The sequence below is a fragment of the Limanda limanda genome, chromosome 5 (assembly GCF_963576545.1).
Source record: "Limanda limanda chromosome 5, fLimLim1.1, whole genome shotgun sequence".
NCBI classification, from domain to species: Eukaryota; Metazoa; Chordata; class Actinopteri; order Pleuronectiformes; family Pleuronectidae; genus Limanda; species Limanda limanda.
In genome coordinates this window covers 24746891-24818979 of record NC_083640.1, presented here as the reverse complement: position 1 = coordinate 24818979, position 72089 = coordinate 24746891, and the positions used below count along the sequence as shown (strand labels likewise).

The 72089-nt window shown below is 45.3% G+C and overlaps 2 protein-coding genes across 2 annotated transcripts in view; both read left to right on the top strand.

The window, feature by feature from the left end:
* susd2 (sushi domain containing 2) overlaps window positions 1-6200 on the top strand; it is an 18405-nt gene extending 12205 nt beyond the window's left edge. The window contains exons 13-14 of the mRNA XM_061071949.1: window positions 2796-2892; window positions 6033-6200. Coding sequence (XP_060927932.1) covers window positions 2796-2892; window positions 6033-6075 — 140 coding nt within the window. The 3' untranslated portion in view covers window positions 6076-6200. The remainder of the gene's footprint in view (window positions 1-2795; window positions 2893-6032) is intronic.
* Window positions 6201-18301: 12101 nt separating this feature from the next.
* On the top strand, window positions 18302-71814 carry kremen1 (kringle containing transmembrane protein 1). Its single transcript, XM_061072299.1, has 9 exons — window positions 18302-18380; window positions 39681-39843; window positions 47208-47299; window positions 62246-62370; window positions 64214-64367; window positions 64703-65035; window positions 69800-70045; window positions 70581-70665; window positions 71655-71814. Exons 1-9 carry the CDS (start codon window positions 18302-18304, stop codon window positions 71812-71814), a joined length of 1437 nt encoding a protein of 478 aa, XP_060928282.1.
* The last annotated feature ends 275 nt before the right edge of the window (window positions 71815-72089 follow it).

Below are 72089 nucleotides of genomic sequence, written 5' to 3'. Positions count from 1 at the left end.
TGAATAAGACATGAATAGATTGGAAGACTTGATACGTGAATAAAAAGATGAACTGGTTGGATAAAAACACACTTTTACAGACACACACAAACACACACACACACACCTGGCCTCAGGGTCCCAGACCATAATGCAGGCTGATTCCTCTGGACTCCTTTATCTTCCCGAGCCGCTGCCATCACCCAACTCCTCTGAGAGAGTCTGGGTCTGAAGGATGAAGTCAAAATACAGGTTTAGAGACAAGAAGTCGTTTGAGTTCCATCAGGCTCTTTTGTTTTAGGAGCGGGTTCATGCAGCGTGTTTGGTTCGTACATGAAACATTCGATGAAGTTCGCCTTCCGACGCATGGTTTGAATTCCAGGAATATTTCCACCCGTCACATTATGTCAGACAGGGTGAGACGCGCGTATCAGATGACAACAGTAGCTTTACACAGAGACACACTGTTACTCGGGGGGGAAAAGTCAACAGAATTATTTTAAGATGATATCAGCTCGGGCCCAAAAAAACACATATCTCAATCTTAAGAAAAGCTTTCTGTGATAAGCGTGTAGCTCAGGGGTGTGCGGGCGTGGCAGGGTTATGAAAACAGTCTCGGATATCGTCTGTTTGCAATTTATCTGCGAGATAACCGCTGGAAAAAGGGATTAACTGATGATGAGCTCAGAATTTTTTTTTACTTTTCAAGTTTCCTAAATCGAATTTGTAGGAGCTATTCAGACCACCAGAAAAGACCTATCGGACCCCTTCATTTCAATCAAGCTGCAACACACTGCACGTACAACGAAGCATTTAGGTTATGGGTTCAAGTTTCATGAAAATCGGTCTGGTTGTTATTGGAAAAACCTTTCATTGCTGAGGGGAAACAACTAAGAGAAATTACTTCTATCTGAAGAGAACTATCTGATGGATGATAAACCCCTGTTTTGTTCTCAGTCATCTTCAGCTTTTCCAGCACTATGATGTGTTCATCCCCTCCCAGCGCAACATAATGACCCAAACCGAGTGTTACTTGTCTCTGGAGTTCTACTGTTTGTTCACTGCAGGAAGGTGAACGTACTCACTAGTTGACTGTCAGTCCTCCACACTCCCCCAGTTCACCTGTGCTCTGGGCCGCTTGTCACACTGATGTCGAAGGTCTCATTATCCAACAGTTTGATGCCAGTGCTGCTGAAGCCAAGGCTGATTGGTTAGAAACCTTCAGGGAATGTATGCACTGGTGCTTCTGGTTGTTTGTGTCTGATGTTCCAAAGCTGAGGACATTTTAATGAACCAGAACCTGCAGTGACTCTAACATCAACCACCACACCTGACATATGTTGATGAATCAATGCATCAGAGGATTACGGTACTTAAATACCTTCCCTATAGCGTTTACCTTAAGAAAATAACTCCCTGGTATCTGCGCTGTATAAATAGTCTGAACAGATCGGAGATTGCTTCACTGAAATTGTCAATATTTCCAAAGCAAGTGCAAACAAGGTGAAGGCAACTTCTGGGAAAATCCAGCAAGAGGAGGTTATATGAGTCCTTCCACTCATTATGTGTCTTTGAAGCCAGCGTATCATTCTTGTTGTGTTTTGATCCCTTTGCTAATTATGAAAATGGATGCTGGCAGAACACAATGGCTCTTTGTGGGAACGCAGTGCTCGACCTGCCGGAGAAATCCATGGAGGGACGAGAACTACTCCCACATTTCTTAATCATATTCATAGTCAAATAAGTGCTGAGAAAAACAATTATAACCTCGAACATGTGGATGGAACATGGTTAAAAGTACATGCCAAATAGTTTTTTTTGTGTCTGCCATTGTCAGTAGTTATCGCACTGAGGTTGGTTCAAGTTTTAATTCATAAGTTTGGTTTTAGTCAGTAATTTAATGATATAAGAACAGCTGAAAAATGTCTGCACCCGATTCAGGATATTTTGACTTTATCTCTGTAAAGGAAGTGGAGATGTGTCGTCCATCTTTATACACACACATCTACCTACAACATGACTTTCACAGAAAATATTTTTTAGTGCCTTAAGGCCGGCGCATGCTTCTGCGTCGTCAGGGGCCCGCAGGCACGCAGCTGTAACGCAGGACTCGTTGTCATTCATGGTTCTCCAACCGTTGCGCGTGTTGCCATGCAATTCCCCGCCAGAACACTAGGCGCAGTAATGTTTTTTGTCGAAGTCGGCTCTTCTTCGTGTGTTGCACGAAGAAGAGCGATTTATTTACATCGCCACGGCGGCTCCGCAGAGCCTTTTTCTGGCGGAAAAATCCGCCGGTTAGTGACGGGTTATACTAGTGGACATAGTGTCGGATCTCTTCTGCCAAGTGCTCTTCTATCTGGTCCATATTCGTTCTTCTAAATCTTCCGTGGTTTCCGGGCATGAACCGGAAATGCGACTCCGGAAATGATGTAGTCAGCAAACCAATCACAGCCCTCGCGGCCGGGTGACGCTTGCGGGGCTTTGCCGTCTAGTTAGAAAAATTGGCCGACGCACGTAAGGACGTAGGAAGGGCCGTGAGGGGCCCGGAAGGGCTCTTGCGTCTCCGTTCCCGTGAAAACGCAGAAGCATGCGCCGGCCTTTAATCCTTTATTTACTGACTGAACAGAGATGGTACATTTGTGTTGGATGCCTTGTTCAAAGTAACCATGTGTGTTGATTGATCTTTTCCTTTTGTTGTTTCCCCCTCGTGCCTTCACTTCCAGCATCAGTGCTTCCCCGGTTGACTTCATATTGATCCAGATATGAAAGAAGTGGAAGAGGGATTGTTAATGCTGCGCTGATGTGATTCTTTGCAGGTGATAGCGTGGGGTTCATACTCGGCGCTGTGGGCTCCATCTCAGCATTGGTTGTGATGGGAGCGATGATCCGACTGCACAAAAGGAAGCAAGACAGGTGGGTCACACACGATTCACCTCACAGAAACAAGTCAAGTCCTCCATGTAAAAGAAGTAAATTAGTACTTGACTACAGTAATGGGACGAAAATGTATGTTTGGACTTTGGTACTTCTATCCTATTTAAAAAAAACACTGCATTAATTGAAAAAAATATTAATTATTTTATCATTGCATTACATGTCATTGCTACATCATTTAAGGTCCCCTGTGGTTTCCGTGGTACCTTGAATCGACCAGACTCATGTATATGAAGGAGGAGTCTGGAAATTTAAATAACTTGAAATGTGAAAGTAAAGTTAACTTTTTGAATTGTTTGACGAAGAAATGAATAGATTGAAAGAATCCTTCTTTGTCAGAAATGCAACAAATGAGCAACTGAGCAGCTACAAGCTAACGCCGCAGACTTCAGTCAGGAAACAGTTTACAACCACCATCTCGATCCTACACTTTACAAAGGCAGTTTTCCAAAGTAGAACCCGTTGGTCATGTGACAGAGAAGCTGAGCTGCCTGTTGCCTGCAGCTTCTTCAAAATGAGCCTTGTCTCGTTATGAAAACACTTTTTTGACAAATTAATGTGGTTCGGGCGTTATACAATATACTGGGATTCCAAGTGACGGCTTCAAAATGAAAACCACCTCATGTTTCAGACTTCATGTGAATCGACGGCAGGAGCAAGTGTCATTTAATAAGTTTGATATAATCTACAGTAAAAAGTGAGATGTGTCTGTATGAAATAAATACTGCAAGGTCCATCACCAACAAGTAAAACTAGGCTCCAGACATGTAATATTCTACATAAAAAAAACAGGGTTTGATTTCCTGGAAGTGTTGGATTGTAACTTTAAGGTCAGAACTGGGGAACTCTCTTCTCTCTGTCCCACCAAAGGTCACCACAGGTCAGACACACTATGATTTATGACACATATAATGACTTGGGGTTTTTTTTCCCAGTAGCCCTCCAGCCGTCATATATCTTTCATTCTGTCTTTGGATCTATTGATTATAAGTTGAAAACAGGAGGCACTTATTATCCTGTGAAAACTAGTATATACCTAGAGGTCCTTCCCTCCCATTTCCTTCCAGTAGTCAAAACCTTTTTGCTGCGCCAACAAAGAAACACACACACACATACAGACAGAGACACACACAGACACACACAAAGGCAGTGAATCCCTCCTGCCCTGTTTGATATCCAAGATGTCCTCCTGGCCTCTTAACCGTTACTCATCATCGCTCCTTCTGATCTGAGCAAACCACAGAACCCAGTTTCACCCTGTGGGATCAAACCTGTGATCCCAGTCCAGAGCAGCAGGAGGCGAACGGCAGCTCCAGCTCCTCGGGCGTATGCCGGCAAATTAAAGGCCTGTTTTATGGGCTCATATAGACTTTGTTTGGGGCTTTCCCCCTCTATAACTTCAGCGGGGGAGTAAAAAAAGAATGGATGTCAGGGCTTAGTAGTCCCCTCCCGCTCCCGGCTGCACTCGGGGGGGCGAGCGCTCGGTGAAATTAAAGTGTTTTCAAGTCGATGTACGAGGGCAAAGAGCGAGAGAGGCACACCTGTCCTCTCCTGAAGCCTTGATCCCGGGAGGCCAGGTGTGAAGAGAGGGAGAGGGTCTGCAGATGTGAGGACGGTGACGTCTCAGACACGACGTGCTGATGCACATGGAAACCCACAACACACACACACACACAACCAAGACACACACACACACAGCGAGGACACACACTCTACATACAGTAGCCTAAATGCGTGAAATGAAATCTTACACATTCTTTGAGTGTGAGCCGTCTCGCTGACATGCATGAACACACGGAAAAAAACATCGCACACACACACACACACACACACACAAACACACACACACACACAAACACACACACACACACACAACCCCACCAACAAGTGCAGACAACGATTCCTCCTGAACATCAGAAGCATAGCAGGATGGGAGCTGTGGGGGTCTTACTGTATTTCACATCAAGTCTGGGTTGCATGTCTGGAGGAGAGAAGCTGTGATCATACACAACCCTGTGCGTGTCTGTGTGTGTCTGTGTGTGTCTGTGTGTGTGTGAGAGACGGGTAGATAGCGTAGGGCCTCCAGTGCCTCAGTCGTGTCAGACTCAGACTTGCAGGGGTACTTTCCACATCTAGGGTTACTCTGCAGGTTCCGACAGGCCGACTGGCAGCTCACCACAGCAGCAGGAAAGTCATTACACCATCAGATGTGGGTCTGTGTGTGTTTGTGTGTGTTTGTGTGTGTGCCATCACGTCTGCTGCACTTCTGCTCGGTGACACATGAAGAAGGTCAAGGGGGGCTTTGTTTGAACCTGGCAAGGGGGGGGGAGGGAACGCATTTATCAAAGTGAAGTCTCAGTTTAGGAAACTCTGGGAACGTCTTTAACTTGCATGTCGGAAAAAATCAGGACTTCAATTCATAAGGTAAAATATTATAGCTAAATCAATATTAGTGCTGAGCTTTGAAATCAATTTAATTGTGTGTTTTAACCATCAAAGTTCACTTGATGTCACAAGTGAATTATTCTAGTCACTAATTCCATTTGAACATAGATTATTAATACAACTGGTCCCTCGTTATAAATGTTCTCTATGATTGGAACCTTCTGAAACCTGAGATCATTATTTGCATTGTAAGATCATATATTCAGAAGAACAGGTGCCTAATTAATCCTTCACTGTAGAATAATGAATCTATTGTCAAAAACAAACAAAGAACTTAATTTACCACAGGAGAGTTTAGCACTGAGCTTGAACTTTCATGTCCCCGCCCCAACCGTCCCTAATTAGTTTAATTTGCACAGTTAATAAAAGATTAATTCATTTAGAGAGTAAAGTGCTGTTATTAAAAACCATGTTGACGTTGCCCTGATGAAAGGTCAACAGAGAGTTTCCCTGCGGTTCAGGTTTGATTAAACAACTGTTCCCCATTACTTCACTTATTCAATTCCCGCCGAGCAGCAGGACATGTCCTCTGGATGTTCTCTTCAATCTGAGATATGAGGAAAGACAAACATATCAGAGGTGGTGGGGGTGTGGTGGTTGGATTCTTTTTTTAGGTCTTTTAGATTCTTGAATTTTTAACTTTTTAGTGATTCTTCTTTCTTCTGTATTTCCAGGGGCAGAGAAGAGAAACCAGAGCAGATGTCGACCCAGGAGTAGATTAGCTGATCCATCAAAGTTCGTGGGATCTCACCGCTCCACGCTGAACACCTTCAGCCACGTGGCAGCAAATATAAGATAACGTTATAAATCATATGAAGTTGCGATCTTCTCTCGACCTGTTGACTCTGTCGGAAGAACCTCAGGCGCTAGTTCGGCTCTCATTGGTCGCTTGGCCGCGTGTTTTAATGTTTTTGTTTCGTTTGGAAGAGCTCCAGTTTGCGGTTAATAGTTCACAGGGTGAGGATTGAGGGAGTTGAATAAAAAGGAAAAAAAAAAACGCCAGGGTTGTTTTGATATTCCCGATTTGCATGAGCGAACGTCCAAAGTTCGCTGGAGACAATTGTATAAATAGGACACGGAGATACCATCATTACCATCAACACACCTTTCTCCCAGTCAGTCTAAAATGGGACCAGATGTTTTCATATTCATGTCAGCTGTGCAGCGAACCCGATCGTCCTCCGGTTCACAGACTGAACTCGTTTGTGTGCGTTCGCAGCTTTAAGTCAACTGAAGGGTTTCCACTGAGTGAGGGAAACCGGTCCGGTCTCTTTTCTGCACCGGATCAAATCATCCACACACGTTTCTCTTCAGTCTTCCATGTCGGGATTTGAAAACAAGCACTGAGTGAAACGTTTGCAAATATTTTCATACAAAGTCACGTGTTCAGATGCTTGTTACCGGTGTGTGCACGCTGCAGAATCCTCCCCAGTCCGAGCCAGCAGACCTCCACCGTGTGGCCCACCCGCCTGCCCCCCCCCTCGGACACAGCGTCCTCTCATGTTACCCGGCGGTCGTCTCCACTTTGAACCTGACTCGCTTCTCCAAAACAAACCCCTGGGGCGGGTAAGAGGGAACATGGGGATCGGGTCCCTCGTGGCTGATGCTTGGGAGTGATTGTTGGAGACTAATTGAAATAACCTGGCCTTCTGGACAGCGCAGGCTTTGAAGTCCTAACCCGCATCATGTGAACACTGGTTCCTAACTGGCGCTTGTGCAATGCTGTATCCGTTCCCAGCCCCCCCCCCCCGCTGCCGCTCTGCCAGGCCTCAGGGACCCGTGGGACCTTTCTCACATTAAAACATTCGTGTTCTTTATGAGCAGACATTTGTTTCACATGCACCCGCTGCACATGTGTGGTTACCTGGTAGTGAGACGAGTCCCGACACCCTCACAGAGGACTAAATGAAGGCCGATTTATGCTACTCCGCCACGAGCGCCTCAGAGAGCTTTTCGTGCACCTCTGATTCTTCTAACCGTACGACGTCATTTCCGTTTAACGTCATTTCCCGGATTTCACATTTCCGGACCTCAAACTTCCGGTTTTCTTCCGGTTTTCGTCCGTATATCATAAGACGGCCACGTTAAAATCCAAACACATCTACGATACGAATATGGAACAGTCTCTGTCTGTTAGTTGCCATGGTTCAGTGTGTGGGAGGCAAGCCGACAGAGGTAAATAAACACACGTGGACTTCTTCTTCCCAGAAATGGGGTAGGCTTCTCTGAGCTCGTCTTCCGTTGCGCCACCTACTGTTTGGCGGTGAATTGTTTTCAGATGGACGGTCGTCGGAAAAGCATAAATCAAAAAGATACGGATACGTAGAAGCATAATGGAGCCTTAAGCCTCCCTGCGTGTGGCTCTCTGAGGTCTCTCTGCAGCTTCGCCTCAGATTGGACTCGCTCGCTGTGTAATCTCCTAACTGGGAGCAAGTTCCCTGCTTTCATGTGTCAGTGCTTTCAAGAGAGGCCACGCTGCACGCCGCTGCCGGCGCTGTGTGCCGAGTCAGACGCTGATTAATTGCGTTTGGATAAAAGTGGAAGGTTTTTTCATCTCAGTGGGGGGGGGGGCCTGTTCCAACTCGGAGTGTTGACATTCGTTTATCATCCCAACAACCCGGCGTAATTAGTTCAGTCAAACACAAACATGAGCAAATGCTAATGTGCTCTGTGGAAACCTGTTGCTTTCACGTGGGACTTTTTTCCATTTCTCAGATCTGCGCTTCCATCCCGGGATTATGGAGAGAGGTTTCTGAAGTGGCTTTCTGGATGAGGCTTTTGTTTTGGGTGTGCTTTTTCTGTTTCATGTCAACTCCAGCTTTGCAGGTGTGCTTTGTCCCTTATCTCCTAATGCTTCACGGTTGAGCAGCGGCTTCTGATGTTCACTCCAAATTTTAAGGCGTAGCTCGAAATAAATATTGATTTCAGGATTAAGGTGTTTGCCCAGACACAGACTTTTGTATTTGAGTGTGTCACTGACAACATGAACACTTAACGTGGGGGGGGGGGGGGATTTCAGTTAAGTCGGCTTTTGTTGCACCTTTATTTTAACAGTGTCTGTTTACAAAGAGGACAATCCTAAAATAAATTAGAATGAACATTAACTCATGACAGAAAATCCAAATGGATCTCAGCCGAGCAGAAACCGCTGCCAAGGCCCAACCGTCCCCTGATGAAACCACATTTTAATTCAGATCTGGATTTTTATTTGGATCTGCACCAAATAATACAGAAATATTAAAACATTTCCATCCAATCTTAGAAGAATTCCAGGATCTGCCCCCTGATCTGGATCTGAACCAACATTTTAAGAGTTTTTTCCTTCTACATAACATCCTTCAACTAAGTTTCATGTAGTTTTTGTGTTTTCTTATTTGCAAATAAACAAACCAACAAATAAATGGACAGGAGTTAGAAAATAGCCTGAGGTAACACATGTTTATGTTTTATATGTATGTAAATTATCCTTAAAGCTCATGCAAAACCTCTTTGTATACGATATTGTAATTTTTGATAACCTTCAACTTTTAATTTCCTCATTGTTGGACTTCCTGAATCTTTTTTGACGTGTTGACATTTTCCAATTTCCCGTAATTTGCTTCATTGCTGTTATTCAAAATATATTAATAATCTAATTTTCACGAGCTTAATTAGCTGTGACCGAAGTTGCCGACCTTTCACCAGCTCCGTCCACTGTCCGACCCGGAGCTGAACTTCGGAGAAGTGACCCTGCAAACACAAACTGCTCATGACATTAACACTCAGTATAACTTTATCACTCACGGGCCGGCTACTGGTGTTCCCCCCCCCCCCCCCTCTCAGTCATCAACATCACAGGCAGAACCTCATCCCCCGAGGCTCTGTAATCCACTCAGCAGCCGGTAGGACCCACGGCTCAGTTTTCATTGGAGTCAGTTCTTTTTATAACGGAGCACGTCATCCTGCCGAGCCGCAGAAAAGGCAGATACCTCAGTTTACTGCACCACAGACGAGCGTAGCAGAGCAGCACAGGCCCAGTCCGCCCATACAGATGTTCCTCCCTGCCCAACACAGGAAGCCATTAAAGAGCAAATCAATCAGTGGGCGCTGTGGAAAGTGGGGGGGACCAACCTCCATGGAGGGGCACGTTGCCAGGGGTGGGAGACGCACAACGCAGCTCGTACCAAATATAAACCCACTGCAGGGCTCCTGGAAACCCGTGTTTTCATAAACATGAGAACTGGGTGGAAGCGATTTCCCGATTCGGAACGATTCAAATGCAAAACAGTGGAGGGCCCTGACAAAAGAGGAGCGAGAGGAGAAAATAAATACAGATTTGTTAGCGTTTGCTCCTTATTTGCCTGAAGGGGGGAAATATTTTCTAAAGCTCATTCTCATCTTTTAAATCACTTTAGTGCCGTTAATCCTCAAACAACATTTCCCTCTTGGTTTCCCAACTCAAAGGGACACAAACCATTTTCAAAATGGAGCTTTCATGCAGGGATCAACTGAACTCATAAATAAAGATTTGCATCGTGGCACTTCTTCATGCGGGTGTGTGTGTGTGTGTGTGTTGGGGGGGGGGGGGGGGGGGCTGTTTATTTCCTTTGAAAGAAGTTCAGTCCTCACTAGGGTTGCAAAGGGGCGGAAAGTTTCCGGTAAATTTCCGGAAACTTTCCAGAAACTTTCCAGAAACTTTCCATGGGAAGTTTAGCTAGGGAATTTTGGGAATTTTGAGAAAAAAAAACTAAGCAAAACTCTATTTTAAAGATGTATGGAATGAAGCACACGCTGCACGTTGAGTTTCAACCCTCCACTGTGCATTCTTCCATCACATGCACAGATAACTCCCAGCATCCTTCACTCTACAGCAGGGCTGATTGAGGCCTGCTGTAGTGTGCAGGACTAGTCAGGTAAGTTTCAATGATATTACTGGGAAAATATATTAGCATGCTGATTGAGGATTGTTCATTTGTTCATCTAGCCTACTTCCATACATTTATCCATCAATTATAAAATATGTTTACAGACGATTCCAATTGTTTGGCTAACTGTTTATATCTCTGTCATTGCATTAGTGTTTTTTTAAAAACTTTTTTCTCATCTTATTATACAGAACAATGACACATGCACTATCTCATGTGTGGAGACATTTCACCCCATCCAATGTAGAAGGAAAGGCTGTGTACATTTGCAAATACTGTGCAAAGACCTGTGTTAAGAATGACACAACGATGCAGAGGCATATAGTCAAGTGCCCAAAGTTTCCTCAGGGCTCAAATCAGCCTATGACAAAACAAAATGTTTATATTTATGTCTGTATATGACAAGGTAAATACAGTTAGTATAAATTACCCACAACATTTCCAGTTTATTCCCGTTAATTCCCGTATATTCCCGTTTATTCCCGTTAATTCCCGAATATTCCCGTTAATTCCCGTTAATTCCCATGGAAAGTTTCCAACTTTGAATATTCCCGGAATTTTGCAACCCTAGCCCTCACAGACACATCCTCGTTTTTCTCCTGCTCTCCATATCTCTTCTAAACCAAACTGAGCACAACCTGCCGACCTGGAGACCTGGTTCCTTTTGTTTCAGTCACATCACAATCACAGCCGTTGATTGTTTCAAATTGTGGAAACATTTGAAATCATTAATGTGTTGTGACATGTTAGTGTGAGACATTTTCCTCCATCCAGGGGAGAAGCTTCCCGAGATCTAATCTGTCAAAGGGAAACTTAATCCTCATACACCTTCAAGTTCCAGAGTGTAAACCTGACTGCAGATGGATGATAGCACCTGTCTGTTAGCGCAGATCAGAAATGTTTCAAAGTCAAAAACGCAGCCATGGGAATTCCCATCAAATCCAGGCCCAGAATCCCCCAGATCATCGGGAACTTTGTTCTTGCCATCAGCGATAAAGCTCCGCAATCCCCCCCCAGCCATTACGCTTAATGATCTGCTTAACTGGCCGCGTTACGCCAAAGCTGGTTCCAGGAAGAAAGACGACTTCAAAAGGAACAGTTCCTCCACGCTTGGTTTGTGTATTCCCCCGTTTTTTTTTTCTGCTTATCATGAACTATGGAACCTGAAGGATGCACCGATACGATAAAGAAGGAATTAAATCTCTGAGCTGTGTACGTGTGGTTTCGTCTTAAGGATTTAGTGTGTGTCTGTGTGTGTGTGTGTGTGTGTGTGTGTGTGTGTGTGTGTGTGTGTGTGCGCACGCTGTCTTGTCAGTAATGTTGCACAGACACAGACTCAGAAGTGAAACAGTTGATTCAAGGCCAGACTTGCTCCGGTCTCTTACTGTCATTAGTCGTCTTAATGAAGAACATCGTAATATTCAGTGAACCTGAAGTGATTCTTCTCCATCACTGAGGGCAGATTGCTTGTCTGCTTTTTTAATGTCCTCTTATCTTTTAATATGAATTCATGAGAGGAACAAATTCTCTGTCGTTTTTTATTTTTTTTGACATTATATTTCTCTCACTTGTGAATATAGTTAGCCCTCATTCTGAGGCCCCAGAGGAAGAGGATGTTTACTGTCTAGACAAACTTTGAATCTTTGAGTGTGTGTCTTTGTGTGTGTGTGTGTATACCTGATGTGTAATTCATATCACAAGGGCCCACAAGAGACTTATGAAAGCTGCTGCGATTCACCGCTTGTTCTCTCTTCTCTCGTCTCAACCCACAAGGTCAAAGATGCGATAAGTGTTCACGTCCCTGCAGCCCAGCGCTAATTAAGAAGATGAAGCAACCGCATGTTATTCATATTCATCTAACAGAGGACGGACTATAAACACGTCTTTACATTTCTGTGTGAGATATAACAAGTTGATTAATACACTTTAATAGATCTTGGAGGTCAATGATCTCAAGTCTCTGCAAGAAAAGAAACTCATCCACTTTAGATAATGTGCTAAACTTAGATATCTCTTTAACTCTAAATGTGACAAACTCAAATATCATCTGCAGCTGAATCTCCTCTGCAGCTCTCAACTCCTTCAACTTTCTTTTCCTTTGGTTTCTCTGTGATCTGCCAGAGTCTGTCATGCTTTCTGAGTGGAGAGTTAGAAGCCTGCATGGAGGACACAGTTTCCTCTCACTAGTTTCATTTCAGGTTTGGGACTGAGCTGCAGTGGGACACCTGCCAGACATCAGCTCGGCAGCGACCGTGCAGGGGATCGTCGTCGTGTTTACAGCCTGAAACCATAAACCTGCAAACAGACATGTGCTGCTGGGCTCTGTGGCCTGAGTCTCTCTGTGTCACTGTTTACATCTAACACCATAAAACTGTTTCTGTTTTCACTTGGCCACAATCTGCTGAAATGAAACATGACGTCAAGACGCTTTTCATCTTCTGTTTTTTTGTTGTTGGTCCAAACAACGCGACCAAAAAAACCAACGTTTGCATCCTTACAGAAGGTTTCCCATCAGCGGTTTACACTTTGCATACGGGCAGATTGTGGTTCTGTCGTTCTCAACGTCAACCACGGGATGTTTGCAATGTTGGCCAATTGTGGGGGGGTAGGCAGCGTCTGGCCTCAATATACCCCATGAGGTTCAAACCCCCCGGAGTTGTTTTCTGTTTAAAGAAGACTCTGGATTGAGTTTGAGACCACTTCTCTGCTCTCGACTGGAGACCATCACTTCCAAATGCAGATTGGGTTCAACTGGAGACTCTTAAATTGATCGTAGCTGTGAATGTGTTTGTCTTTGTGCGTCAGATCTGCGATTTACATTACTTCTTCAACTAATTGTGTTTTCCAGAAACTCGTCCCGTCCTCCTCTCCTCTAAATCTGTTTCCTGGTACTTCTCCTTCTTCTCCTTTAAAGAGCGATGTTACAACACACATTCCGGAGGGTGTCGCCCACTCGGGGTCTAATTAGAGACCCAGGAGGACGATCAAGACGGATGACGGCTGTGTGTGTCAGCGGAGGAGTGGGGGGGGGGAGGGCTGTGGCGGTGCAGTGGCTGCTGGTTAACGTGCAGGTGGCTGAACCTAAACATTGTCTTTTATCTTGGCTTTGAACACGGGTGAGCTCAGGGGCCTGCAGGTGTGTGTGTGTGTGTGTGTGTTTGTGTGTGTGTGTGTGTGTGTGACTGAGGGGGTGTGCCGGTACAGATAGGGCCAGAGGCAGTCGTTCGTCAAGGCGAGCCGTCTTGGGCCGAGCTTTGCCGGGGTCAGAGGGTGACACAGTAATGTGCGTTGTGTTGTGTATGCACCCCCCCTAATGATGTGGATCATACAGAGTGTGTGAGGCGGCTGCTGGGTCACACACACACACTTCAGACCACATCCAGATGTTACAGATGAGCAATGGTCCTGACTCACGGGCGTAAGAAGATGTGCGTCAGACATTTGTGTCTTTTGTTTTTAATTAATGTAATGAGCCGAGCGGTTGTTGTGTCACTGAGGGAAACGAGTCCGACAGCAAACATTGACTCAAACAAAGAGAAAGACACGGTCATCATCATCCCTCTTGTTGTGTTGCTGCCAAACCAGAAACTGTACTGTAGATTTCCTCCAGCCTCTGGCACGTGCTGGTCTCAAAGGATTGGTTTACCTGATTGGTTTTTGATCAGGTTTTAAGATTTCCATCCTCGAGACTCGCTGCTGCCGCTCTCATACGACCATCCACCCAATAAGAACCTGTTTCATGCTGTCGATAATGATCTTTATTTAAATAGGTATCTCTACATGATCCACAGAGCGATGGACTGTGAGCAGGTTTCATTGAAACTGCTCTATGATGGTTTTCATTTTCAATCTACCAATTATTCGGAGTTATACATTCATTAGAAATAGCGATGACGTATTCAGATTTCTTTTTTCTCCAACCAACAGTTATAAACCCAAAGATCTGCAGTAAATTACTGTCTGAGATGAAGAGAAGAATCCTATAATTTAAAGAATTGTTCTGAATTTTGAATTAATTCAATCAAGCCGTGCCAATTTGGGCACACTCATCAATATCAGTCCACTTAACATGTCTGCTTCTTTTCATCAAGATCCAAGAATGATTCCCAGAGAAATTGGTGAAAAGATAAAAAAGCACATCATAATTTTAAAGGATAATTAATCTAACACAATCTAACATTTTGGCTGCATCCAGACCAACCTGTTGACAATCCAAGTGACAAACAGACGTACAGATGTGAAACCTCTCAAAGTGAGAAGCTGAAACTTCTAGACGTACAGATGTGAAACCTCTCAAAGTGAGAAGCTGAAACTTCTGTGTTATTGGTTTAAATTCGACTCAAACAATGAACTAGAAGCAGGTTTGTTATCGGTGACCACTGCTCACTTCTGTGGATCATCTCCAAAAAACAGATTATCACCCAGTAGAGCCTGATTCCTCCACTAAGGCCCAACAGTCCCCAAATCAAACCACATTTAAACTCACAAGATTTTTATTTGGATCGGCACAGAAACTCATTAATATCAATCCCTTAAACATAACAATTTGTTTTATCAAGATCCATGAATTATTCTCTGAGAAATCACAGAAGATGTTATAAACCACACGTGTCACCACCAACTGAATCTGTCCAGTACTGATTTTTTTAAAGAACACGCTGCTGTTAAGTTTTAAATGTCATTTTTAATGAGCTGTTAGCATCTTAGACACATTCCATCCTCCTTCATTACACTGGAGTGGCAGCAGAGATGTCAGTGACTCAATATAAATACCAGAACAATCTGCAAAGCATCCACTGAAGATTCAAATTTTTGGGAAATCTGTGTCATTTTAAGTTTTGCTTTCTCTCTCCTAAACTAATTGAAACGGACAAAAAGCTTTATTTTTTCATGCTACAGATGTTGTGAGACGATTCAGTCACTGAGCATCTGGCACGCCAGCAACAAAAGCCTCCTTCTGACCACAAAGGAGAGAAATGTGGCATTAAGATTCACGGCCAGACGCTCGTGTTTACCGAAATGAGAACAAGGACGTGACACAGTCTGGGCTCTTGAATTTCTTGAATTTAAAGTATCTGGGCCAACTTCTGATTCAGGCAGGCATATCTGCCCCTTCGCAGGAGGTCAGGGTTTCCAATACGTCTCCGTGGATTCTTCTTTCTGTGGCGTGACCTCCAGCCAGTCACCGCCGTCGCCCATCCTTAAAGCAGATAGGCACACGCTGTACTTTGAGGAACTTGAAGTTATTATTGTGACCTTATTAAACCACAATTAAACTACACAAATGGCCAACGATCAAAGTGTGAATGTCATGTGTGGAAGTTCCAGGTTCCATCTGGAGAGAACAAAAACAAAAGAAAAACTGAATTACAATAACTCCAGCAGACCACGAGGAATGTGGCCGGGCAGCGTGTTCGTACTCGCCCAACATGTGATCACACACACGCACACACACGTGCACACACATCGAAAGAGAGAGAGAGAGAGACAAAGAAGACAAAGGGAGCCTTGCTACCACAACTGTACAGCATCATAGGGGAGATGAGGGTCTGCAACCCAGGATAATTCTCATGTGGGCACAGTCTCTATTCAGTCTGATCAACACATCACGTACAGTCCCACATTGAAATTCACTTTTTATTTTGGATCTGCACTAAATTCAACAAACTCGTAGATATCAGTCCACTGTCCGATTTTTTAAAAATCAAGATTGAGGAATTATTCTCCGAGGAATCAAGGAAAATATTGAAAAATGTCAAAGCTCGTGAAAAAACATTCCTGGATCCGGCCTCTGATTGTTTCTTGACCCACATCAAGTTTCCTGGTGATTCATTGTGAAGTTTTTGTGTGATCCTGCTTACGGTGTAAATAATAACAATACATAGGATTCATTCAAGAGTCTGTTTGAGTTTGGACTACTTTTTCAAAACCAGACACAGGAAACCATCACTCGGCTTTGGGAAGTTAACTGAGAACATTAATAGATGATGAAACAAATTGTTACTTACAGCTTCTCAAAGGAATCAGATTTGTTGTCACCTCCATCAAAGTGGAAATCAGATACACCCGGAAATTACACTTAAATTCAATTAAAAAATAATGACATAATGAGGTAATGATGTATTTATGAGTATTAATTAGGTGCAATGGTAATAATCTATTACTTAAAAAGAAAAAAAGGGTTGGTGCAATACTGTGATATTACATAATCATTATCAGCAGTGTTACCGCAGTGTAGCTCATTTAAACTACTTTATATATTGATGAGTAGTTTAATCCATAAATAAGATCATATTTTTAAATTGCAGCCTGTTTTCTTATCTGCAAGGTAACTCTATCTACAAAGCAAAAGCTCAGTAGTGAAATAAAAAGGTTTGAAGTGTCAGAAAATGAAATTACTCAAGTAAAGTTCTACTTATTATTGTTATTTTCAGCACATATTATCAAATCCGCTGAAAACTATCTGTCAACCAGTGTCGTAGAACTTTGGACGTCTCAGTTAGAGCCACAGAAAACTGTCAATGTTGATAAATTAAAATAACTCTCCTCCTCTCAGACAGTCTCAGTTTTTCCCTGTGATATAAGTGGATGTATTTTTTTTGAAGCAGACAGCATCTGAAGGCCACAGTTACATTTCTCCAAAGTGCACACGTCATGCTGCACGACTTCTGATCGCTTTCCCAGTGCACCCCATCTCAACCCAGTCGGTTTTGGCAAATAAATAAATGTTGGGCCTGTCCTCTTACACAGTGATGAGCTCATACTGAGGTTTCTCTATTTTTAGGCTCAGTCACTGGCTGTTTCTTTTGGGGCTTGGACACTTCTACTCAGGACTTCCTGCTGCACTGCAGTGAAACACAAGAGGTCGCTGTTTCCCACTGAAGGTGCAGAGAGGTGAGCAGCACTGATACAGGGAGGATACACCTGTTTCTGTCCAGTGAAGAAGTCACTTTCTGTCAGTTGTTCACATCCCGGATGTTAGATTCATTTCTGCAGAAACACCAACAGCCTCAAAATGAATGTCTGGAACTAGTATTCAAACTTTATCAGCTCATTGGTTGATGCAAGTTCTGAAAAAGAAAACCACCCATGAGAACAATTTCTTATTCCCACCACAGGATTTGTCTTAAATATCAGCAAAGCACGGACGTATAAAAACATATATACGTTTTATATTGATCAGTGCTTTCTTTCATCACAGCTCCGGCAACAGGAACAAAAAACTGAATTTCGACCTGGAGGAAATTATTCATATTTCCTCATCCTCGTTCAGATCTTAATTAAATCTCAATCTATGAGCTCCACTGCTCTTCCGGGATCCTCCCTCACTACTAAACCCTTTTTATTATGTAGCTATTAGAATGATTTATCTCTGAGGACTCAGTATTATGTGTGACATAACCCAGGGGTTCCCCCATTTTAAAGGGTTCCTTACTTTAGATGTATGACTCCAACATAAAATCCACTTATTGTGAGTCTGTGTTGCTCCTACATTGAACAATGATAACTCTGATATTTGCCATCACTCCCCATAATGTGAAAAGACCTGATAGTAAATGCACAATGAGCTTATGCTGCTTAAAGGTAATTTTTTTTATCCTCTGAAACTCAAATTCTTGAAGTTTCTATAAGTTTTTGCTGTGATATTAGTTGTTAAAAAACAGAAAGCAAATCAAGTTTATCCTTATTCTAACCTGCTGTTCATTGCACCACAACCCTCCTCCTCCTCCCTCTCTCCTCCTCCTCCTCCTCCTCCTCCTCCTCCTCCTCCTCCTCCTCCTCTTCCTCCTCCTTCTCCTCCTCCTCCTCCTCGGCTTCCCCAGCTCTGCAGGTTGAATCTATTGCCCCTATTTCCTGTCACATGGGTTTGGAAACAGGATCCCTGCTTTCTACTATCTGGTCCCGTGTCTGTGGTGTCAGTGCTGTAGTAGCTGCAGCAGCTGTGTGGAAGTTCAGGGACTTTTTGTTATTCCGCGGAGCAGAGAGGGAGTCCCTGCGCATCCGTCCGTCCACCTGAGGTCTTCTCCAGACTCTTTACCATGGATTCGTGGACCGTCACCTCCGCGCTTCTCCTCGCTGGGTTTATTTCCTCCGCAGCTTTGAATCATTTCGAAACCGGTAAGACACTTACAACTTTTATTCCCCTGCTTCCTCCCTTCTCTTCCTCCGAGGATCCGTCCCGGTGACTGCGTGCGTCGCGTCTCCAAACTTGATCTTTTACGCACAGATTACGCAGCAGAAAAACACGTTGATTCTAATGCTACGGGTTTTGTTTTCTTGTTTGGTGTCGTGCATGACACACATTGCAGTAGCAGTTAACTCCATTCATATAAATTGCATCGGAATGGTCCGAGTTCCGGCACGGCACGGCACGGTTTCCCCAAACTGCACGCTGCCTTTAAATCTCATGTGCAGGGTAGTGCAGCCATAGATAATAAAAGTCACGTTTGACTTGTTGTCAAACGTGAGCAGGGAGACTGGTCTGATCAGATATTTCACTTCACACCTTCAGGGTAAACACATCGGACTCAAACCGATGTGTCCTCAGACCTGTGGAGTCCCACAGCAACACGCCACCGAACCAGTGGATCAGTGTACATGTGCAGAAGAGGTTTAAAACCCACAGGAAACATTGTTTCACTTCGGGTTGGATCCTGGGAAAACGTTGCGCTTTTAACCCAAATCTGCAGCTTTTACGCACCAGAGTCTCCACCGACAACAACAACAGCGACGCCCCCTGCTGCGCTTTTACCAGCTCGGATCCCAGCACATCCCAGCACATCCCAGCACGCTCCACTCAGCTCATGTTCATGTGTTTAATTGAACCACACAAATATCCGCCACCCTCCTCTTCCTCCTCCTTAAAAACCTTCATCTCAATCATCTGATTCCATCCATTTAATTCACCATCCACTTCACGCTATTACGCAGCGAAATGCTCGAGTCACTGCGCAGAACTTCAAAGTTTAGTCTTTCTTTTTTCCTCGAGGCTGAATATTCTAGATTTAATGTGAATATCTAATAACGATGACCGCACAAACCTTCAGCTGCCCCTCGCTGTAATTTGTGCCGCGTTTCATGTCGCAGCAGCAAATCCTCGTGCTTTCCTTTTTAATTTTTTTGTCTCTTAATTATACCCTTGCATCTGAAATTAGAGGGTCCGCCATCTGGGCTAGTGCGTAAGTACTCCCATGTGTACCTATGTATTAACAAAGTATTTCAAGCGACGGTATTCCCCCTCATAACACTGCAGCAGGAGAAGAAAGAGGCACATTTGCTGCAGTAAAACAATAATTTCATGCGTCTATAAGAAGTCGGGCCCTTGAGTGTTTCATGCTCGTGATTCTCTGACATGTTTGACTCTGCAATTAAAGGGTCAAACTGAATATGACACCCAACGAGAAATCCACCTGGAAGCTCCTCTGCACTTAACTCTACTCTGACTGTCATAGTTGTTCACATGTGCAGAAATGTGTGTAACAGCAGAACAGTGCTCATTGACGGATGGATAAGCTTTGTTTATATAAAGCTACTCTCATACTTTACAACATTGAATTTAGCTCAAGTGCAAAGAGATGACGACACATAAAGAACATAAAAAACTGCTTTAGAAAATCAATGGATATAAAACCAAGCAAGTAAAACGTCTTCGGAGTAGAGCTCACTGAAATATACTAATACATCAGGTGAAGGTGGCATATGCATGAAGTTAAGATAGATGGATAGATAGATAGATTGATTGATTGATTGATTGATTGATTGATAGATAGATAGATAGATAGATAGATAGATAGATAGATAGATAGATAGATAGATAGATAGATAGACAGATAGACAGATAGACAGATAGACAGATAGATAGATAGATTGATTGATAGAAAGATAGATAGATAGATAGATAGATAGATAGATAGATAGATAGATAGATAGATAGATAGATAGATAGATAGATAGATAGATAGATAGACAGATAGACAGATAGACAGATAGATAGGTAGATGAGTTTAATTAATCCCCATGAGAAATTAATTTGCCATAGAAGCCATACAGTAAGAGATGTATAGAAATGCAAAAAAACTAAATACACAGTTAAATACTAAAGACAAAACCCTGTTAAATGAGGCACAAATAAATAAACTGTAGTTTAATACTCCTACATTTTCATATTTCCTACTACATGTTAATTGTGAGTGTATTAAAGTATTCATTTTGTCTATTTAACCAGGAAAAGCTCATTGAGATGCAGCATCTCCTCTGCTGGGATGTCCTGGTCAGATAACACAGAACAGACACATATCATGGAAAATAAAACACACATGTTAAAGGAGATGACATTGTTCCATGAAAGCTGAAGTTAAGTGTCTGGCTGAGAATCAAAGAACGAAAACTTCTCTGTTCACGTCCAGCGGGATGGAGCTGATGTTTGATGCAGCGTGTTGAGAAGTGAAGGAACCTCAGGGGGACAAGAGGCAGAGCTGCAAAACAACTCCTGAGTTTACTAAACACATCTCATCCTCATCCTTTCTGTCAGAAGAATCCAGGACATGTCTTGTGATGTAATTAAGAAGTAAAAATCTGGGCGTGTGCAAAGTTGAATTATTCACCGGCTGAGTTTTTTAGCTTTAACCGCCACAGCTGGGTCACGCAGCAGCTCATTAATGCTCCGCCGAGGAGCCGGCGACTGTCGCGTTTGTGACACGGCGTCAAAATCAATTCCACAGGAGTGCTTTCACTGTCACGGCAGACGGCGGCACTTCATGTTGCATTGTGGGATAATCGTGTTCTTGTGATATGCACGCGCAGACAATACATACGTGTCTATATATATACACTCACGGGCTCTAAGAGTAAAAGGACGAGTGTAGCTGCGGGTGAAGGATGACGTGTGAGTCGCAGGAGCAGATAAGTGCCTTTATGAAAACTGTAATATGAGAACAGGCTCTTCCTCAACACTTCATCCTCACAGTGTTAGTCAACCAGCGACTCTCATCCATAATGTACGTGATGTCTCTTCCACCTGAGCTCAGGGGCTTGATACAGAAAGTCGTCCGGGGCTCCCACGTGCTGTTGTGTCTCTGCAGCTCGGGCCGTTTGCACACATGCACACACGAGTGGGAGCCGAGTGCTGTCAGAGCTCTCGGGGGGGCTGAGGCGCAGACAAGTCGCTCTGTAAGCCGGTAATAACGCAGCTGGTGGCGTTTGGCGTCGTGGACGAGCCTGCGCTGGTTAATAAGCAGGGAATTGTTCTGTTCTCCAGCTTCCTGAACGAGTCCTACAGCGGTGGGTTGATGATGGAAGCCAGTGGAGGGAGTGAAAGACCCACAATGCACTTCTACGGACGTGTTTTGTTAAGTCATGCATCGTGTGTGTAGAAACAGAAGGTCGAGGAAGCTTTGTTTGACGGAGCCGTCTGAGTTGCTGTCACGACGCTTCACCTTTAACATGATCCTCTTTTAATTCAGCAGCAGGGAGAGCAGGCTGCTACATGCAGAGATAACCTCTCATCTGTCCCAGGGATTCTCCGCCTGGAGGTCAGGGGGGGGTTAAAGGAGTCGTTCTTTGGGAATATTACTGGCAGTCAGTTAGCTTAGCTTAGCACAAAGGCAAGAACAAGGGGAGAAAGGCAACAAAGCCCAGATAAGAACTGCTTCAGATCCAGGTCTACAATTTGCAAATTGTTATCGTCACATTTTAATATTTGGCTGTAACAAGCCTGATATAAGTGATATAACAAGTTTACTACTGAGCTACTTACGCCCGTTTCCTTTCTTCATCCTAATCTAAGATCTTCAGGCTGTAGCTTCCTTTTTAAGAGAATATATGAATCAATCTTCTCCTCTGTCAGAAAGCAGATAATTCTTAAAATGTTGAACTATTGCTTTAATAGTTTAGAGTGAATCTTTAAATTGTTCCCCAATCTTCTGGTGACATTCTGGAAATTATTCAAATAAAACAATAAAATATAATTCTTCCCATTCTGTGCCTGTCTGCAAAGAAGGGATGGTCGCGGTCCCGCCCCTACACAAGCTTGACCAACTGCGAGTCAGTCTCAGCTGTAAATCCTTACGTTTCACCTTACAGGAACAATTTACATTTATTTGAAAAGAGCTACCTAAAATACCATAAACCATCATGGAGACTGGAGTAGTTTGGTCAGTGTCCCATGCACTAACATGGAGGAGGTCTGTAGCCACGACTGAGGTCCAGATCTGCAACGAGAGCAACAAGGAACCAGCTCAATCTGTGTATCGCTGCACTTTCTTCTACCTTTAAAGTAAAGCAGGGTTGGTTTTGGCCGTGAGGCTTGAAAAGGTCAGGCTGTGACCTTCTGGCATCGTGGTACGTGTGTTCATTATGTCAGGAATACGTCCAGATGGAGAAAACATCAGGTTAATATCAGGCTGCTCAGTGTTTGGACTGATCGGACGAGACGAGAACTGCCTCTCGGGCTTTCTTTTCATTCACGGTCTTTGCCAGTGCTGTGTATAAGTAGACGTGCATGAAGTAACATGGGGAATTCTGAAGTATCTTATCAAACTAAGTTGCCACAGGTGAAGCTGCTTGATTGTTTCCAGGCCGACCTGCAGATATACGAGCTCTTTACCCTCATTCAACACGGGCACTTCTCCTTCTCCCTTGAAGCTGTGCAGGCACCAGATAGAGTGATGGCTGCATGAATGACAGCATGTGTTTTGATTTCTCTTTGTAGCCTGACATGCTTATAAACCGCTGCATAAGCTGGCAGGCCTCTGGTTCATCTGGCAGCGCTCAGCTTGTCCTGCTCCCTGACTGATCCCTGTCCAGCCGGGCACGATGTCGGCCTGGACTCCGTCAGATTCAGAGCCGCGGACGGAACTGGGCGTAGCCGTGCAGCGTGGCAGAGCGTGGTTAAATACACTGTACAAGCTCCTGAACAGTAGCTCACACATCTGAGCAGCTTCAGGAGGTTGACAGGTGAAGGATCCGAGTCTATGGGGCATGGATTGTGTTATTTGCAGCTGCTTGGCCTCAAGAGAGCGTTGAATGTCTGTGTCTCTGCACGTATATTGTTTACCTGTCTGTTAAACGCAGGGGAAACCAGTGGCTTCTATGTTTGTAGGATTCCCGTGTGTTATTTTGTGGATATTTCTGGATCTGGTCCGACCTACATGCGTGTCGAGCTGCAGCAAACAATCGTTTTCATTATCAATTACTGTACAAGTTCAAAGTGATGCTATCCCTTGAAACGGTAGTCGAGAGAACTGCCTCACCACGAGCTCCATTTCCTTCTGGAGCTCTTGATAACAGCATGTGATCTGCATCAGCAGATACAGACGTCTGAAGCCCAGTTGTGTTGGAGTTGTAAATAAAACTACAATCGACTTGTTTCTGGACAGCGTGAGGAGGCCTGAGTCCACGTTGGCCCTGAATCTGAGGTCTGTGGATTATTTATGTCCATGAAATATCTGACAGTAGTGAAAGGCCCCAAGTCTCATCTTCAAATAACTTGTTTGCAGTCCAAACCCAACAGATATTCAGAGCAAAATGATATGAAATCAAAAGCAGCAAACGCAGAAAAACTGAAAACAACAAACTCCTGATATTTTCCTTTTCAAACTTGCTGATGAATTTTCTTGCTTATCTGCTCCAGCTCCTCCACGGCCCTTCAGAGGATTAACGGGTGTAGATAACGGATGAATGATTAATTTTCAATCACTCAACAATTCAGTTTATCAGCTCATAATTTCAGCACTAACTGTAACCATCTGCAGTTTGTTTTAAAGGGGCCACGTCACGTCTAAGAGTCTCACGTCCCTATCGTCGCGTCTCCAACCTCATAGAGACAGTCCATACAGTGCAGGCTATGGTTGGGTTCTGTCCTTTAACCTCTGAGACAGCGTGTCCTTTGTGTGTGTGTGTGTGTGTGTGTGTGTGTGTGTGTGAGAGGGAGAGATGCTCCGGATCGTCTGCCTCGGAAGATAATGACAGAGCATCTTCAGCCGTTTGAAGAAACACTAGCTTGTGTTGGCAGCGGGAATCGGGACGACAGCGGGTTCTTAAAGAGTTTAGCATGAGGGCTTCTGGTGTGCGGGCGGAAGCCTCTGTGCTGACTGAGGGGAGTGTCAGAGGGCATTGTGGGAAGAGGGCGCTTTGGGTCTGGGTTTCAGATGTGGGCCCTGCGGTCGACCCCCCCCACCCCACCCCACCCCACCCCCTGCTTTCCGGTTCATAGAGATGGAAACCTCTCCTCCCTCGGTGAGCTTCTGTGTGGCAGGAGCAAGTTCAGACAAACCGCCGAGACGGATTGGTGTACTGTACAGTGTGTGTGTTAGTGTGTGTGTGTGTGTGTGTGTGTGCATGTGTAGCAGTAGCTGGATATGACTGTAGCAGCCAGTGGGAGTTTTAGACCTTTAGAGTTGAGACCTTCTCTCTTTCCTGAAGGCTGCTGCACTCCAGAGGATAGTCGGGCCCATTTAGGACCTGAATCCCATTCCGATAATTGCAGAGGTCGTTCCAATCCAGAGGTCAGCCAGTGCCCTTTATCTGCCCAAATACTCCAGAATTGTTTTGGGTTTAGAAAAGAATCTCGGAGCCCCCCCCGATGTAGAAGTTTGATATTTACGACCACCGGCTCCGACAGTTGTTTGCCAACCGCCATTAAAGAAAATTGAAGAAGAGGAAACAGAGTGTTTGTAAGATTCCAAGTCTGTGAAATCTTTTAAATACAAATAGAAACTGTGTGGTCTGACGTTCTGGCCAAATCGTCCAGTGTATGTGTGTTCTGAAGATTATCATATTAATAAAATCGGCTTAATCTGTCACTGTCATGTCTGTGGTCAATTAAAAGAGTTGAGAATCCGTCGTCCTTCCGATCAGAAGGGAACACAGTGGCGTTGTGATAATGCTCCAGACATGGAAGGAAAGATAAATGTTCTGGGTCAGTCTGAGAGGTATCATGACTAAACGTCTCTCTGAGTGCCTCATGCCGTGTGACATTTATCACCCTTGTTATGAGATGGACTCCGGCCATTATCTTCATACCGCGGCATATCACGCCAAAACAATTTTGCATGAATAGATTATTCTCCGTGGAAACACGAGTTTCAGACTCGCTGCTCTCTTTCCCCGGCTTGTGAGACAATGCTTGTCCGTTGTCTCTCCCTCTCAAGGACACGCCGACGTGTTGGCATCAATCACGGGACAGAGACAATCTACCGGGCACAAAGGGTTGCATTTACTGTCTGCTCTCTCATCACTCATCGGAATGATGTGTAAACTGATGACTTGGCCAAGCACCTTAAAACTTTATGCCTCTTGAAATGTCCTTTGGGCCCCGATCGGACCCGGTATCCCAGGACAGTTTGCACATGCAGCTCCAGTGAGTGTCTCCTGGTTGTTTCCACCATAAACCTCCTCTGTGGGTTGTTTTCATGCATAATCAGGTGCACACATGGAGTCCTCGTAAATCTTCATTGGAATGCACGAAGGGGTTAAACTCAGCAAGACAACAGAACTCACTAACAAACACCATCTATATGACTTTTTAAGGGTTCTCCTCCTTAGAAACAAGGCTCTGAATGGGTTGAGTTACACGGCTGACTCTCTAGTTAACTACGTTCCCTCTAGAGATCATCTGCAGAAAGTCTATAAGAGGTTCCCAGAGATCCAGCTTTTGTAAACTTAATCCAAAGTTGTGGAGAAGCTAGTTCAGTAAAAGTATTTTTAAAAAAACTAGATCTTGCACTTACTTTCTTTCATTTCTGTCTTTAAGCATTGTTTTATTTAAAGGTCCAGTGTGTAAGGTTAAGGTGACAGGGATCTATTGGCAAAACATATAATATAAAAATAATCCTAGTGATGTTTTCACATCGACACAAATGTGTTCCTGTTATTTAATTTTTTTTATACATATATTTTTATCACACTTCCTGTTTCAGATGCTTCACAAACCAACAGAACATTGTCCCACTAATTGTTACAAGATTGTATAATAGCATGGGAAGCTAATTTATAATCTAAATTGTTTTTTTCTCTATCGTAGAATGAACCATTTATAATAAAAAGTTTATATTTACACCAGAAGCGGGTCCTCTCTGCGGAGGCCGCCATGTTTTTTAAAAAAACACTCAAATTGGACAAACTAAACCTTTTGAGTTTTTATAACAACTGAAGGTTCCCACAGGTTCTTTCATGTTTTGAAGGGGAAGGCATGCAACATGCAACTTCACCAGATGTCACTAAATTCTACACACTGAACCTTTAATAACTACATTTAATATAATTTAAAAAATATAAGCTGTGTTAATGGAGACCATTTATATATTAAATGGCATCTAATTGATTAAAAACTAGGACATAGCTCATCGTGTTCTCTGGTAGCAGCAGCTCATAGCCGCCTGTAGCAGAGATATCAGAGAAGATATGTGCGGTCATTGAGAAGCCTGAAATGGAAAAGAAAATAGAGGAAAGCATTATCCTCTTTACATATCCCAACACTCTCGGCACTCAGCATGTCGAGACTTGTGAAGACAGGCCAACATTTCAAAGAATTCCCTTATTTACTGTGAGTCAGTCGACGCTGGCTCACAGACGGCAACAGGAGAGGACTTCCCTTTCCCTGCTGGTTTACTTCCTGTTGACCTCTGGGTGGTGCCCGGTTACGGGTCAAGTCGTGGGCAACGCCCTCGCTCCTCCACGCCGAGGGGGCCGGACTGCCCATAAAACCACTGACCACAAAGATGGAGAAACAGAGCTAGCTATTATAAACACCATCATGCTTATTATCATGCCACTGTGATTCTCGTCCTGTCGTGTTCAAAGGCTTGCGTTCGTTTGAACAAACCACCGCCGGCTCCGATTCTCGTTTCAAACCTCAGCCGAAGGTTCAGCTCTTTAACGTTTCTGTCACCTCGTGCAAATTAACCCCTGCTCAGGCGGTTGATCGGGCGCCCCGGCATGCAAAGCAGCCGGGCCGGATCCAGTTCCGGGACCTATGATGGCGTTGGTGGTGCAGGATGATCTGATAGTCATGTAAAGCGCTGAGTGGCAGAGGGAAGGGGCGTCCCCAAACCAACTGGTTCAGGGCTGCGTCACTCCGGTCTGCGATCGCCGGCGGTCACACAGGACAACATGGAATTAAGCTGTCAAGCCACGGCTGGCTGTGTACAACTGTCAGGCGTGAAAGAGATAAACAATGTTTAGGTGGGAGTGTGCACTCATGTGGCTTGTGAGGTTTCGTTGCTCAAAGGTCAGTCAGGACCAGTCACAGTATTCTCCTGGATGAGCTGTGACATGTTGGTTTTGGACGGAGCTCTGCAGAGCAACGTCATTTCTTCTCTTATTCTTTCACAACTTTTTTCATCTTCTCTCCAGATTGCATTCCCCGGCCTCTTTGTGTACTTTGACATTTGTGTATGTATGAGGAGAGCCACTCCAGTCGATGGCGATGACATTCGGCTGCTTTCTCCCACTCTCCCACTCTCTCTCTCTCTCTGTCTCTCTCTGAGTCTATCAGCTGGAACACACTCCAGGGCGAGGGGATAAATCAAATACTCGGAGAACAATAATGAAATACCACAGAGCCGTATGTTCCTCCATGAATTCTATTAACTCCCAAACAAACAATTGTTTTCATTATCAAAACTCAATTTAATTTACAGAGAATGGAAAATTTAAAGGAGGTTTTAAAGCCCCGGGGGAGGATGTGACTGATGCATGCAAATGTTACAGAAAATATACGTTCCTGCGTCAATGCTGGATTTATAGGATGACGTGAAATCAAAATAGAGTGTTATCAGCTCAGGGTGTGTCGGGAAAAGGAAGAGCAACCGAGCTGGTTTCCTAAAAACACTCATTGGCTGGTGTTGTGTTTCTGCAATTCAACAAGAACAGGAAAAAAAACAATTGGCTTGATTTGTTCTGGTGCAAATCCAAAAAACTGTTCTGGTTTCCTGTTTCTGTATTTCTCCTTTTCCAACGTACTATTAATAATTTCTGATTGAGGTAAATTAGCTGTTATTCTTTCTTTGATCCGAACGTGCACCATGTTCCAAACGTCTCGCCGGTGATTGGTCGGGTGCAAAAGAATCCGCTCCGGCCCCGAGGTTCAAAGCAAACATGTATTTTTGTGGTGTCGCAGGCAATTCTGAGTCCTGAGAAGTGTAACCATCAACATCACGGGAGGATATTGAGTTGCTACTGTGTGAGACATGACCTGTCCGGCGAACTTTACTTCTTTTTATACCATAGTTACAGTTGGGCCGGGGCCACTGAGGTCTGTGCTCCACTGCGGTAGAGTAATGTCAACCACTTTAAATAAATGGAGAGTAATTCTGCTGCTGAGCCCCGGGGTCTGGTTTGTGTCCAGTTGCGGCCGAAGAGACAAATTTTCGCTTTTTTCTCCGCGCCGGGGAAACGCCGTCAGACAAGACAGATGTGACAAGGACAAGCAAGTGGACATGGCTAAGTGGACTGAGCAAATGTCTGGACAAGTGCGGGGAGCAGACGTATAAGTGGTCAGCAAACAGAGAGAACAAGGCCAGTGGGCAGAGTCAAGACGCCGTGACGGTGAAATGTGGCGTGAGTGAAGTGCCGTGGATCAGAGGGCGCGGAACAAAAGTCGTTTCCATGTGGTCGTTTTTTTTTCCCAAAGAATATGGAAATAGACGTCCATTAACTGGAGCAGTGATACCTCGGGGACAGTTAACTGAGCTTAAACAGCTCATTCTACTTTACGAGTGCACAGGAACATCTCAGGCAACTGTTTGCACAAAAACCCTTTGTCCCCCCCACCCCCCCTTAGCCGGGGAGCCACTGATATCTCATTGCAATAGCGAGGCTCTTTGAAAGAGGCTGGAACTGAAGGGATGAAACCCAAGTCACCAAGAGGCCCGGGTTAGTTGTCTGCTCTGCATTGAAGGTGAAAGCCGCTCCCCGAGGTGGAGACAACGGGCTGGGCCTGCAGCAGCCGGTGTGGCACCAGCCCTTGACCAGCACCAGCGGAGGTGTGGTCACACTCGGCCGGTGCCGTGAAACAGAATCTGCAGGTCCTCAATAGATCCTGCGTAATGGATCCTCGTCTCAGGGAGGCCACCGGGATGCCCCCTGTCTTTTACCAGAGCCATCTGGTTCCTGGTATCGCTGCTCTTCCCACAGACACACAATCCACAGTGAAAGAGGATCACTTTCACCGTCAAGATCAGGAACTGGAGCCGTGGTTGAAAGGATTGTGATCGCTGTGCTCCCCTCGGTGGCAGCTTATTGTGTCCAGGGAAGTTCGCTCTTGTTTATCTGACCAGGTCTCATGATTTGATAAATGCTCTGATCTCTGTCCAGGTCATTCAGGCAAGAGCGTTCAAAACTAAATATTTGGCGATTAAAGCAAAACGTCTCAAAGTTTATCTCCACAATGTAGATGTGGATCTAAAGCGGAAAAAAACTCACTAACGAACGACGAGGGAACAGAGCAGCTTCTCCTTCTGTAGTTTAGAAGAGAGGCGAAACAAGTACATTTTTCCTGGTGTGTTTGTCACTCTCTCCCAACGAGCGCGCTGCAGATTCATTGGATGCAGATGGGTGCATGTTTGTGCTGCACACATGGAGCGTGTTAATCCACCACTGCGAGCGAGAAGTAAACGTTGCTCAAACCTCAAGACTTTTTCGTACACATCTATAACTGCTCCTCCGACGCTGACCCCTCTCCGTCCATCTCATCCTCCACGCTGCCAGCGGTCAGCTTCAGTTTCATTTAATCTCAGACATTTGATCAACTTAAGCCCAATTTCCAGTAACCATGTTGTTCCACTTCTGAAGGGAACAATTACCAAGAGGGGCCTCAAAGCTGCTTATGAGGCACAGGAGCCCCAGGCTGACGGGACGCCCGGTGGTCGGGTTGAAGAGAATATCCAGATATCTGATTCAGTTTGTTCTTTGTTAGAATATAGAGGTCGAGGGGTAAAAAACCACAGTAAACCAGAAAAGTGTCAAATAATCAGTTAGTTGATCAAGTGAAAACAGAACAATAACTATAAAGATATTTTTTATGCAATTCTTTACCATTTCTGGACATTTTAAAGTAAAGAATAATTGATTAATTAAGTATATAATAATAATAATCAGTGCACTAGTTTGTGCAAATCCTGCTAACAAACAAAAAAAATGAAGATGAAAACATATCTTCTCTGGCAGAGGTGATAAAAATGAACAGAAACATTGTGCAGGTGAGATAAAAACTTGTTTTTTAATCAAGTCTCTGAACTCAAAAGACAAAAAGGGACAAAGTCAAACAAGTTGTGAAGAAGAAGAGGAAGAGTCCACCTGTTTCCACTTTCCTGTTCATTTCCCTTTAACCGTCTTAATATCGACCGTAATGTCGTCAGTGCAGATAAAACTGCTGTAAGCAAGATTCAGACAAAGATAAAGCCCCCCCCCCCCCCCCCTCCCCCTGTTCCCTTTGACAAAATGCCACTGATTCACTCATTCCCCGAAATTAAACCGGTTTCACATTTAAGTGCTGGCAGGAAATCCACAATAGGAAATAACTCATCAAAAGCTGCAGAGCAAAGTATGAAGCTGTCGTCCAAGCAGCAGCAGCAGAGTGCAGCACCTGCAGCGGCTGCTGGAGGACGAGGTTCAGGACTGAGGCGTCAAAACTGAAAAATCTATTATCTGCACAACGACCTTCAGATCCACTTCCTCTGCTGAAGATAGGATTCTCTTGTTGTGTTTCACTCTAAATGAAACAAAAAGTCAAGACATCATAAACATCATAGAAAACAACCTGAGCTTTTGATCTTTTTACTTTTTTTTTTTGCATTACCCGCCTTCAACCTGAGACCTTTATTTATTCGAGTCTTCATCATCTTCCCCTGGACCCTGTAATCACTCAGGACCTCAGAGAGAGAGAGAGAGAGAGAGAGAGAGAGAGAGAGAGAGAGAGAGAGAAGAGATTGAGGAGGTGGTGTGTGTGTGTGTGTGTGTGTGTGTGTGTGTGTTGGAGGTAGAGGGGGGGGGGGCTGTAATGGCTACACTCAATCCCCTGCAACAGCACTGACAGAGCCTCAGACTGAACCAAACCACATATAATTTACATTCCTCAGATACCAGCTAACCTGAGCACAAACAGGACGATCGAAAACAGGTGTGTTCAGCAACCAGCCTCCTCTTCTGTTTTTCTTTCTTCGTCGCTCACCTCTCTCTGACTCGCTGCTGCGGTGGTGCTGGTGGTGGTGATGGTGGTGGTGGTGATGAGCCTGAGGTGGACCAGAGCCGACCTGAGCTCCATCACTGTGATTCTATCATTGGAGTTTTATGAAAGGTGGAAATCTGACGAACGAACACACGAGCGTTGTGAGGAGAGGAGCTGGGGGAATTGTCAGACATGTGCACTTAAACACACACACACACACACACACACACACACACACACACACACACACACACACGTAGGCTCACACAGTCAGTGGGCGGATATCTCCAGTGCAGTGACGAGTGGGTGAGAATGGTATCGCCACAATGACACTGGCCTCTACCACTGAGGGAACAAAGGAGCCTGTGTGTGTGTGTGTGTGTGTGTGTGTGTCACTCCACATCGGATTCATCTTAAAATACTGCGGCTGCTCTGCTGATGAAAATTGCTCCCTTTCATTCTTACTGTAAATGCATCTGGGGGGGGGGGGGTTGGGGGGGAGGGGGGAGGAGGAAGTCTGGGTATGAGAGGGGAGAGGCAGAGAGAGAGAGAAGCAGGAATGATATGGGCAGCAGATTAATGCATGTTTCTCTCACTGCTTTTTGTTGATCGGGTCTGACGCTGCAAGTTGTCTGAGACGCCGTTTCACCGAAAACCAAAAAGGACGAGAGCGACCTTTAAAGACCTCGGCTCAGGGAAACACCAGCCAGTGATCCTCTGCTCATCAAAGGGCTGCATGCTGTGTGAAGCCCATACGGGGACGTGTTGCTTTCTTCACAGGGCGAGAGACATGTTTTTCTGTCTCTAAAAGCCCGGCATCGCCCGCGCCGTTGGTTTTGCCGGCGAAGGGCCCCGACACGCAGCTGCGCCACAGAGCTCAGTGTGGAATGAGACCGGTTCCTTCCAGCTCAGATGTTTGAGATGCTAAAACCGCGCGTGCTGTTAATTTTACAAACCCGGGGGCCTCGTCGGCAGCGTATATATATATAACACGGGGAGATGTGGAAAGAAAAAAAGAAAACGGCCACTTCATTGGAGCTCTGCACACGAGGGAGAAAATTAGAGGCCGGGTTAACAATCTGCAGGATCATAAAAACGGTCTTTGTCCCACCCTGACTCACCCGCTTGCCTCCCTCTCTTCTTTCTTCTTAAATCTGCCTCCCCCTCCAATGCTCCTTCTCTCTCAATCCCTCTGAAGTGTATTTCTGGTCGGCCGAGATGTCGATGTTTGTTGTAGAAGTTGATGATGAAGGAAAGGAACGCGGACCCAGTACTTACAAGTATAATAATGTTTATTACACAGAAGTTTCACAGGTCAGGACGAGCTCTAGAACTCGGAGAAATCACCCAGGCCAGATAGTGAGATCTCACCAGCCGTGGTCTCACACACATTACATAGAGAGGTTAGTTCCGCCCACGACTTCGGGTAACATGTCATCCCACCTAGAGCCTTCTGCCTAATAAGGACGTGTTTCGTACATGAAGATGAAAACACAGCGGTCAAGGATCTTCCCTTTACCCCCATCCATTTGCTGGTCAGAGGTCATTCCAAAGAGGGAGAGACCTACTTGAATAAACAGCTGAAGGACTCTCTGGGTATGTCTGAGAGTCACAAAAATAAGCATCATAAATATAAACACATGCTAAAATCATTAAATCTAGTAACTCTAATACACGACACCTCCCTGAATCCTCAATGCTCTCGATCAAACCTAAAAGTTCTAAAACTCCAAACTGAACTCCCTCAGCTCCTCTCACCCTCACTTCCTGTCCCTGCTTTCTCCCGGCTGCTGAAGTTCTTGTTTACTGTCAGAGTTGTTTTAACACAGGTTCAGTGGCATGTGTTGAGCATGCAGGAGTCGTCCCATCTGCTGGTTTAACCCCTGTCCTCTACACTGTGTGTGTAGTCGTGTGATTGTGCGGATGAGTGCGTGTGCGTTGGCGTGTGTGTGAGCAACCTCGAGGATAGAGGCCGAACAAGCTTTTAATCTTGTTTGGAAATTTGGCCTCTTTCCTGGCAGATGTTGAGAATGACTTGTGGAACCCGCACAGAGGTGCCAGGGTGGGGGGGGTAATTGAACACGACACCCCGTCCGCCCTCATGTCAGCTCGGCTGGCAGAGCCCTGATGTCGACATTTCGCCTTTGGCTTCCTTTCCCCCGAAGGGTTTCAGCGAATCCTTCAATGTCCTTTACATCAAGAGTCTGCAGCCGAACGTCTGCCAAGTGAAAAACTCAGAATCTAAGATCTCGCTTGATCCTCGTCCACTATCCAAACCCAGAAACTGCCCTTGTTCTCTCTGTGTCGAGCTTTATCAGATATCATCCCAGCCAAGTGTATTGGAAAAATTACTTGGTGTAGTGGAAAATAGCAAAGTGTGGTTGAAACCCATTTGATAGTTGAAGAGTACATTTTTGCATACCTGTCTGAAACTCAAGGACCTGAAATGTTTATGACCTGAAACATGTTTGACCTTTCCATATACCTGTTTGACCTTTCAATTACCTTTTGACTATCCAAGGAACCCAATAGAAATGTATGTAAATCATTTGTTCTTGTCCTTCGGTTCCTGTCTGAATCTACCCTACAGAACCTAAGAAGTTTCCTCAGGACTCAAATCAGCCTCTGACACAACAAAATGTTTATATGTATGTCTGTATATGACAAGGTAAATACAGTTAGTTTAAATTACCGACAACCTTTCCAGTTTATTCCCGTTAATTCCCGTTAATTCCCGTTAATTCCCGTATATCCCCGTTAATTCCCATGGAAACTTTGAATATTCACGGAATTTTGCAACCCTAGCTCCAGGAGATTAGACTCTTTTCATTACAGACTCGAATAATAGGGGCTGCACTAGAATGAGAAGGAGCCATGTTTTATAGGTGCTACCCAGCTTCCCTGGCAGGCCGTCCCGTGGCCTCGTGGCTGCTGCGGTGCTGAACTCAGGAGGTGCGGCCGTTTCAGGAAGAATGGCGGTGAAAGAAGCTATTTTGGGAATGAATGAGGTCTTGGTTTATGGCCTGGTTATCTGGGCCTACAACCGAGGGCAGAGCCATGAAGCGAAGAGGAGGAGGAGGAGGAGGAGGAGGAGGAGGAGGAGGAGGAGGAGGAGGAGGAGGAGGAGGAGGAGGAGGAGGAGGAGGAGGAGGAGGAGGAGGAGGAGGAGGGTACGATCCCATTGAGAAGTCATTGTCTGCAGGTTGAACTCGTCCGAGGCCTCAGTGTGTGTTCAGCATCACATGGACCCTGTGGAGTGAGGGCGCTTTGAAAACAGGGATTCCTATAGGAGAGGGGAGATCAGAGGAGCGAGGGGGGGGGGCAAGGTGTGGTCCATTAATCGGCAAAATCCAGTTTCATTAAAAGAGCCGAATGAATCTATAACTATCTGTGAGACCGGGATCATAAATGTAAAGCAGCCTCCCCTCGATCCTCTGAAGTCTGATGTGGGTTTGATGTGGAAATTGATGCTGTTGGGGGGGTGAAGGGAAACCAGACTTGTGCTGCAGCCAGCTGTGTGCCCCCCCACCCCCACCCCCCCCAACCCACCCTTTCCAGAAAGGAACTCTGTAACCCACCACATCTGGCCTGGTTTGGCCCGGCCCTGGCCTCTGTTCTTACTACACTGACATTACAACTGTAATGGCTGCCAGGACGCGGTGGAGGGGGGGGGGGGGGCGTCTCGTGACGGATTGAGTATCGATAATCGACCACGTCAGCATCTCATACTTTGTACCCCTTCTGAAATTGTCTACGTTTTAAACGTGCAGCTTCCACTTGGAGTTGGTGCTGCCGGTGCAGATTAGCCTTTTCTCTGTGTGATGCTCCTCATCGATGTTTCCCTCAGAAAATCAGTAAGTGTGATTTTTGTGATAGTGGAAATATTCCTCGTGCACTGAGCCGGGTTTTCTCTGTCCCCAAAAGCTCCAGGCATGTAATAAAGATGGAAGGAAGCTGGTTGTGTGGAACCCTCAGGAGGAAGCAGGCGTCTGTAATTATCACCGCGTTTCATCCCTCGTGTGACCCGGCAACGTGCTGCACACAAACCGTTTGTTTGTGAGCTTAGGGTTTTTTCTTTTTTTTTGTTTTGTTTATGTTCTTGCGATCACGTGACCAAGCTTCAATCTCCCCCGACCCCCCCGTCCCTCCGCCCCCCCCCTTCCCGGAGCATCAAGTGCATTTGAAGTCGCAATGTGGAAATCATTAGCCGCAAATCCCAACAAATATAATGACAGGGCGATTAGCTCTCTCTCATCCATCCTCTGTTGCTGTGCTTCAGTCTCTCTCTCTCTCTCTCTCTCTCTCTCTCTCTCTCTCTCTCTCTCTCTCTCTCTCTCTCTCATCCATCCTCTGTTGCTGTGCTTCAGTCTCTCTCTCTCTCTCTCTCTCTCTCTCTCTCTCTCTCTCTCTCTCTCTCTCTCTCTCTCATCCATCCTCTGTTGCTGTGCTTCAGTCTCTCTCTCTCTCTCTCTCTCTCTCTCTCTCTCTCTCTCTCTCTCATCCATCCTCTGTTGCTGTGCTTCAGTCTCTCTCTCTCTCGCTCTCTCTCTCTCTCTCTCTCTCTCTCTCTCTCTCTCTCTCTCTCTCTCTCTCTCTCTCTCTCTCTCCCTCCCTCTCTCGGGCTCGGTCAAGGGCGAGTCCTGCCTCCCTTCCCGAGTCTTTCCCGGACTTTTTTCTATTTGTAGATCTGCATGTATTTTATACGAGGCCTCTGCCCCCCCCCCCCCCCCTTTTCTCCCAGTCTTTCATGCGGTGGTGGTTCTGTTTCCCATCATGGTTCCGTGATGAAACCACACGAAAGCCCGGGCCCTCGTGACGAGAGCGCAACAGTTGCTTGGTGACAGGGGACCGCGGGTGTGAGCTGGGGTGGGGGGGCGGGGTGTGTTCAGAGGGGGGAGGGGGGGTGGGTGGAGGCGGGGGACGGACCAATCAGCAGACGAGCTCATCACTTCGCGCAGGACAAGGGTAAAATGGCCGTGCGGCTCTTAAATGCTCCATTCATCTTTACCATGGCCTCACTTCTCTCTGAGTCCGTGCAGATCTGCTACTTCCCATTCCCACCACAAGCAAATGGTGCCTCCAAACCACATGGAGCACCGCCCCCCCCCCCCCCCCCCTCTTCCTCCCGGTGGCAAAACGCTGCCATATTTACCATCTCGTCCTGGAAAGCGAAGTTGGCCGCCGCAGGACGGGCCGGCTGCCAGCGACAGTTCGCTCCCAGCCGACCGTGTGCAGGCGAGCTCGGCTTCATCCTGCAGCTCCAGAGAGAAGTTTCCTGAAGGAGCAGAGGAGACGTTCACAAAGTCATTTGGCTCTTTCTTCCTGATACAGCGGCGCCGCCACGCTGCCAAGTTCACTCATTCTAGCACGCGCTCTTTCTGAGGGGGAGATATTTGAAGGATGTGAGCTCATTGGGGATGCAGCCGGTCGCCCTGGCCTGATGTTATCCTCTCTGACTCGGGCAGGAACGGTCATGATTGCTTTCGGGGAGCAGTGACTCATGATTGTGCCGCTGCCAAACTCTCTCGTTACCTTCTTTTTTTGTTCTGTTGCCGTGGCTGCGGGCGTCCCAAAAAAAAAATAAAAAAAATTATGCATTGAAAATCAATCATGGCAGAGTCCCGTCTGCCCAGATTAGTATAAATCATTTTACACAACGCATATCCAAATACCTTCATTCTCGAACTCGGGATTCAAACGCCTCCTTACATCCAAAGTCTTCTACAAACTGCTCCATGGATCCTCTGCATCCTTTAGCACAGGTCAGACCGAGTGTGCTTTATTTACCACTTTCTAGTATATAGACGTATATTTCATGCACAGGTAACACGTTGCTAACTTATCTGCACTCGCACCCTGTTTTGCCAGCACCCGTTATGAGTTAGTGTTGTATAGAGAGTGAAGGGCCTATGTCCTCCAACTCTGCCACTGCAGCTCGCTCAGATGTCAGGATTCAAACGCCTCCTTACATCCAAAGGTTTCTACAAACTGCTTCATGGATCCTCTGCATCCTTTTGCACAAGTCAGACCGAGCTGTGTTTTATTGACCACGCCTCACCTGTCCTCTGGGCGTCAGCCGGATGAGAACCCATCCGTCCAGCTCTCTCACTGCTCCCCAGTGTAAAGGTGGGAAGAGCACGACCCCTGTTGTAACGTCATTAAGTTGTTTCTCTGACTTTATGGAGTCGTGTTCCGCCTCGGCCGCTCGCAGGTGGATTTACGACCGGCCGGTTGGTGCCCCGGCACGCCGACTCGAGGTGGTATTAATTTGCTGAGAGAGTGGGGAGCCATTCACAGACAATAGAGTGGCATCGTAATCGCAGGAAGCCGACAGCGTGCTGCTGTTGAGCTGCTGTCAGCCAGACGATGTACAGCTGATGAGCTCGACTGAACAACAACTTTAATTAAACGCAACTTTGGCCGACAGATTGCAAACAGCCCAGGCCTCTGATTATTGCAGAAATTAAGTGTTGGCAGTAAGTTGTGTGGTGAATGAAAGAGGCTTTAATATCTGCTTCAATGCAAAGTTACGGCTGTAAATACTGCAAAGCTCGAATTTCACGAGTAAACAGCTGATAAGAGTCTTTCACAGACAGTGAAAAGGTTTTGGCCTTAATGTTTCCCGATATGAAAACGTAGATTTTAAAGCACATTTACATTTTCTAGTCACTTATTGTTATTTACAATCAAGTTTATGGTCAAACTTTAAGATATAAAGGCTCAAATAAAGACTTTTTGTCATAAGAGTTTGATGATGTCAGCTTTGGAACCATTGCCTGATTATTTAAATACATCTGGAACTTTACTCCCAAATATCAGCCCCCAAAAATCCGTATAAATACTTAATAACATTGATTTATGAGTTTGCTGATATCTTGTCTCAACTTTGAATCACCGATGTTGCATTTCGACTGAACAATCCCCGAAGAAACGTAGAAGAGGAGGAAAGAGAAGAGAAGGAAAGGTGGGAGAGATGATGAGAAGAGAGAGAGAGAGAGAGAGAGAGAGAGAGAGAGAGAGAGAGAGAGAGAGAGAGAGAGAGAGAGAGAGAGAGAGAGAGAGAGGGAGGAAGTTTGGAAACCCATCAGAAAAGGAGAAAGCGCCCGGAGCACAGCTGGTTCACCAAAGGGCTGAACGACTGTCATATTGCTCCGACAGCTCGACTGGATGAAAGGAGCCGGCCACTGGCAGAGCGCTCACATAGCAACCGGACGCCATGGAGACGGGCCAAACACGCATCAATAGCTTTTGTTTTATTATTATGATTAGTGGTGTTTGATTGACAGGCGTGACGATAAAAGAGTTTTTAATTATTTAATTTGGTCGTTTGCGCAACGTTTTCAGGTGCAGAGGAGATTGTGTCATCGAGGTAGAAACATGGTTACACACACACCCAGCATGTCTCACTTCCTGGTATATAGATGTATATTTCATGCACAGGTAACACGTTGCTAACTTATTATCTGCACTCGCTCCATGTTTTGCCTGCACCGGTTATGAGTTAGTGTCGTGTGTTTGTTCTGTGGATTCCCCTCTGGTTGCCCCGGAGTTGAATCCTGCTCTGTCAACAGCCGACGCGTTTGTGAGTAATCATAACAGGCACATGATAAATTAATATGTTCCAGCGTAATGCAATCAACAGGAGAAATCCAGTTGTAGCTGTGAACCCCCCCCCCCCGAGGCTCAGTGCGATCAGTGCTCATCAGCCTTTGTTTATTTGAACTGCCTCTCTCGGGGAAGAAAGGACTGTTCCACCGCCGCCATTATTTTGCCTTGGGAACTTGTCTCTCTCTCTTTCTCTCTCTCTCTCTCTCTCTCTCTCTCTCTCTCTCTCTCTCTCTCTCTCTACTCTCTCTCTCTCTCTCTCTCTCTCTGACTCGGCCATATGGTCGTCGTGCACTTCCTGGAAATTCAAGACGTGTTTGTTTTCGCTGTATATCTGAGGGGCGTGTGTTGACATTAATTGGAACAATACTGTGACTGATCTTGTTATAGCACTTTTGGCCAGAGCTTTAAATTCATTACGCCTGGGCAACGAATACACTGATCCCAGAACTCTTGTTCTATGGTCCTTCCAAACAAATTAAAACACTTTAAAAACTCAAGAGTCTTTCAGAGAATCCAGATTCAGGTCACATATGTCTCTCACATGTTTGTTTAGAACCTCTTGCCAAGTAAAGGACGTCCAAGCTCCAGATTTGAGTTTCGTTTAAGTCTCCTCATCTTTCCCTGTTTCATTTTTCTCTTCACAGAGTGCTACACTGCCAACGGAGAGGACTACAGGGGCCTCCAGAACCAGACCAGCCTGCATGCTGGTAAACCCTGTCTCTTCTGGAACGAGACCTTCCAGCACCCGTACAACACCCTCAAGTACCCCAACGGAGAGGGAGGCCTGGGCAGCCACAACTACTGCAGGTGACTTTACTCCACCTATTCAAAAACATGACAAAAGAAGTCGACAAATCATCTTTACCCTGAGTTTTAATCTGAAATAATGAGGTCATGACCCACAGGTTATTGTAGCTCTTCCAGGTATTGAATAGTGGACCTCAGGGAAAACATTTTCTGTAGGGGAAAGAAGAAAATAAGCTCTAATATGTTTTTAATCAACATTAGTGGCCTGAAATATCATGGGAATAATACAATTCTCAAGAAAAGTTTCCAATCTTTTTGGCTTTGGAGTATTGTTAGTTTATAAAGATATTCTGCTACTTAAATTTCACCAACTATGTTTCTGATTTGTCTACGATGAAGCATATTGAACTCATGCTGTATTTATAATTAATTAATGAATTAATGACATTAGTCCTGCAAACAACTAAAACTGCTCCGTTAGTATAAATGTCCATGTGTTTGGGTTAGAGTTTATTCAGAATTTTTTAGATTTTATTTCAGTTCATGTCGTCCTCAGCATTTCAAGTAATCTTCCGTCAGAAACCGAGAGGATTAGAAACCGTTCCCTCATGGTTTTCATAATTATTGTGAAGCAGTCGCCTCTGTGCTTGAGATTCAACAGATTTTTCCACAGAATCCTCGGCTGTGGCTCGCGGGTCGAGGCTGCCATCTTCTCACCAGCTGAAGTAATATAATATTAGTTTACATAACAGATGTAAAAATGTTTTGACGTGTACATTTAAAGTCTGTCTCTCTAAACACCGATGTTTGACAGAGCTTTGAACTTCCCAGACAAGCTGTTTGACTTTGTGAATAATTCAGAACCAGCACATTGTCGTTTTGCACCCGACTCTGAATATTTGATTCAGCCGAACCCGCACGGCTTAGTCATCACACGGAGACAAACACACACCCGGTGAGTTTGTGTAAGCAAATCTTTGTGTCCCTCATCCCTGGGACGTGAGGCGACACGGTGGCTTCGGGTTTCTAACCATCGCCTCAGTCACACTCCACAAGTGTGAGAGCGGCTGCGTGTGTGCGACCGTCGGGGGTTTGTGTACTTCCCCAGGGAGCTGGTTCAAATTCAACAAGACGGCCAGAACAGTGGCTTTAGCCCTCGTCGCCAAGCCATGAGAAACAGAACCCCCCCCCCCTCCTCCTGCACCCAAAGCCTCTGAAACATTTCTAAGTCATGGTTGTCAACTCATAACGCAGCAATGCTTTGAAGTGGACCTGGACAGATTTGTTTTTTTACTTGAAGTGGAAGTCAGGAGATTGACGAGCGGGAGACATGCTGAGGCTTGAGGGAGGATTCCCCCCCCCTACGTCCAACAAGACACATTCTGACCGGACTCCTCCATTGTTTGGGTCCGGCTTTTTTTTTGGCCGCCGATGCCGTGAGCGGCTTTTCCGACTCACTGACAGCTCAGAGCTTTGTTTCTCTTCCTGACAGAGGGATTTCTGTCACATGCGGCCGCAGCCCCAGCCTCCTTGTAAATACCCCCCCCCCCCTCATCAGCAGCTCTCTGGGGACCAAAGTGGCCACTTCATTGTGAAAAGACGAGGGATGGCATCCATGGCATGTCCGCACAAGGTCAAGAATGTCTTGGATGTGTCCGTCACGTGTGTGTTTGTTGCCGTGTGCACATGTTCCGAGCCGAGCGTGAAGAAATGTTTGATCACAGAGAGTTGGCTCGTGGGATTGTTTCTTTTCCAGCCATGTGGCCGTTGTTGCTCAATTTGGATAACAAATCTCCCCATTTCCATGAAGCGCCATTCAAATTCAGTTTTTTTCCAATATTTCTTTAACCCCTTTCTCCCTCGAACGCTTCCTCGTCCCTTCTCTGCTTCTCTCTCATCTGAGGCTTAGATTTCCAGCTCGGAGTTTCTAGGTGGTAAATGTCTCTGGTGGTAATTCCCAGACAAAAGGGGGTGATAACAGAATGAAAAGCGAGAAGGAGGAGGAGAGCCGGGGCGGTTGTGGCATTTCTGACCCCGAGGCAAATTGTGTTTTTTTTTCACGAGAGGAGAGCCGAGGCCGGTGCACAGGTGGATAATGCAAAGCCGGGGGAATCACCACATTCTCGACTCGCACACACTCGGCTCTAAGCGTGTATCGGATGTTGAGATGTGGAGGAATCCCACACTCACGTCCCGTCCCATCACTGGCTGTTTTCGCGGCGGTGATTTAGGTGGAGAGGGCACCACAGTGGAGCCGGAGAAAGAGCCCTAACAGCTCCCACATCTCATCTTTATAGCCGGCTATAAAACACCCCAGTGAAAACAGGGAGGAACTGGGCCGAGGGAAATGTCACATTATTCCCCTGAAAAAAAAAAAAAAAAAATGAGCACAAAGCCTCAAGTAAAAGGACAAGAGCTCTCGTGTCTGAGCCGAGACTCAGCGAGACTAATCCCATCAGTGGATATCACATTACTGATCATCTGGGTGGTTCGATTCACAACTCATTCCACAACTTGAAGTAGAAGTGAGTATTTCAACCTCCAGCTGAAGTTCTCCTCTGACCTTTTCCTCAATACTTCACAACATTCATAAGAACAACTCCCACTGATCGAAAGTGTGATTTACATTTCGTTTATCGTTCCTCCTCATCTATTGTTCCCCGGCTCGTATTGGGAGTCTCCCCCTGGTTCATGAAGCGGTTGAATGGGTTTGCCGGCCGTTTCCTGCCTGTTAATATGCAGGTGTGTGTGTGTGTACTGTAGAATTTATGAGTGTCCACTATGGCTTCTAATGCTTTTGCTGAACACAGATGAGATAATGGAAATGCCAGAGTGAATAGTGTCCCCAAGTTGATTGTAATTGGATCGCTATGATGTCAGGTGCAAAATCTGAGGTCAGGGAGAAACTGCAGCCAGCTCGTCCACTGCTCCACGACTACATTACCCTCCCTGTGTGCGGCGCTTTGTTAAATTAGAAGAAGTTAATAGAAGTGTCCCGTGAGAAGATGTACTGTGCGGCGCCATCAACATAATAGCGACCTCAGAATAGAAGTGAGATCCTGTTTCATGCAATAAAACAAACCCCTTGTCAGTTTTTCTCAAGTGTGGTATAAAGGTTTTTTTAAAGTAAATACAAAAAAGTTCTGCAAAGTTAAAAAGCCCAAAGTCAGTGAAGGGAGCTCCCCCCCCCACACAGGAAACACTGAAGCTCCCGAGCAACCTCGTCATTAATCTGAATTCTGTGTTCACCTGGTCTGTTACGCCTCCTAACAAGTAATACAAAAGCAGAGGCCGACTTTTCCTACACAAGCCCTTAAAGAGAAAAGGAGCTGAAACCAAGTGTTTCAGACAGAGGCTGAACAGAGGAGCTGCAGCAGTGGACAGTCTGAGGAAAGTGACGTTTAAACCTTTTCAATTACAATTATGAAGCTGGATAAAAGCAGAATATATTTCCTTTGGACTCACGTAGCGGAGTGAAGCTTAGTTTAAACCTTCACAGATCAACAGTGTTTGTTGATGACGCACAATTTGGCGACAATGGCTGCTGCTGGACCTCAGCATGTGACACAGGAAGAACCAGGACCTCGTATTTTGCACAATTGGACCGTGACAGAACAACAATGGACAGTGGACTGTACATATCGCTCCACAACCAAGAAGGCCTCTCCTTCAATACATGCATTCATACAGCAGCAGCAGGCAGCGGTTTGCATGCTAAATCATCCAAGTCAATTAGAGAGTCTTCTCTCAGGCAGTAAATTGCCAGACTGTGATCTGCTGTTGACCTCAAACCAGAGGAGCCACTCTCCTCCCCAGATCTGTAAAATCACAGGCAGTTGGCATTCATTTAATTAAATTAATAATTTGCCTGCTGTGGGCTGGGCAAATTGCAATGACGCTTGGTAACGGTATCGCGGTATATTGCCTTTGCTTTTAAAACACAAACCAGGTCCATAGCGTGGAAACCGCACAGGTTTTCCTCCTGTTTGTTAGTTTGCAGCAGCTTCAAGTTAAGTCATTGTTGTTCTGACCTTAATCCAGGAGTCACAGTGCAGAATGAATGTCTGTGTCACAGTGAGAGCCGGCGTGGCGGCGGCACAGGTGTCACCACTATTGTGTGCGGCCTGTGTTTCTGCCTCCACCTCCCCAGAAGCTCCACCAGGGTTTGAGTGACAGAGATTTCCTCATCACAGGGTGAACGTGCGGCTCGGTGCAGACGTCCGTGCAGCCTCCAATCTGTTGTCACCGCTCGGCACAACGCCGCAGGGGCACCGACTGCAGCCGGCCGCAGCAGACCGGGTAGAACCGGGTATAATAAGAAGAACTACGCATCCGTGGTGTCCACAGCTGTGCCCGTGCGTGTCCGCGAGCGGGGGGGGGGGGGGGGTAATTGAGGCTTTACACGCCTCTGATTCTGCAACGCCGCCGTGCTGTCCACACGGCCACCGCCACGCTGCTTCGTTTGCAAACACGTTCTTTCCACACGATTTGCACACGCTAAATCGTCTTCTTCTTACCGGCAGACCAGACGCAGATCAGTGCACTGCTCCCTCCTACTGGCGCAGTTACGTTATCGTCACTAACAATCTGTTTACTAAACAAAACCAGTCTTCAATCTCACTTAAAGAACAAATGAAAGCATGTTCTTCCCGGCACTCGCTCACATGGTTTGATGTAAAGGATTTTCAGGGGATTTATGTTGTAGTTTCACAATGCCAGTCGTTTTAAAGAGGGTCGTAAATTAACTTATCGCGGTACAAGGAAAAATGGTTATTAAAGGAAACCTTTTGAACAGCCGCCAGCTAGGAACAGCTGTTTTTGTCAGTGTTCAGATGTGAGCTGCTCCGACTTCGATTCAGCAGCAGCACAGAGCCTGAGAGGCGGAACGCTCCGTGGCTGTGGACCGAAGTGTGTGGCTCACCGCGAACACACAGACTCAATCAGACTAATTGTGCCAATTAAGTGTCCAAACATCTTCAGAGATCTACCTCTGGGTATGGGAGTGTTCCAACAGGCGCTTCTTCCCAGAGCCTCTGACGCACATCGATGGGAATACAACCCCCCCCCCCGCAACCTCCTAAACAAATTCACACGTTACGCACGAGAATGTACATACACACACACGTACATATATATATACATATAAATATATATGTTTTTCTCCGTGCTGCAGGGTTAAACGAATGGATTACTCCTTAAAAAGTTCTGCTCTTATCTGCACTGTGCCACCCAAGTTAATCTGAGGTTGTCTGCTTTCCAACTTCTGTTCCGCCAACGCTTAACAAACACACACACGCACACACACACACACACACACACACACACACACACACACACACACACACACACACACACACACACACACACAAACACAAACACACACACACAGTTACCTGCAGGCCTGTTCAACTCTGCCCTGTGGATGATGTTCACATGCTTTTGCTAAAAGGGTGTGTGCAGGTGTTAGTGTGTCTGTGTGTGAGATGGTGAGAAGAGAGAGAGAGAGACAGGGGGGGGGGTTCGGAGAAAGCTCGGGGGGGCTCATCACACCATTTACTGATCAAAGACCCCGGTGGGTGAGACACAGGATGAGGGGTCTACAGACAATTTTCCTTCTACCCTGATGGTTGTAATTCATGTCTGGGGGGGGTGGGGGGTGGGGGGGGGGGTGGGGGTGATTAAGAAAGTGCCGTAAATTACATAAGTGTCTGTAGATGAGTTCTCTGGAGTCTGGTTTCAAATGGGGCTATTACACGTTGACAGGCCTGAAAAGAGAGAAGGGGAGAGGGAAATGGAGAAAGGCCACATGATCCAACCTTTTGATGGTCGGACCCAGTTTTTTTTTTGCTTTTCAACTATTTCAGTCGAAGCCTCGAGCCAAACAAACAGGTGTCTGCCCCCCCCCTCCCCGATCTGGGTGGAGCCACCAACAGATCTGGGCTCATGATACCGTGTTGAGACCTTCAGAAAAACAAGGCCCTTGTGAACATGGGAGGATTTCAGGGTGAGAGAACCTTGTGGTTGTTTTGACAGCAGAATGATAGAATAGAGGATAAAAACAAATGTGTCCAGATAAGCTCCTTCCAATCCCTGACTGGGCTGTAACAGAAAACAAGACCAGTCCAGTAACTGTTTGTCAGCTTCTGAGACTGAACAGCTTTAAGGCATTTAAACTCAAGTTCAACCCTGAAAAAAAAAAAGAAGCTTTACAGCGACATCTTTGTCAATACCTCATTCTCAGTGTGAAAAGAGAGGAGGAAACTCTGGATAGTGTTTTTTGATAGGAGAAGAAAAGAAATGGAAACGCCCTTCATAACTTTGCGCACAAAGAGGCGAAACAGGATAGCTTAGCGCCGCAGGGCGATTTCAAGATGCTACAATGAGGTGTGTCAGAAGAGAAGAGAAAAGGTCTCGGGCAATTACAGTGAAAGAAAAAAATAGCTGTGTCATCTTAGACGTCTTTTCAGAGTCAACAGGGAGTTTGTTTTTACAGTTCACATGTAATCGTGAACCCGAGCGTGAAGGAGCTGATCCGGCACCTTGATGACTCCTGGCTGACAGAACTCCACTTAATTCATCAGCAATTTGAAAGTTCCCAGTATGGTTGTGATTTAAAAAAAAAAAGCTGCACCCTGGAGATGTTTGAGCCTGGACACAGATCTGAGGGTGTCTCCGTCTTCCATCCTCTGTATCGCTCTGTCTGAGTCAAACTGAAAAGAGAAAAACACAGGGTCGTAAACAAAAAGTCCTTCAAAAATAAAATGCCACATTTCATGTTCTACTTTTACATATACAGTATATATATATATATAAATACATACATAAATATCTTACATGTACAACCAATTTTGAAAAGAGGCTAAAAAGAGAGAACCCAAAAGACTTATGTCGGACTCACGTCGGGTTAAAAGCGTCTCGATGAGGTTTCAGAAGCGACTCGGACAAAAGCGCCGCCCCAATCACACGCACCCTTTTCTTCAGGTTTATGTCTGGCTCAGAACAAAGACACCCCCCCCCCCCCCCCCTCCATGACCTCGGCCTGGCCCTTGACTGACGTGCACGGTCAAGCCTTCGGAGCTGCAGAGGAAGAAGCTAAGCCAACAAGTGGGAATGATTGACACGTTGGAGATAATCTCACCTCTCAAACATTATTGAGTATTCGGCTCTCGACAGTGGGGGGGGTTTCAGGGGATGTTGTTTTTAACCCTCATATCTGCTGTCACCTCTTTCTCCACCTTGTGTCAACCTGCGTCACCTCCTCAACACAACTCTGAGAACCACATCCACAATAAGACGCACAAATCAGGCGAATGGCCGTTGTTGTTCTCCTGCACTGAAAAAGAAAAACCTTGCTTTTCAAATCCGGGTTTGGTTCTTTCTGCTGGTTTTTGAAGTCTAACCCTTTCACCCTCTTGTGTTTTCAGAAATCCCGACGGAGACGTTCAGCCGTGGTGCTACATCGCCGACAACGAGGACAGCATCTACTGGAGATACTGTGACATCCCCTCGTGCCAGAGTAAGAAAACCACTGTCTCTCTCTCTCTCTCTCTCTCTCTCTCTCTCTCTCTCTCTCTCTCTCTCTCTCTCTGCTCTGCCCTTCCATGCCCTTGGGGTTGTATCACAGGCGCACGGACGTCATTTTCATTGCAATGCTCCTCTGCTCGTCAGCTATGAATAGATTTTACTGTATGACTTGTACACAGCTATTACCATCTGAGAAATGCCTCTAATTGCCTCCCATCAGCTCCTCCTCCTCCCGCCGTGCCCGGGCCTGCCCCCGCCTGCCCCCGCTTTAATGCGAGCTGTCAATCACGGCCTCTGTGTACGTGTGTGTGTGTGTGTGTGTGTGTGTGTGTGTGTGTGTGTGTTCATGAAGTTCTCCGTGGGCTCAGCAGCTTGTTTTGACTCGCTTTTTGAAGTGAGTGATGAAACACATCGACCTGTTTGTCTGATGGACTTTTTGGGTCCTTAATTTTATTTACTTTACTTTATAGATTCCAGATTACGTCAGAATTTATATTGGACACATTTATGAAGTAAAACACTTTATCACAAATATGAAAGATGAAATTTGGCAAAGCAAACCTCAAAAAATCTATTTAATGAATATAAACATCTCACTTGCCTCCTCAGTCATGATTTATATTTCCCACTAACTGAGTCTATACCTCTACCCTGTTTTTATTGTATTTCTCAGTTTTCTCTTTATCTGTGCTCTTTTCTGTTTCCTTTCCAAACACTTACATCCCAGTGTCTGACCTTTGCTTTACTTAATATCCACCGTGTTATTTTCTCCTGGGGCTGAACCCAAAGGCCTGACAGATAAATTCGCAGCGTGTGTCTGAACTTGACGTAAACTGCTGGACCGTTATCTGAAGAGTTGAAGGGGCGAAGTAATGAGTTGTTGTAATTATTTTGTCGCTGCAGTATAGGTACCAGCAGGTCTCAGGATCCTCCCAGCCCCCCCCCCCCCCCCCCCCATTATCCTGTCTGGGTAGCGTGCTTTCCCAAAGCCTGCTGTTTGAAAGGCTCAGTATCCATTAACCCAACTAATAATGCCTGCTGGCTGCACAGCCATGTGTGCAGGGGCAGGGTATTATGGTATTTTTGTGCATGTGTGCGAGTGATTGTGTATAGGAGGTTGTCTGCATCCCATTAGACTTTGGAGTGACCTATATTTCAGACCACTGTCCATTTATCTCCGTGTGTCTATCGCCCGACATCCTGAATCTTTGTGGTCTGGGAGGAAGGAGGAGAGCGGCCCCTTTTGTTCCAGACGGGTTTGCCATGTGCTGGTGCAGCCTCGTGTTTGTCTGGGATCCAGCACTTCACAGCGTGGAACACATCCCGGTGACATGTGGCCCATTTCTAACGGCTGAGCGCCCGTATCGGCTGCTGTCTTACACGAGCGTTTCCCTTTTCTGTTCAAAGTTATTCCGAGCCCTGTAACGTAAGGAGAGGAGCCGAGGCTCCGCTGCCAGTCGGCGTCATGAAGACATGTTCAGCAGAGACGCTTTCTCCCTGCAGGGAAACCATGGAGCTCCCAGACACAAACGCTCTGTCTCATCTGTTGTGAAACCACAGCCGCCACGTGGTGCCTCACCTCCTGGCGCTGCATCCGACAGCCTCAGCTCCCGAGTGAGAAAGCCCTGATCTCTGTGTTAGTGCTGCTGGCAACAGAGAGCTGCAAAACACTGTGGTGGAACAGAGAAAGGGCAACAGTGGTCTTTGTTTTCATTTCGTCTGGCTTTTGTTTTGTCTGAGCTTTCGTTTTGTCTACTTCTTTGCCTACGTTTGATGTGGAGTGGCTGGCAGTCGGTGGCCGCTGGCTGCGGCACCTGGAGCCGGCCGAGCGGCGGCCTGTCATCCAGCTGGGCTCCCTGTCATCTGGGGTCATGCCCCCCCCGGTGAGGGTGACACACCCTGGTGGAGCGCACACAGTCACAAAGGTCACATGGGCCCAGAAAACACATACTCGGACTTTTCCGATTATAGGGTAGCTCACGACGGTTATCATGTGGTGGAATTATCCAAACATCTCAAGAAGGCGCTGTCAGGGCAAATCGTCCACTGGACAAATTGACATTTCCATCTGTGTCCTGCAACAATGACACTGGTTTGGAGGCCCGTCTCCTTCCCAGGCCACTAAGCGCTTGTCACTATGTTCTGTGATTTATCGAGGGCCAGTTCCTTGTGAAGCGGATCAGCCAGAAATCTAACATTTTCAGGAAATCTCCATTTCCCCCCCCTTACAACTCTAACATCCATAAATGTCAAGAGTGGAAAGTTAAAAGTTTTGTTCTCTCTACTCGTAATGTCACTGTAGAGAAAACTGGCTGGGAATTAAAATCTTGCTGCCTTTAGAGCAATAATAAGAGTTTTGTAGTGTGAGCATTTTAAAAATGTAAAGACGAATATCTGTGAAGATTCAGCTTTTATTAGTGATGCAACATGATTTCCAAATCATTTAGGTTTTGAAAGTGGTCCGAGTCCAGATTAAGACAAACTCAGGCTGAAAGTTCATTCATGTGACTTCAAAATGACTCAGTTAAGTGGTAATAACATCTTACAAATTGTAGCACAACTCTACTTTGTGCCTCTTTTGAAAAAAAAAATTATTCTGGCAACTGCAGCAAATATGATTCATAATAAATAATTTGAATGATAGCTTCCTCATGCAGGGTGTTCCCCACTGGAGCAGGACATTGTGTTGTGTTGTGGCTCCCGTGTGTTGCCAGGCATTTGCCCCGGCTGGCTTGGATTGACGCAGAGTGAAGCTGTCAGGGTGAAGTCTGCCGAGCGTTTGACTTTGATCTGCTCGTTGAAATCTACTCTCTCAACGGGATGAAACCAAGAAAAACTCGTTGTGCCACTGCGTCCGGTTTTGGTGACGGGTTTCGGTTCAGTGACTTATAGAAAAATGCAAACCGACAATATGCATATCACTCAAAGGATGATTGGAGGATTAGTCAAGTAAAACTAAGTTGTGTACTTGAGTAAAGTCGGCCTTGTTACGTAACTTAGGTTCGGGCCAAGTTCAGAACAGTGTCTAACAGTTGTTATTCATTTATGCTTTTTCAACCCTCCCAAAATGTCAATATCAAGGATTTGTTAAAGTTTTTATTGCCAATTTCTTTTCTCAACTGTCAAAGCTCCAACTTATGACTTTGCCAACGCCACCATTATATATCCTGTTGACTGTATACACGATACGTTTAGTGTCTCTCTGTTTGTGTCACACATTGTTATCGTTGCCGACAACACTTCTCGGATAATGAGCGTCATTATCCTGAGGCCAGAATTCCCGTCAGTGATATTTGGATATTTCTTGTTATGGAGCTGTCAGTGTGTTTACACCTGACTAATTAACACACTTGATGGACGACTCGGCTGCTGCACTCACAGCAGGTTACACTTTAATCTTTTTGAACTATTGAGGGAACGTTTGATTAACCCCCGTCTGTCACCACGAAGCACCGCGGCCACAATGGCAGCGGCACCACAAGCATCTGGCAGCCGGGCGAGCCGCCGCACCTCAAGATCATAAAAACAAAGCAATTACTGTACGTGTTTGATCCCGGCTGTTATTACTGAACACTGAGGGAAGAAAATGCAGCGATGAGATTCCGTCTTCATTAAGAGTGATTTATGGAGCGGTCATCCCCGGGGACTGGGACCAGAAGAGTGAGTCTCTCCCAGCTTTGGGGGACGAAACTGAACTTTCCAATCGGTCAGAACTTAACAAGGCTTCACATAAATGTTTTTATAATGAACCTTTTTGTTTCGGTTACTGTTTATTTCCATTTTTATTCACTCGAGTACAAGTTGTACAAGCCCTGACTTCATCTCAAATGTTACAATCAGGTGGAAATCTTGATTTTTGTACTGAAATGTCTCAGAGCGAATCAAGATTGGACAGTTCCACAGCAAAAATGATTCATAAACAATAAAGCACCCTTCAAACCAGAGTGCTTTGCTAGAAGAAAAATCTGAATCCCTCAGCGTTAGGGCAGAAATATGAGAGTAAAAGTGCTGCAGATGAGAAAATACATCAAATATAATAAACCGAGTCAGTGAGATCAGAACCAGGTGAATTCACCCTCACGTGTAAGAATATTGATTTATGATGCTCGTAAAGTTAAAGAGGTTGGACCTGCTCCAGCCAACTGATCCAGTCAATAATTATAACACACACACACACACCTTGCACTTTAAATTATAGTGCTGTGAAGAAAAATATCATAAATGTGGATCAGAGAGAGAAACATCTTTGAAGATTTTTTTACGACAGTCAAACGGTTGAATGAACGTGAGAGACGAAAACAAGCGGGAGTGAAAAGGAGCAAGAAGCCGAGATGAGGCCTGGTGGCTGATTCCTGAACCTCGGATGCTTTCAGGTTCAGGTCTTTTCAGTATTTCTCTCACTCCGTCTTTTAATTCAGAGGCATAAGTTTTCCCCTAGGTGGTCTCGCACCAGCTTTCACCACAACCCACCCTTCCGACCATTATGCCGAGGCAGGTTCAGGCACCGCTGAGTGGAGACGTGTGTTTGTTCCTGTGTTAAAAAGAAAAGATTTACACTTTCAGAAAGAGGACATTTTTGTGAAGTGAGCTCATCCCTCCCTTCTGTTAAGTGGAATCTGTGCTGTAGGTTGAAACTGGGGCTGTTTTATCAGCATAAACTCGAGGTGAAATTTACAGAAACTTGGGTCTGGAGTTTGTCTTAAACATGTGAGGAACATGGCGGGAGAGACGAGCAGATGTGTTCAATCTTACCCGAAAACATTTGTCTTCTCAGAAAACGTCTCAATGGCTCAAAGCTGCTTCTTAGAATTTAGATCCGGTCACTTTTTGCTTTAGAAAAAATAAAGTAAAAGATTTTTAAACAGATGATCCAGCAAAACCAACGTTCATGTACGTGCACCCCCCCATGCAACCAGTGTCTCCCATTGCCTCAGGCTTGTAAATAAAAATAAAAACAAACAAAATTACTCATCATAAATGTTTCATGGAAAGAAACCAGCCTCTCTTTAAGTCAAGGATCACCACAAGTGCTGTGTGAGTAGATTTAGGAGAGCTGGTTTTTCTTCTTGCCGCTGGCCTCCTCTCGGGGATGAAGCAAACTTTACTGCTGACTTGTTAACTGACGATAAACTGGGAGAAAAAGAAGGAATATTTTTGAAGAGCTGTAGAAACCGAGGTTTTAATCGAGTGTTTTGATCGTCTCGTCTTCCTTTTTGTTTGCTTTCGTTCCAAGAGTGGAAAAAGAAAGTTTTAAAAAAGATGATTCCAGCAAAACCCAACAATCACAGAGCCGCCTCGTCGTGGGGAGGAAGTTCGTTAACCATCTTTAAACTGGAGGGAAAGAAGATTTTTAACAGCAAATCAGGAGACAGAGATTTTTAGATCAATCACAACAGAGCCAGGGATCATTTGTGGATAATTGTGGATTTTCCCCCTTAACACGACTTTATATCTGTCATCACCCTGTGAAGAGGGGTGGAGGGGGGAGGCTTGGAGCACACTCAATGTTATCTTACCCTGACCTCTGACCTCTCTCAGCTCCGCCCTCAGGTGAAATACCTGAGTGCAGCGCTGCGAGGAAACTCTCAGACAGAAACTGGAGCGCACACAAAAAGCTCGCCAGGGGACATCAGGTGCATTTAATCTCTCAGCCGCCCTCCCTCCCTCCCTCCCTCCCTCCCTCCCTCCCTCCCTTTCTCTCTCTGTCTGGCTCCTTCCCTCGCTCAACATGGCCGGAGTTAAATCCGCCAGGCCCATTAGGGAATTAAAGGTATTGATTACGAGGCGAGTTGGTTGTGTAGAATGTTTGCTAATGAGAACAAAGTAGACGGCCATTGTGTGGCGCTTGTCTCGAGGTAAAGCAGGAGATGAATAGCCGGGTCAACCAATTTATCGCTCAGACCTGCAGGGCTGTGCTCAGGTGCAATGATACTGGTTTATCACTGGATCCTGTTCAGGTTGTGTAGTCCGAGCTCACATTGTGTGTCTGTGTGTGTGTCTGTGTGTGTGTGTGGGTGCTTTGCTCATGTTCAGCCAAATTTGATCTAAATGCATCAGCATAATCAATATGACATTTAATTGGAGAGTAAGAGCAGGGAGGCTGCAGCCCTAATATCACAGACTGTGTATCGAGATGGACGATCCACAAAGCTCGTGCCAGAATATCCTGGACACGGCCGCCGCCTTCTTTTCACGTCGTTAGGACTCAGAGTCGTGATCGTTGATGAGGCGCCGTGGTAACAAGATCCTGCCAAACCAATCACGAGTCAGTCTCAGCTGTCAATCATGATGTTTCACCACTGTTTTCATTGCATCAAAAAATGTATTGAAACCAAACTTATTAGAAACACTTGAATTTACATCATTATGATAAAAACAACATTAAATTAAATAACGTGTATTTCTACTTTTTAATTTGGTCCCTGTCCCATCCACTTCCACGGAGGAGGCGGGGTTTATGACCTACACTGCAGCCAGCCACCAGGGGGCGGCACCTTTATTTACATGTCTATATGTCCACAATAATAATAATACATTTACTAAACAAGTAATAAAGACAAATTCCAGCTGAGATAGATAAAGTTATCGTGGTTCATCCTGCGGGGACCATGAATGTGTGACTCTAAAGTGGATTGATTTGGATATTCATCATCTAAAGAGGATAAACAGAAACATGCAGGTTCATATTTCCTCACAGATTTACTGGTCACGTCTCTATTCCCCTCTGGATAATCTATAATGATAATTCTCTCAGATTTCTCGACGGCTCCATTAGTCGTCGTCTCGTTCGTCCCTCAAACCAAATTGTTGACTTTACAAACAAGATGCAGAATGTAATTATCTAATCTGCCACTAAATTGAAATAGGACATAAATAATTCCCCCCGAAGCTTCCTCATTAAACGACTGTTTTCTTTTGCCAAACGTTACATATTTAATTCCAGGACTGATTAGATGCTTAGAAAAATAATCAGGAGTCTGTTTATAGTCGTCTTTACTTTCATATAGTTGAGGTATAATTGGTGGAAACAGCTTCAAGGGGCCGTTAGTGCCTCTTCTTGTATCCGTGTCTGGAATAATACCTTTTCTCTAACTTTCTATTTTTACTCTTTACTCAAGACTTTACTCTTTAGTCTTGTGGCAACACTGCATCAGCAAAGCTTTTATATACCAGTGGTCCCATGGGGCACTTTAACTTCCCAGTTCCCATCTATGCAGCTAGGGTTCGATCTGGGTCTGCGTGGGTTTCCTCTCCGTCCACAACCAAGAAGTTACCGCGGGTTCGAATCCCTTGAACCCAGTCTGCATTCTGCTCTCAACCCTTAATTACCCCGACTGCACAGTGTGTGTGTGAGACAATAAAGAAAGAACTCGTTAAACGCCACATTCAAGATTAAAACACATCCACGGGTTCATATAATTTGTTGTTTGTGTGTAATTTGAAAAGCGCTGCATATAGAACGGCTGCATGACTGTGTGTGAACGGGACTCGTTGTGTTCGAGGTCGATTAGACTGGAAGAAGCACATTATAAAAACAGTCTATTTACTATGTACTTTCTCTCTGTGTGGTGAACTTTTTCCTGCACATTCCTGGGAACTGGTATCGGCGTCCTGATAACCAGGGAGAGGTCGATCTCCTCCAGAGTGAACGATGATAAATGGACGAGCGCCCAGCGAGCTTATCCTCCGCCCGAGGTGGTCGGCTCATCTTTCCATCTCGCCGACCGCCGCCGCCGCTCCTGATATCAGCGACTCCTCGGGACACGGAGGCCATTTGGTTTGTGAGGGGGGGGAGGGCAGAGTGATGCGGTGCGGCGGCCATTGCTCATCTGGCCCCTGCATTGTTGAGCCCGGTCTTTGAGAAGGCACTAATTATTCATTTAAACCTCCGACTCCTTGCTCTCCCCTCTAATTAAATGGTTAGTCACTCTCCCAGGGCCCAGGGCTGCAGCATTGATCTCCTCCATCTCAATCTTGGTGCATCACACACACACACACACACAGACACACACACACTCACACACACTGCCCAAAAGTGTGTGTCGAACGTCCCACAAGCAAAGTCAGTCTGTTAGATACAAATCCGTCTCTCTCATTCTGTCCAGTAATAAATCCTGCATTGTCTCACTGTAGCTGTTCCCATTTACTGGCTTGGAGAAATTTATGATCCTCATAGAAAAAGCTTAAACCAACAGAAACACATCATGGTGATTCCCGGAACCTCCCCGACAACTAAAATACTGTGTCCAGAGACGCTTGTCCTGGGGGGGGGGGGAGTTAGTGACTCTTCCTCTGTGTCTCCTGTGTTCTCACAAGCTGTGCAGTCAACGAGGCTAATCACAGGCCTGATGAGACGCAGCAGCTGTATTTGTTTATGTATTGCGTATATACTGTACTACAAAAGGAGTGATACGTGGGGCGGAGAGAAAGAAGAAAGAGGAGAGAAAGAAGAAAGAAGAAAAAAGAAGAAATCACAGAGTGTAATAAGTGTTGTTTCCTCGCGTTGTTGTATTTAAAATTCCTGGGAAGGCTGTGCGTGTTCCTGGAGGTTGTGTGTGTGTGTGTGTGTGTGTGTGTGTGTGTATGTGCGTGTGTGTGTGTGTGTGCGTGTGTGTGTGTGTGTGTGTGTGTGTGTGTGTGTGTGTGTGTGTGTCAGATTCAGCTGGTGGTGCATTAATGGGCTGGTTCAACATACCTGTGTTTTAAATTACATGAATCCCGGCTTTTAGCAACCGGAGGAATGTGCTTTACCAGTCCTGCCTCTCCTCCTGTGACCTGGCGGCTCCCACATGCTTCCTGTCATGTGGGAGCTCCAACCAGTTCCTTTGTGTCTGGTTACAGTGGAATTGGATGTTAATGAAGCTGCTGGAAAGGATCCGTGAATGTAAAGGATTCTGATGGGTTTTTTTTGCCTCTAGAAAAAACACATTCCTATGAATTTCTTTTTTTTCACACGCCCTGTTACCAGAGATGCTTATCAGAGATCTCCAGGTCTCTGATGCCGTTAACTTTCTCCTCGGTGATGAACTCAATGTAGGAAAAATAATCAGTGGAAAACTCAGTGTCGAGAAAAGCGTTTCAGGGTCAATGAGGTGTGAAAAGAAAAACAGTTCAATGTTTGTGCGCTCACTTTGCTGTCAGAAGACGAATCATGTGATACGAGATGAAAACACACGGAGAACTGGAGGGAGCCGACGACTCGGAGCTGGGAAACAGATCCACGAGTTTGTGGGACGAGGGGGGAACAGGTTTTATTCTGAAGTTGCGTCTCAATCCTTTGCAAACATCTTCAAGTGTTCACTTCACGTGGAGCCTCTCAGCCGTCTGGACGCTGTCTGGAGTTTATCTGTAGAACACACTTCAACAACAAGGCAATTCAAAGTGCTCTGTGTCAAATGCAAAAGGCATCACGGCAAATTGTCAAAGTAAGATAAGACGAAACAGAAACAGCTTTTAGAAAGAAATTTAAAAAAAGAGTTTCTCAAACCTCGGCCAAGGTGCAACAGTCGATTGAATCACAATATCTGTCCCGGAAATGGGCCGGATTTCTTTCAGCAAACTGCAGGAATTATTCAGAAATGTTGAAGAAATAGAAAAGTTATTCTTGGATCTCAACCACAATGTAATGAGTTTGCTTCACCAAGTTTCGTAGAAAGCTCCTTTTTGTATAATCTTGATTAGAATCAAACAAACCAACAAGCAATGAGAAGGAGTGACAACAGGTAAAGAGGTAATAACAGAGTAAGTTTTATTAAATTACATAATCAAATAAAAGTCATCACTGATCATTTGTTAAATTTTTCTGTCAACCAAACGAAATTCTAATCATTTTTACCTTTTTCTGATTTAAATTGATCATCATGTATAAAGACAAACAAATGAGTAAATGTTGCTGAAATGTAAAATAATCTGATACAAGAAAGGAAACCTGAATCAAAGGAGAAGTTATTCTAGAGCAGTCACAACTTTCACAATGATTTCATTCATCACAGACCCCCCCCCCACGCCATCACCTACACAGCGCCGGCACTCAGCCCCATTTAAACTGACCTTTCTTATTCCCACGTCCAGATCTTTACCATTGTCCATTTATTTGTTTTCTCACTGAGACAACGACCCGAACAAAAATCACATGACAGGGATTATTAACCTGTGATGATCAATTAAAAGTCTAATAAAATCCATCAAGGAGTTTAGATTTCATCTCATCTGTTTGTTGTTTTTCAAAATAAAAATGATTTACGTAAACTCACTCGACCATTTTCTAAACGACGGCAATTAGCAACTTTTTCATTGAACTTTTTATACGAGCTTGATTTCTTCTTTTCTCTCTTATTATCGCCCACGAAGGAGGTTTTGTTTTCACCCCTGTTCACTTGTTTGTTTGTTCTGTGAGATTGTTTCCTACACAAATAAAAAATGGGTTTTAAATCCGTCATTATGTCTGTTTGTCTCCCACGTTTTGAAAAATCAGTCGAGAGTTGAACCTCCTGTCGTCTGCTGCAGCCTTTACTCCTTCTTCTCTCCGGCGGGGGGGAGGGAGGGGGCGGAGTCTGGGGAGTAAATCTATTATTGAAAAGAGCGGCACCAATAAAAACAACAACACTTCTCTAACTCACATCTTTCCTGTGTGTGCTCAGGTTTTTTTTTTCTCTTGCTCCTCCAGATGTCGGAGGAATTTTTAACTGTAATTATGTTTCCTTAATAACATGGCTGCCCCCCCCCCCCCCACCCCACCTCATCAGCCTACTTTCATGCTCTCGCTGCCAGAACCTGCTGCACATGTTTGATGTTGTTTGCTCTTCTCCTCTGTCTCCTCCTCACTGTTGTGTTGTGGGTCGGCGTCGCTGTTGTGTCTCCTGTTCCCTGCTCGACACACACCCGTGCACTTTGTTGTCACCTGTTGGCGTGGTGGCCCGTTGCATTGTGGGAAGGCGTCCTCGCCGCTCCTCTCCGAGCTGCCAGGTTGTGTTGAGTGTGCGGTGGAGCCGTGTTGTGCTGGTTGTGTCGTAGACTTGCTGAGAGACTCCTCCTCCTCCTGCTGTGATCTCCTGAGGTTCTCAGAAGTCTGGTCTCCGCCGATGGGAGAATTTATGCACCTTGTGTTTCCTTCATTTCTCCCCTCTGGCTTGTAAAGTCTAAATTCCACCATCAGCTTTGAAGTGTTTTTGAATGAGTTTGTGTGTGTGTGTTTTTATTTTATTGTACACAGAGATATTTGCACTTGTTGCACCTGCAAAGCAGATGTTTTAAAGGAGCGACGCTCAGGAGTTTTCATGCAAGGGCAGTTTTATGATAAATCCTGTAGATGCAGTGACGCCTTCTCTGTGTCTGTTTCCACACAAACCTCTGACGATCGGAGAGATATGATCCCACCAGCTGCTGCTGTGCAGTCCTCCACAGCCTCTGGGACGAGGAGAGGACAAAGACAGATGAACTGACTGGAGTCTGCAATCTTCCTGTCAAAGCAAAGTGACAAAAGAGCAGTGCTGCCTTTAATCTGGCTGCTGAGCCCTGCAGGAGCGTTTCTCCAGCTTCAGTGAACCTGGCTGCCTTGCTCAGGGGGCGGCTGCTGGTTCCCAAACAGGTGTTTATCACCATTCTCCTCTCCGCTCCCACAAACGTCACCGGGATTAATCAAGTGTGGATTTAAGCAATGGATTAGAAACTAGCAGTTTTTTCTCACCCTGAGAATATGAATCACCTCGAACATTATTATTACAGTCATGTCGAATTGCCCAGTTCTTAAATTGAATTAAAATGATTCAAATTGTCATGTTAAGCTACCATTTTTTTTGTTTTTTCCTCGTTAAAAAGTAATTTTTGTAGTTTCTTCTAAACAAGGGAACAGTTGCACTTTGTAAAGTTATTTTATCCGTATGAGGCCGACTGTGATTTGTGAGAATGGGCCATGAAAATGAAACTTTGATTTGTTCGTGAGCGGAAACTCCTAAACAGATCACCAGGGAATTCAGTGGAAGGATCCATTAATTTAGTTTTTTAAATTTCTTTAACATTGAACATTGTCTGTCTGTCTGTCTGTCTGTCTGTCTGTCTGTCTGTCTGTCTGTCTGTCTGTCTGTCTGTCTGTCTGTCTGTCTGTCTGTCTGTCTGTCTGTCTGTCTGTCTGTCTGTCTGTCTGTCTGTCTGTCTGTCTGTCTGTCTGTCTGTCTGTCTGTCTGTCTGTCTGTCTGTCTGTCTGTCTGTCTGTCTGTCTGTCTGTCTGTCTGTCTGTCTGTCTGTCTGTCTGTCTGTCTGTCTGTCTGTCTGTCTCCCTCTCTCTCTCTCTCATGTGTTGTACATGTAAAGCAGCGTTCACGCCAGGCACAATGTTAACACTGGCAGCAGCTGGGAGCACTGCGAGGATGTGTGGTCTTCAGGGGGGGGTTACTGCAGTTCATGTGCTTCTGAGTGATGCGTCTCCACGGCGACGGTTTAAATATTCAAATTTCTATCCACGTCTCTTTTTTTTTCTGTTTTGCAAAGTACCATCAGAAGTTCAGAATCAAAACCACGACATGTTTGACACGACCATGTTTTCGTTTGTCTCCTCCAAACAACCGGGTGCCAGTTGTTCGACTCGCTGTCATCAGACGAGCGAGCGGCGTTCAACATTCAAACGTCAGAGAAGAAAGTGGCACAACAGCCGAGCAGCTCCGGAGACTTTGAGTTCTAGGACAGAGTTGTTCCACAGAGTCGGGGGACAAACGGCTCCACAGTCTCCGAGCTGCTCGTCTCACTCCACAGAACAAGACACTGTGGTGACACACAAACAGACAGGACGTCCTCCTGTGTGATATCAAACTTGTGCAAATACCACATGCTTCCTCTCCTCTTTCAGCATTTGCATTTTGTTATTGAGCAAAATGACTCAACACAAACTGCCATGCAAAGTCTCCATCTTTTTATTACTGTTCTGGATCGGAGACGTTTCCAGTCGTTCTGGTTTTGGTCGCGAGGGATTTGATCTTAAAACAGGAAGCATCAATCACACTTCCTATTAACGAGGGTTTGTACTTAATTTAAATCCGCAATTGAATTTGGAAACAGATGATGGAGAACAAGAACATTTTGTAACATCACATGCTTTTAATTTTTGCAAGCAGTGACCACAGTTTTGGACGCAGTCTTTACTCTCGTCTTGTCCCTCTCTCTCTTTTTTTCATCCTGTGTCCCCCCTAGTTGGAAGACAGCAGTTCCAAATACACTGAAAACCTTTTTTAAAAGAAGAGTGTGTCTGTTTGAATCACAGCGAGTGGACGTGGACCGTTAGAGGCTTTGTTGTCACCTCCTCAGCTATAACGCTGAATTTAAAGGCCCTGGAGTGTGTTGATGTGTTTTTAATTCACTGCGCTGGGCTTTGAAAGATTGCATCGTATCTGCTGAGTCCACAGCGGATTAATGGAGGTGGGACGTCTGACTCGACTGTGATCTGTAAATCTGTAAATGTGTCAACATCCCTCTGTCTGTCTGTGTGTCTGTCTGTGTGTCTGTGTCTGTCTGTCTGTCTGTCTGTCTGTCTGTCTGTCTGTCTGTCTGTCTGTCTGTCTGTCTGTCTGTCTGTCTGTCTGTCTGTCTGTCTGTCTGTCTGTCTGTCTGTCTGTCTGTCTGTCTGTCTGTCTGTCTGTCTGTCTGTCTGTCTGTCTGTCTGTCTGTCTGTCTGTCTGTCTGTCTGTCTGTCTGTCTGTCTGTCTGTCTGTCTGTCTGTCTGTCTGTCTGTCTGTCTGTCTGTCTGTCTGTCTGTGTGTGTGTGTGTGTGTGTGTGTGTGTCTGTCTGTCTGGTCTGGGATCCATCGGTGGTTGTCAGCCTATTTGTGTCACACATCCCGAGTGTGCCAGTGAGAGGCAGCAACAACGTCCAGAACCCTGATTGTGTGAGATGTGTAGTTTGTATTCTCCCGTGGAAATGTGACCAAAGTTTTGGGAAGCGTTCCAAAACATGTTGTAGAATTTAGTTTAACTACTGCGCTCAGGAGCGGTGCAGTGGTGCAATGGTGTAGTTCTTCCCATGTCTGCATGTGGATGGATGGATGGCTGGATGGATGGATGGATGGATGGATGGATGGATGGATGGATGGATGGATGGATGGATGGATGGATGGATGGATGGATGGATGGATGGATGGATGGATGGATGAATGGATGGATAATGCTCTCATACTCTAATGTCCCTGTTGTTCTCTTGAGGCTTCAAATTAAAAGTCTTGGACTTCCAGATGTTACCATTTGTGTATTTCTCTCTGGATAGATACTTCACGACATGTTTTTCTTTTTACATTGCTCAACATTTCTCAGAGAATAAAAATTCTTCCCTCAAAGGACACACATCATACTGATATACTGGTTTATAATTTGTATTTGTCCTATTATTTCATATAACACTCTAGAGGAACGAAACACCAAAAAGCAGGACGTGTCTCCTTCAGCAACACAAACAGTCCCACATGTAGAAATCACTAAATCCCAAGTCTGATGCAACTTTCTCTCACATCTGACATCGAACATTTTCTAGATTCCAGTTCTTTCTAACACTGACTCCAACATCTCTGTCCCCTTCCCCCCCTCTCCTCCTCCCCTTCCTCCTCCTCCTCTCTTCTCTTCCGAGGCCATATTGTTGGCTTGCCGGCTGGAAATTCAGGCCAAAAATATTCAAGCCCAGAACTGAATATTTGCAGAGTGTGTCAGCATTGATCGGGGGCACGTCTCCACCATGATTATAAAACATGAACATCCTAGAGGAAGCCGGAACATAAAGAAATATTGTCCTCAAACTCCCAACAGCCGTCGGGACCGAGGGGAAGCACAACTGAAATGAAAAAAAAAGAAAATAGCCCTTTATATTTGTCGAGGACTCTGTTAATAGCCGGCGTGTGATACAGATTGCATTGCAGTCGTGTAAGTGATTTCTGTTTTTAATCCTCCTCTTATCTCTTTGTAGTGCCTGGGAACTTGGGCTGCTTCAAAGACAGCGGAGACCCCCCCACCCTGTCGGGCACCAGCGAGACCTCCAACAAACTCACCATCCAGAACTGCATCAGCTTCTGTAGGAAGCAGAGATACAAGGTAGGAGAAGTGGGGAAATGCATAAATGAAAGGGAAGCTTGTGATCCAAGATATGGTTAGTAATAAGTTAAATTAAAGCAGTTTCTGTAGAAGGAAATATTCACCTGGAATATAGGCTCCTAGTGGAGCAAAGATCCCCTTTAAATTCAATAAAACCTTATAGTTAAGTCAATAAAACAATGCACACTATGAAATATCCGCTACGGAAAATGACAACACAATTAAATCTGTTAGATCCAGATTTTTTGTTTGAATCTGGCAAATGTCAGTTTCCCAATTATATCACTACCCATGGGAAATATTTGATAAAGTCCAAAATGTCACAATGATAAAGTGAAATACTAATTTCTGGATCCGCCCTCATTGTCCAAATCAGCGGCAAAAACTATTCCGTGTTTTTTTTGGGCCCTTGTCCCATCGCTCCATTGAGTTTCATGGAAATCTGTTCCTTAGTTTCTGAATAAACTGGACAATGATGAAGACTTGTTTGTCCTCAAACGTAGAAACTTGATGAATAAATGTCTTGTAAATCGCCTCGTTCCCGAGAACAGGCTCCTGCAGCGCTCGGGTGAATTTATGTGAATCATCTGCATTTACGAGCGGCTTCCTGACAATTATCACCATGTTGCCAACAGCCGTTTATTCTTCATTCAGCCAACAAACGACTTGTTTCACACCAACCGGCAGATGATGAATCATCTCGACAATCAGGGCTGACAGATGGAAATGAGCGGTTAGGATCCCTAATGGACGCCTCCTCTCTCTCCTCTCGTCACGGTATCTGAAACGTCATTGTTCCTGGATATAGACAGAGCCAGGTGTTCATTCTGGGTCTAAGCAGATCCGGGTTCAGCTTCGTCTGCATTGACAGGTACTGACAGCCCCCCCCCCCCCCCCCCCATGCCGCCCCTCTCTCTCACTTCAGCAGATGTTTCAGGAGGTGGTGGCATCGCCCGCCCGCACCCCTGGACCGCCACCGTCCGTAAAGCAGATGTGACACGTCATTGAAAGAGCGAATCCCGTGTGACTGTGTGACAAAGAGCTGGTCTGATGAGTGACACAGCGATTCTTCAGACTGTGTCACACGTTGATTCCTCAGATGGAATAATGCAACGAGGACGTGGCCTGATGCGTGTGGACGAGAACAGGGGGGGGTGGGGGGGGGGGGTGGCGTGGATTCCTGTTCCATGAGCCGCAGAGTGGGAAGTGATGCACTACCTTCGCTTGTGTGGATTCATTTAGGGCCTGAAAAGGGGACAATGGTGTCCTTTGCAATGCAGGACAATAGGTCTTTTGAGAACAAGCAGCCAGTGGTGACGAGGTCAAGACGTCTGAAGGGTGTTTGGGGTTTTTGGGACGTTTCACATTCCTGCTTTCGCCGCGTTCAGGAACACTGACCGCTCCGATGTGACAGTTGGAGATAGGTACTTGTGTGTTTGAAAGGAGGCGACTGAGAGATTGTGGCTCTCAGATTATGCGACATCGTGAAATCAGAGACAAAGCGATGGGGACACTTTCGTTTCATTTCAAAAAAAGGGCCGAAGCAAAGTGTTAACACGACGTCACACGATCTCACGTGAGAAAGTTTCTATAAAACCATCCAACTTTATTTATTTTGATCTATGTTTCAATTAAATGTAAAGTTGCTGTGTAATCTTGTGTGATTTTAAGGAGAAAGTAGTAATTTGAGATATTTTTAAAACACGTTCCCTCAGTCGCTCTTTGTTTCGCTTTCTGGCAAAAGTGTCCGATGGATTTATAATGAAAGGCATTATGGGTAGAATAACCCCGAGTTTGTTTTTTTATTGCTGATGTGTTGATTTGCATGACTCCTGTTTTGCAGCTCGCCGGCATGGAGTCCGGTTATGCTTGTTTCTGTGGCAACGAGGGAGACCTGCCCGCCCAGGACGAGTCGCCGAGCATGGAGTGTAACCACGTCTGCTTCGGAGACCACACCCAGCCCTGCGGCGGCGACGGCTGGGTCATCATCTTCGACAGTGAGTGTTGACCCGGGTCACATGGGTCTGAATCCATGACCTCTTGTGACATGATGTTAAATAGAGTGTTATGAATTCAGAAAAATATAGAAAAATAACATTTGAAGTAATTAAAAGTAATATTAAAATGCACTTCCATAAAAATGTATGTATCTGTGGTAATAACCCTTTGTGCTCTTGGTGTTTTCACTACTGTGTTTTTGTTGTTTCCTCACATAAACATAAACTTTATTACGTATTTAATCTTGTATAGTCAAAGAAGAACTAGTCTTAGTTTGAGTGGAGATCATCTACTTGAACTGATCGATTCACCTCGTTCTTGTGTTTCCTTCCAGCTCGAGTCGGCGCCTGCGGTGGAAACTACTCCGCTCCGTCCGGAGTGATCTACTCCCCCGACTTCCCTGACAAGTACGGGGCCGGCCGCGTCTGCTACTGGACCATCCAGGTTCCCGGAGCGTCCGCCATCCTCTTCAACTTCACCTTCTTTGACATTTCTGATCAGACGGACATGGTGGAGCTGCTGGACGGACACAGCAACCAGGTGCTGGCGCGCTTCGACTGGCGCAGCCCGCCACGGGAGCTGGTGAACGTCACGAGCGACTCCGTCGTTCTTTACTTCTACTCGGACCGCACCAACCAGGCCCAGGGGTTCGCTCTGCTTTACCAAGGTAGGAATTCAATCGCTATGGTCCTGTTCATACTTGGTATTAAAGCCGTCCTCAGAGACCCAGCTTTAAGTTTGTCTTTTAGAATATGATTAGAATATGTCCTGAAATCCACTTCTGATCAGATCTCACTTCCTGGCTCAATATACAAATAATCGCGTACATCATTTCTATTAGCTAAGATCACATAATGTTGTTTTATCCAGTCAGATTGTACAGATGTGTCCAGATGTTGGAGTGTGTTGGCGAGAGAAAAGGGAGTCAGGATTTCACCCATTTGAACAAACAAACAAAATATACTGAATCTTGATGTGGTGGTCAGACACAAATAAATCACTGAGATTCCCACTGTTAAGAAATAAAGCAAAAACATCCTGGATACAGACGCTGCCATCTTGTGCATTTGAAGCCAGACTCTGCTTGGTAGTGATCGGGGGGGGGGGGGGCTGCAGTATGGAGGTCAAATAACAACTTAAAACTAAACTTGAAACACTTGAACAAACATCAGGGCGATAACAGCGACATCAAATCATCATTAACACGGAGGAGGTAGGAGTTATGACACGGCCCAAATCCTCTATCCGTGTCTGTTTGTCCTTAATGTGTCTTCGGTGCATTCACACCTGAAGCCGTCCACACGTGATCACACCTCTCCGATGAAGGTAAAACCAGATCTGAAGGGTCTCGCTCAGTGGAAGCAGCTTGTTTTGAACCCTTCACCTCCTCAAACCCGCCAGGAGCCACATTTGCATGCTGAGGCGTGTCCTCGCCGGCTGAATCCATGGGAGGCGTCTCAGCTCCGGTTTAGTAAACTAACGCCTGCTCGCTCTGTGAGGCGCTTGTCACGCCACCGGCAGAACCTTTTCTCTTTTCATTTGCGAGTCAATGTCTCACAGCCCCGGGTGATAGCGCATATTTAAATAATGTTTTGTTTTCCCAGGAACTCTGTCTCTTATCAACCTGCAGCAGGCTGCGTAGTTCTGCTTGGTGGATTTAGTTTCTTATGCCACCTACATACAGAGCAGTGTGACTCTCTGCGTCCTGGCCCCTGATGTCGTGATCTGACTTTGGGGCCGAGGAGGATCTGCAGTGCACAGAGAGTTGAAAACCTCACAGTTTGATTAGTGAACGTCTCCACATGAATGTTGAAGATGTAACGTGACAAAGGGAACGCTGTTGTTTTACATCATCTCTGCCTGGAGAATCTCAAAGCACCGGAAATGATTTAATAGATTAATTTCTGGCGACGTGAGCGGAACACTCCCAGATATAATTCAGCGTAGGTGACATTCAGGCTCACAGCTCGCTGCAGTGAGAGGTGATCTGTCCTCCCTCCTCTCTCTCTCTCTCTCTCTCTCTCTCTCTCTCTCTCTCTCTCTCTCTCTCTCTCTCTCTCTCTCTCTCTCTCTCTGCTTCCATCTGTAATCCTCTTCTCTTTTTCTCAACCGCTGCTCCCACACTAAGAAAAACAATATCACAGAGTCCAAATCCTCTGACCTCTGCTCGCGTCTCGGCTCTTGTTTTGTTTTTTGTCGCGCGAGGCGTCGTGTTGCCAAGAAATGGAATCAGTGGAGAAAAAGGTCACCTCCTGAAGAAACAGGTTTTTACACAGAGTGATAGAAAAATATACAGTGAGTGACGCGCAGAGAGAAAGACTCTGTGAGAAGCTGAACTGGTAAATACATCTAATATCTCCTTGGTGGCAGAGGGAGCAGGCGAAATGGTAAATTCAGTATAAGTGCTCTCAGATGACAATGGGCGACTTTGAAGCCTGGTATTTTGTTTGCAAATGGGGAACATGTGGGAAGCTCCGGGAAGGAACATCGCAGGCAGGTCGGTTACGTGACGACAGCAGCGTGATTCAAACTGGACGAGCGACACACAGAGCTGGAGTCTCACATTTAGTTCTGAGCGACGTGTCAGTCACTCACACTCAATACAGGAGGTTGTTTCATTTTGAATAACGGACTGAGAGATTTACTCCTGAAGACCTGACGGATGGATAGACAGATAGATAGATAGATAGATAGATAGATAGATAGATAGATAGATAGATAGATAGATAGATAGATAGATAGATAGATAGATAGATAGATAGATAGATAGATAGATAGATAGATAGATAGATAGATAGATAGATAGATAGATGGATAGATGGATAGATGGATAGATGGATAGATGGATAGATGGATAGATGGATAGATGGATAGATAGACAGATAGACAAATAGATATATAGATGGATAGATGGATAGATGGATAGATGGATAGATAGATAGATAGATAGATAGATAGATAGATAGATAGATAGATAGATAGATAGATAGATAGATAGATAGATAGATAGATAGATAGATAGATAGATAGATAGATAGATAGATAGATAGATAGATAGATAGATAGATAGATAGATAGATAGATAGATAGATAATTTGTAAGTCGAAGGCCATACAATCTATTTAATAATTTATTGTAGTAAGTAATTAAATATACAGATATTATAGAGTGAAATAAAGCGGCGTCTGAAAAGTCATATTTTGGTTTTGATTAACATTTCTAATAAATGACGGAGATGTTCACCAGAGCAGAAAAGTCTGTGTCCAATTAAGGCATTTGATTTATCATCTGTGTTGTCATAGCTCCACAGGATTAGAATTACAGTTTTATTGATTTGGGATCACAGATGCTGTTTTTTTCCGATCCCATCACTGTCAATGTTTCCATTCTTTGTTTGGGGAAAATGAGACAAACATGATGTTTCACTTGTTTGTGGCCACGGTCACAGATTGTTGACAGATTCCTCAGAGATTTCTCTTCACTGAACTTAAATGCAAAATTAAGATGTGAGGGAAATAATGAAAGAGTCAAGCGAGACACAAATAACCGGCGTGAGACTTTCCCAGATGTGTCTAAAAAATCCTCCACATCAGCTATTTTTAAATGAATCACATCTATGTTTAGGAGAAGTAAATGAAAGGCAGAGGAGATCGTATTTAGGATATCGCTTTTCCTCTGGGAACACGTAAAATCAGAGGAAATGGTCGTCACTCTGTGGTTTTATGAATCCAACTGGCCTGGTGCTGCAGGTGGAAACTGCCAACGGAGCTGAATCGTGTCCTGAGTGAACGGGAGACGAGCTCAGCACCTCCAGTTCCCAGCAGAGTCGATCCGTCTCTTAACAAAACGCTGTTAGAGTGAAATAGCCACTTGTGACTGTGCTGTTTACACTTTCAACACAGCGTATCCAGTGACTGTGCACTTCCTGCAACAGGCCTGTTTACCCACAGGAATGATTAAAGGGCCGTTAAGTGATCTGTGTCCTCGACTCGTGGAAATTCAGTCAGCTTCTCCTCGTCTGTGTCACAGGATTCTATCTCTGTGAAAACCCATAATACACAGAGAGAGTCGCAGTGAACTGTGCTCTGATTAGAGTTATATTTACTATTATATAAGAAAATGGAAAGTCCAACTTTACTACTAATAATGAGAAATGAGTTTGTAAGATTGGATGATGGATTAGGGACGACTGGTTTTCCAATCCTCTCTTCTCTTAATTTAGTTCCACACTTTTCCTTCTGTACATAGAACAGATATATATGTTTTCTGATATGGAAACTTTTACTTTACAGAATAAAGTTGTGTATTTATATATACAGAATTTACATTATTACAGGATTTATGTATTTTCTTGAGTCAAGATCTATATATTTGGTCGTATTTGTCTTTTTTTTATTCATAAAGTTTATTGTTAAACTGTAAAATATCAGGCCTCAGTTACGTTTCTTTGTCATAAGGGTTTTGATAACGACATCTTTGGAATCATTGCCAGTTTGTTCATGTATGAAACAGTGGATTTATCGGTATCAGGGATTGGGAACCAGAATCCAAACTGGTCGGGCACTTGTAAGCTGCTGCTCGTGGACAATCACTTGAAAAGAATGTGGATTTCGCTGTCATAAGCAGATGTGATGGTGCCTGGCAACGGTGTCATGTTAATTATGTTATGACTGAAGAAATTAAGTATTTGATCCAAGGATCAGTTTATATCTAACAGTCAGAATCACATCACATTGTCAGACTCAGCTCCAGTGAGATCAACATGTAAAACAAACGTCTGTTAAATGCTCTGCAGGTGTTTGGTAATAAATCAATGTACCTGAACTTAAAGCACCAGAAGAGGGCGGCTCACCAAAGTCACCACAACTCATCTTAATGTTTCCAACTTTCATGGAAATCCATCTATTAGTCACCTAGATATTTCAATTCCAACGACAAACAGACATCATGACGAGCGCCTCCATAAAAGTTAAAGATCAATCGGAATCATAACTTTAACAAAGCTGCGATGACACAGTTTGGTTTTATTGTCGTGATGTAATCACTTTGATAGTCAACATACAATAATACAGTTAATATGCCCCACCCGTCATCAATCTGCTTTATTACTGCACTCATCATATTGTGTTTATTCGTTTCCATCCTCTTGGCTCGAGAACATGTGTTTTACCACTGGAAATGAAATATTATCTGGCTGCTCGAGCGTTGCATCATCAACCATCACTGAGCAGTTGAAAAGGCCAGGATACTCTGTGCGTGTGTGTGTGTGTGTGTGTGTGTGTGTGTGTGTGTGTGTGTGGGTGTGTGTGTTTGGGAGGGGTTAGGGTTTTATAAAATGCCAGTAGCTCAAGATGATTTTGCATAGAAACTGAACCAGAAGTCTCAGCACCTGACGAGTGAATGAACCTCGTGTAACTTCTTGTTCCCTCAGCTTTGAGGAGCCAGGACACCAGGACCATGGAGGCGGAGGGAGATGATGAGGATGGCGAGGACGTCTCCAGCACGGCGGGACCTCAGCTGGCGGCCGGCGCCGGCGGCGTCACCCAGCGATCCAACAGCACCTCCAACGGACGATCCTCCCACATCCTCTACGTGATCACGTCCAGCCCCGGGAAGCCGGAGCACAACATGCCAGGTCAGTGGGCTGGACGCGGCCAGACCACCGGCCACAGCGCTAGTATGTGAACTCCCATGATACACTGCACCTACCACACCTGTCTCCGTCTCCTCTGGGGCGTTGTGGGAGGCGTCTTGACTAGAAGCATGACCTGATTTCTCTGAATCTGTTAAACATCACCTGAGGCTGCTGCGATGCTTCAGGAGGCTCGGTGACTTCCTGTGATCGTTCAGACGAGTTGTTTCCTTCTGTCAGTGACTCATGTTGCTGCTGCGTCTCCCTGCTGATCACTATCAGGCCGACTGACGTGTTCCCAGCTTCTTTTGTTTTCTTAAAACTTCCTTCAAACGTTATTTGTTTCCAAACTCGGTGTCAAAGGCCCGACTGATGTGCTCCTCCTCCAGAGGGGAACAGATGTGTGTTGATAATGCATCAACGTTTCCTGACAAAGTGCTAGCTGATCACTGCTACCAGGTGCCAGCGCTGCTCGAGTCACTCCGCTCGCTGATCCCTTCAGTCTGCTTGGGTTTGTTTCTCATCACCACGACACGTCTGACACGTCTCCCTCCTGCGTTTCTCTCCCTTGTCTCCGCAGTGTGGACCATCTACGCTCTGGCCGGCCTCCTCATCCTGACCGTCATAGCCATGGTGGCCAAGCTGCTGCTGCACATCACAGTCAAGTGAGTTGCGATTGGCCGAGCATCAAATGTCCAAGGCGCTTGTCTGTGGTTTTATATTTCACGTGTGTCTTGTTGGGAAAAAAACAATAAAAGAGGAGGAAGATGTTCACATTGGGTTTAACGTCCCTCTGCAGAACGTTTAATGTGATTTTAACTTATTACAATCTCTTCTACTTTAGTTTGGAGTCAATCCCAGTGAAAGATTAAAGATCCACTCTCCTGCTCACACTGCCAACTAGTGGTCACAACATGCAGTGTCCACTCATTAACTTCTTATAAAATCTATTTGGCTGTTCTGTCAGTTGCTCAGGCCCCTGCTTGAAAGGTACATACCCAAAATGAATAATGTATATCACTGCAACTGCAAGGTCTATATATGAGTAGTGTTAGTTTCTGCAGAGGTGTTATCATTAGTGTAAATGTTAGTGGGTCAAAGTAAATCAAGATGGAATATAACATACATTTCTGCCTAGGTTTTACAGTGAATATCCCAGATTTTGTCGCCCGAAAACCCTTGAGCAGAGCAAAGCACAATATCTATAGTTATTCATTTAATCTTAATATAACTTTATTTTAAATAAACTGCCGTACTAAGCTCTCTGATTAGAACTCTACGTCAGTGGATCGGCACCTTTAGCCTTTGTTCTCATTCCTAAACATACTTGAGGTCCTTAAACCTTTTTGTGAAATGATGCAACGCTAATTGAGATCATTTTAATTCCTTAATTAATTTATATAAATGATCGTTTAAAAGTTGAATCAATGTCAAGTCAGATGAGAGATAATGGAGCTCATTAAAGCTTCCTACACATGTACAGTAAGTGCCTTTGGGTTGAATGAGTAATAAACTTGGCATGTCATGAATGCAATGTTAAGAAAACACTGTGACACCAATTATACACCTCCTTCCTTCTTTAACCCTTCACTGAAATTCTTTTCCTTTTGTTGTCGCCTGTCGCTCATCTTCTCCGTGTCCCCCCCCCCCTCAGGTCTCCCAACATCCCGACGGTCAGCGGCTCCGACAGCTGCAGCCAGAGCACGGCGTCCTCCGAGCCCTGGATCATCCTCTACCGACCCTCCACCATCTCCCTCTTCAAGAAGAAGCTGAAGAACCACCACGGCGACCTCAGCCCCCTGGTGGGCAACTAGCGCCACCGCTGCGCTTTTTTTCGCCATTAACCAAACGCTACCGCCACCCACAACTACTTCTGTACAAGGGCCATCAGACGTCAGGCCCCTCAGACAATGAAACTCTACGAGGTGCTGCGCTGACAAGCCAACGGCCGAGCGGCTAAAGACAATGACAGTGACTGCTGCCCGGCGGCCCACGGGCCCGAGTGGCTCAGCACCAGAGAGGAGCGGGACAGGCCGGGCTGTCAGGGAGCACGGAGCGGGAGAGGAGAGCCCGGCTGCAGCTCGGACAA

Bases quoted from the DNA above. Each gene is read 5' to 3' on its own strand.
- kremen1 (XM_061072299.1), top strand. From the start codon at position 18,302: ATGGATTCGTGGACCGTCACCTCCGCGCTTCTCCTCGCTGGGTTTATT. The intron at 62,371-64,213 runs GTAGGAGAAGTG...CCTGTTTTGCAG, and splicing joins GTAGGAAGCAGAGATACAAG to CTCGCCGGCATGGAGTCCGG. The intron at 70,666-71,654 runs GTGAGTTGCGAT...CCCCCCCCTCAG, and splicing joins CTGCTGCACATCACAGTCAA to GTCTCCCAACATCCCGACGG.